The sequence below is a fragment of the Zea mays genome, chromosome 5 (genome assembly GCF_902167145.1).
Source record: "Zea mays cultivar B73 chromosome 5, Zm-B73-REFERENCE-NAM-5.0, whole genome shotgun sequence".
Lineage (NCBI taxonomy): Eukaryota > Viridiplantae > Streptophyta > Magnoliopsida > Poales > Poaceae > Zea > Zea mays.
In genome coordinates, this window is record NC_050100.1 from 82,979,889 (window position 1) to 83,051,977 (window position 72,089).

Consider the following 72,089-nt stretch of genomic DNA (forward strand, 5'->3'; position numbering starts at 1 on the left):
AAAGCTTCAGCAACTGGGGCTGCAGCTCTGCAACCGCTAGACCCCAATCAGGAGACTCTCTCCCTTCGGGAGGCCCGAAGCCAGAAGAGGAAGGCTGTCAGCCCGACACCGCCAGAGGATGAGCTAGACCAAGAAATCAGAGACATGGAGATGCTCCATCAACAGGTGCAGAGGAAGAAGGAAAAGATGGCCAGGCTAGCTGAACTGCAAAGGCAGATAGACGAAGCCTCTAAAGAAGTTTGTCATCTTACTCAGGATGAGCAGAACCGAAGGCCTCAGAATAAAGACCTTCATCAGGAGGGTTTCCTCAACGAAGATGACTGGTATGAGAATTTTCACCATGGAAATTTTGCTTTTGATGATGCTTCTCCTCTGTCCGCTGAGCTGCAGGCTACACCTTGGCCTCCGTCCTACAAGCCGCCTCAACTTCCCATATTCGATGGCCATTCAGACCCGAAGCAGTTTCTGATGAGCTACGAAACAACAGTATCTTCGTATGGTGGCAATACTGCAGTCATGGCAAAATCTTTTGTTATGGTTGTCAGGAGTGTTGCTCAAACCTGGTATTCCTCCCTTCGGCCAGGAATGATCACTTCATGGCAAAAGCTGAAGGACATGTTGTTAACCAGCTTCCAAGGGTTTCAGACGAAGCCGGTCACTGCTCAAGCTCTATTCCAGTGCACCCAGGATCACGAAGAATACCTTCAGGCGTATGTCCGGAGATTCTTGCGTTTGAGGGCACAAGCACCAACAGTGCCCAATGAAATTGTCATTGAGGCCATGATCAAGGGACTTCGGCCAGGACCTTCAGCTCAGTACTTTGCTAGGAAGCCTCCTCAAACTTTGGAAAAGCTACTCCAGAAGATGGACGAGTATATTCGTGCCGACAATGATTTTCGTCAAAGAAGGGAGGAGGCTTTCAGGTTTTCTGAAATGACCAGGGGCTTCGGAGGAAGATTTTATCCGAGGCATGTTAGGTCAATTCACAACTCTACTCAAAATGATGATAAGGGAGGTCAGCAGCAAAGGCCACAATGCTCCTCACAGGCTTCGGGGCAACAGCAAAGCTCCTTCCGGCCGCCAGCTCCAAGAGGCAGAGGCGCCAGGGGCTTCGGCGGAAGGTTTGGAGATCAACCAAGGAGAATCTTTTGCTTGTTCTGTGGAGAAAACAAGGGCCATACCACCAGGATGTGCCATGTTACCATCCAGAAGCAAAAGGAGATAGCCGAAGCTGCATCACAACAGGCTCAGCCGAAGCAAATCATGCACACTGCTTCGTACCATTCGCCTTACATCCCAGAATATGTAGGCAATCACCCTGCAGTTTCTGTTGCTTCGGCGAGTCAACCTCAAGCTTCCTGGCAACAGCCTCCGCCTCCACCACCGCTGCAACAAGGCCAGCAGCCAGAAGGGGGCCAATATGCTCAACACTAAAGGGACTTCAGAGAACAGTCCGAAGCTCGCACAGTCAATAGCACAGTGCCAGAGTCGAAGCACATCTATTGACAAATATCCTACCTTGATAGTAGTCTTTTCCATTCAGTTTTATTTTCTGTGTAATAAAGGACATTTTTTAAATTTCATGTAATAGTTTCGTTGTTTGCCACAAGGAAAATATATTTTTTCCACAGGCTTAAGTTGTTGAAGCTTAAAGATTTGCGATAACAAGGAGGACCTTCGAATTATCAAAAATTCTTCGAAGCAACAAAAAGTCGTTCTAAGGAACGCAGAGTAAGTTTGCTGAAGTTATAAAAAGCCGTTCCAAAGGGAGCGCAATGTAAGTTTTCTGCACCAAAGTCGTTCCAAAGGGAATGCAGAGCTTAAAGCGAAAAATAAACGCTGATACCGCCTAAGTAAAAGGCGAAGCGCGAAAAGTCAACGCGAATACCGCTGAAAGTAAAAGGCGAAGAAGCTCCTAAGGGAGGCTTACAGCGAAAAATAAACGCTGATTCCGCTGAAGTAAAAGGCGAAGAAGCTCCTAAGGGAGGCTTACAGCGAAAAGTCAACGCTGATTTAAAAAGATTATGTGTTTTATTACAGGGATGTGCGTGTATCTTCGAAATAAATACCATCTCACATAGCATAACATCATCACATCATTTCGCATGGCATAAGCATCATACATCATGCTGCATATGACACAAGAAGGGGACACAATATCGATCTTCAGAAGAATGTTTTGAAAAAGGGGAAAATCATGCTAAGTCACAAGGAGATACACTATTGATCTTCGGAAGTGTAGCTTCGGAAAATATCTTCACGAAGCTTGGATATTCTTCATCAGAACACTACGGATATTGTTGTGATAAATGAAAATTCTTCTTCACGAAGCATGAAAAGAAGGGAAGGTGTTTTTTTTCGTCAAAGACTCAAAAACGGTATGTATGTAAAATTTCATGCATCGTAAAGAATTGAACCATAAAAACAAGTATATTACATTCAGGGTTACAAGATGTTACACATATTACATTTCAGAAGTTTTTACAATAGCACTTAATCTTCTCTAAGTACAACCTCCTCAGCTTCGTTCAGGAGCCGATTAACAACTTCATCCATGATAGCTTCAGCCATCTTTTTAATTTCGTCGTCTCCTTTCGGGTGAGGGCCCGGAGACGCTTTAGTAGGATCTGAAGGAGGACAGGATACGGCTACATTGCTATTACAAATTGCGAACGAAGTTTAAAACCAAAAATTACAACACAATAAAAACCATTAGTTAATACCTATTTGCCCTTCGGGCTCTGCGCTTTTCTCAGCAGCCTCTGCTACTTTTCTAGCATCGTGGATGCCCTTTTCGCTCTTTTGGATAATTTCTCGGGCCATTTCTCGGCCACCATTATCCCAGACATCGGTGAAAAATTTTCCACCAACCATGCTAGCTTCGGCTGAAGGATCTTTCGCATCTTCGAAGGACAAGGTAGCTTCGGATTGCGCTAAAATCTTTACATGCTCGCAGCCCTTTTTCTCCAAAATGGTGGCAATCCCCCTGGCACCCGAGAAAGCACATATGTCTCTGCGGCTATTTAAAATTTCCTCGAAGGCCTCAGCTTCGTGATTAATCCATTCGATGGGACCTTCGGGGTTGCCTCTTGTAAAGTTTTCTTCGCTCGAGAATGCGCCGACGCTGGCGAAGCTAGCTTTCATCTTCTTAACACACTCCATAGATTTATCATAGCATCTTTTCTTGGACGAGCGAAGCTCTTCAACAGTTCCTTCTAAATGATTTGCCCATTGGTGACTAAGTTCTCGCTTCGTTTCTTCAAGTATGCGTTCCTCTTTAGCTCTGGCTAGTTGTTTCCGAAGACCTTCAATTTCACGCTTCTGAGCCTCAGCTTGACCTTTAAAAGTAGCTTCGTCTTCTTTTATTCTATTTATCAATGAATGTAATATTTTATCTTTTTCGAGACCTTCGTTCCTTAGTTCAATTACTTCGGAACGAAGGTTGCTCAGGGCTATAGCGCACCCTTCGTCTTCGGCATCTTCTTGGGCCCTGAGGGCATTGCTAAGTATAAGGCCCTGCAAAGAAAAATGTGTGTGCGTCAATAAATTTAAGCAGACGAAAAATTTTGGTCTCAAGAAAAAATACAAAGATCTCATTTTTTGCACCTTTAAGCTATTATACGCCAGGCTGTCGGCCAGTTCGTTTTTCGACAGCACCGAGAGCCCGTCTTCTAGTGTTGGGAATCCGAAGCTCTTGCTCATCTCCCGACAGACAGAAATCTCCTTGCTGTCAGGGAGACAATACAAAAAGTCTTCTTCTCCACTGCCGTTGAATATTAACGCCCCCTTTGGATACTTCAGTTTTTGGGCGTAAAGCTGGGCCTCTTGCTTTTCTTTTTCTGATAATTTTTTCCCCGAAGCATGTCGAACAATATAATCAAGGACTTTGGGGGATGCTTCGGGGGCAACAGCACTGATTTCTTCAACAAGAATTGGCTCCGTCATTTTTCCTTCCTCGGTTTCCAAGGATTTTATCTTCGTGGGCTCTGAGGGCCCAGCTTCAGCCTCAGTTTCTTGCTTTGGAGCCTTAGTATCAAAAATTTCAGTTTTTGCTTCGGAAGTATCAACAGTCTTCTTCGGAGTTGTGCTTGAGGACTTAATTGTTTCCAGAACATCTAGCACATTGACCATTCTTTTTCTTTTCGGAGTCACTGCTGGCCCCTTTTGGTTTTTTATTGTCTCAACATTTGCTGAAGGACTTAAAACTTCTGATATTTTTGATCCCTCAGTTGATCCTTTTGCTTCTTCCATTTTTTCTGTCGATGGCGCTTCGGCCATCTCTTTGGTTTCTGGTAACAAAATCTTTGGTTCTTCCAATTCTATTCTTGTTGGCGCTTCGGCCATTTCTGCGACTTCTGGCAGCAAGGTTGGCTTGGTTGGCTCTTCAGCCTCGGTGGCCGAAGAGGTCTCTCCGGTGAACTCAGGCACCGAGGCTAGTTCAATATAGCGTGGCCGATGTGTGAGGACCTTTATCCTTTTTCTTTTCGGTGCTGGCTCACTAGGAGCAGCTGCAGCTTCTTCTTTCGCAGAGGTTGTGCCTTTTCTTTTCTGCCCTCGAATGGGATAACGATAGTCAGGGTAGACGAACCCGATTGCGTCAAACACCCGGTTCAGTCTTTTCTTTTTCCGGCCTCCGAAGGCTGCTGACAATGCAGTATCTTCGGCCTTCGAATAAGCCCCAAGTAGTTCATCACTTACATTTTCAATGCTTTTTAGCCAGTCATCATCTGGCTCAACGAATTTATCTCCGAACTTGAAAGTATACTTCAGCCTGATAAGTCCACCTTCGTCAGCCTCCTTTATGGTCTCTTGCGGCATTTCCCATTTTTCCGCGAGCGGCCATACTCTGAAGGCAATATGCTCTTGGACCAAATCTCTCGTTCCAATAAAAGAACAAATAACTCCGAAGGCTCTCTGGCATTCTTCGGCAGCTTCATTCATTTCAACCTTCGGCCTCCGCAGGCCGAAGCTTTGCCAAATAGGGCGCATAATTATACCTTTAATATCTTCCCGTGCTTTCAGGTCATTCTTCACATAAAACCATTCTGTCATCCAGTCGTCGGGCCATCTCTTCCGAAAGGTTGGCACGGGACAGCTTGACCCAGACCGAGAAACGAAACTGTAGCAGCCAAAATTATTGTGATACTGTTCCTTACCCCAGGGTTTTGTCTCGTATGATAATTCGTGTATGTTGCAGAAACTTTTCGCATCAGGTTCCAGACCTTGGCTTCTCACGGCCCACACGAAGATATTCAGCCTTATGATTGCTTCGGGGGTACGTTGGTGAAGATAGACTTCAAATATTTTCAGCACCTCTACGACAAAGTTGCTCAGGGGAAATCGAAGTCCAGCTTTCAAAAAGCTTCGGTACACTACGACTTCATTTTCTTCAGGGTTCGGACAGGTCTTTTCTCCTTCGTCGGCCCTCACAACGGACAAGTCCCGAAAATATCTTCCCCTCATGTTGACAAGATGATTTTCTTTGATACTTGATTTGCCGAAAACCGCATGGCTTGGTCGCCAAGGGCGATCTTCGGAGTCTTCACCACCACTATCCACATCAGAACTGTCGCTGTCATCAGTATCTTCAGACAACCCTTCTAAAATCTCTTTGGTGATTTTTTCTGTATTGGTCTTCGACATTGCTATAAGAAACCCCAGGTTTTTCTCTTCAGAGAGACTCAGCTTCATCTCGGCAGCAGCCTTCTTATCTTCAGACATCTTCGGAAACACTAAAAAACTGTTTTCAACACCGAAGCTTAAAAACTTAAAAGGCTAAGCAAGTCTTGGTGCGCAAGAGCTAAAAATTGAGTGAGCAAGAGCAGATGGCAGGAGAGCGTACCAAATGAGCTCGCGGTATGCTCTTATTTATACGCCCAGTGCGTTGAAAATTGAAAGACCCCGCTTGTCAGTGAATGTTGCTATTCTAGCAAAGGGAAGGTGTTTTTTCGGACCTTCGGCTTAAGGCCTTCGTCCATGTCGCAATCTAAATTTATTATTCTAACAAATTAATATTGCGAGGGGCTACTGTTGGGGGCCTTCGGCTTCCGAAGGTCCTCAAAAACAAGATTTAACAGTGTTTCTGGAGTAAAATGTGTGAACAGGTATCTTCGGACTCGAGTCGATATCACAGTAGGAGAAGCCCAAATAATACGAAGGTTGATACAGCGCCGAAGATGTGAGCAGGAAAGCTTCGGCGTGGTAGCAGAAAAGGAAACTGACTTAAAGATGAAAAGGCTATTCAGACCTCGGCGGATTACTATAGAATTACTACCAAATGTAAAGGGCATGGATGTAATTTTATATGGGCTGTGTCCCGTGCCTATAAATAGGTGAACAGTACCCCCGTACTATTCACGCTGACTTGGCATTTGCTTTGGCGACACGCTTGTACTTTCGCCTTTATTTCAAGCCGAAGGTACATTTGTAATTTGATATTATTTCTACTTTTCTATAATAATAATACAGAAATGAGTTGATAATAATACATAATGGTTTACGTTATCTTTTGTGTCTCATATGATTCCTTCTTCATTATTATATGTTGAATTTATGAAGGTATGTCCTTCATAACCTTTGTCCGAAAATCATTATGTCCTAAGGGAAATAATGCTTCGAAGGACGAAGGATTTTAATGTTTAACATTTCTTGTGTTGCCTTGTTCTTAATTCATAGCATTTGAGAACAAGTCCCCAACAAGACCTTAAAGGGATTCTTGAGACGGGCTCAAAATGAGTTCGGCTTAAGGATCAAAAAGATTAGAAGCGACAACGGGACGGAGTTCAAGAACTCTCAAATTGAAGGCTTCCTTGAGGAGGAGGGCATCAAGCATGAGTTCTCTTCTCCCTACACCCCACAACAAAATGGTGTAGTGGAGAGGAAGAATAGAACTCTATTGGACATGGCAAGAACCATGCTTGATGAGTACAAGACTTCGGATCGGTTTTGGGCCGAGGCGGTCAACACCGCCTGCTACGCCATCAATCAGTTGTATATACACTGAATCCTCAAGAAGACATCATATGAACTCCTTACCGGTAAAAAGCCAAATATTTCATATTTTAGAGTCTTTGGTAGCAAATGCTTTATTCTTGTTAAAAGAGGTAGAAAATATAAATTTGCTCCTAAGACTGTAGAAGGCTTTTTACTAGGATATGATTCAAACACAAGGGCATATAGAGTCTTTAACAAGTCCCCTGGACAAGTTAAAGTTTCTTGTGACGTTGTGTTTGATGAGACTAACGGCTCTCAAGTAGAGCAAGCTGATCTTGATGAGATAGGTGATGAAGAGGCTCCATGCATCGCACTAAGGAACATGTCCATTGGGGATGTGTGTCCTAAGGAATCCGAAGAGCCTCCAAATGCACAAGATCAACCATCCTCCTCCACACAAGCATCTCCACCAACTCAAAATGAGGATGAGGCACAAGTTGATGAAAGAGAAGATCAAAGAGATGAGCCACCTCAAGATGACGGCAATAATCAAGGGGGAGATGTAAATGATCAAGACAAGGAGGATGAAGAACCAAGGCCGCCACACCCAAGAGTCCACCAAGCAATCCAACGAGATCACCCCGTCGACACCATCCTCGGCGACATTCATAAGGGGGTAACCACTAGATCTCGTGTTGCACATTTTTGTGAGCATTACTCTTTTGTTTCCTCTATTGAGCCACACAGGGTAGAGGAAGCACTTCAAGATTCGGATTGGGTGGTGGCGATGCAAGAGGAGCTCAACAACTTCATGAGAAATGAGGTATGGCATTTGGTTCCACGTCCTAACCAAAATGTTGTAGGAACCAAATGGGTGTTCCGCAACAAGCAAGATGAGCATGGTGTGGTGACAAGGAACAAAGCTCGACTTGTGGCCAAGGGATACTCCCAAGTCGAAGGTTTGGATTTTAGTGAAACCTATGCACCCGTAGCTAGGCTTGAGTCAATTCGTATATTATTAGCCTATGCTACTTACCATGGCTTCAAGCTTTATCAAATGGACGTGAAGAGTGTCTTCCTCAATGGACCAATCAAAGAAGAGGTCTATGTTGAGCAACCTCCCGGCTTTGAAGATAGTGAGTACCCTAACCATGTTTACAAACTCTCTAAGGCGCTTTATGGGCTAAAGCAAGCCCCAAGAGCATGGTATGAATGCCTTAGAGATTTCCTTATCACTAATGGATTCAAAGTCGGAAAGGCCGATCCTACACTCTTTACCAAAACACTTGAAAATGATTTGTTTGTATGCCAAATTTATGTTGATGATATCATATTTGGGTCTACTAACGAATCTACATGTGAAGAGTTTAGTAGGATCATGACACAAAAATTCGAGATGTCAATGATGGGGGAGTTGAAGTACTTCTTGGGATTTCAAGTGAAGCAACTCCAAGAGGGCACCTTCCTAAGCCAAACAAAGTATACTCAAGATATTCTAAGCAAGTTTGGGATGAAGGATGCCAAGCCCATCAAGACACCCATGGGAACCAATGGGCATCTCGACCTCGACACGGAAGGTAAATCCGTAGATCAAAAGGTATACCGGTCGATGATAGGTTCACTACTCTATTTATGTGCATCTCGACCAGATATTATGCTTTTCCGTATGCATGTGTGCAAGATTCCAAGCCGACCCTAAGGAAGCTCACCTTACGGCCGTAAAACGAATCTTGAGATATTTAGTTTATACTCCTAAGTTTGGGCTTTGGTATCCTAGGGGATCCACATTTGATTTGATTGGTTATTCGGATGCCGATTGGGCGGGGTGTAAAATTAATAGAAAGAGCACATCGGGGACTTGCCAGTTCTTGGGAAGATCCTTGGTGTCTTGGGCTTCAAAGAAGCAAAATTCCGTAGCTCTTTCTACCGCCGAAGCCGAGTACATTGTCGTAGGCCATTATTGTGCGCAACTACTTTGGATGAGGCAAACCCTTAGGGACTACGGTTACAAATTAACCAAAGTTCCTCTTCTATGTGATAATGAGAGTGCAATCCGCATGGCGGATAATCCCGTTGAGCATAGCCGCACTAAACACATAGCCATTCGGTATCATTTTCTAAGGGATCACCAACAAAAGGGAGATATCGAGATTGCATACATTAATACTAAAGATCAATTAGCCGATATCTTTACCAAGCCACTTGATGAACAAACTTTTAACAAACTTAGGCATGAGCTAAATATTCTTGATTCTAGGAATTTCTTTTGATGTCTTGCACATATAGCTCATAAGTATACCTTTGATCATGTCTCTTTTATATATGCTATGACTAATGTGTTTTCAAGTGAATTTCACACCAAGTCATAGGTGTATTGAAAGGGAATTGGAGTCTTCGGCGAAGACAAAGGCTTCCACTCCACTCCATAACTCATCCTTCGCCGTCGCTCCGAGCATCTCTCCGTCTTTGGTATAATCTTCACTCATGTTTTATTTTCCAAAGGGGAGAAAGTAGCTAGGAAAAGGGCTCTAATGACTCCGTTTTTGGCGATTTATGCCAAAGGGGGAGAGAGCATGAGCCCAAAGCAAAAGGACCGCACCACCACCTAATTTTAAAAAACTAATGATTTTCAATTGGTAAATTTCAAATTGGTATCTTATTGTGTTCAAAAGGGGGAGAAAGTAGTATTTCAAAATTGATATCTCAAAACCCTCTTGAACACCAAGAGGAGAATTTCATTAAAGGGGAGTTTTGTTTAGTCAAAGGAAAAGCATTTGAAACAGGGGGGAGAAAATTTCAAATCTTGAAAATGCTTCGTGAAATCTTATTCATTTACCTTTGACTATTTGCAAAAGAACTTTGAAAAGAATTTACAAAAGAATTTGCAAAACAAAACATGTGGTGCAAGCGTGGTCCAAAATGTTAAAATTAAAGAAACAATCCATGCGTATCTTATAAGTATTTATATTGGCTCAATTCCAAGTAACCTTTGCACTTACATTATGCAAACTAGTTCAATTATGCACTTCTATATTTGCTTTGATTTGTGTTGGCATCAATCACCAAAAAGGGGGAGATTGAAAGGGAATTAGGCTTACACCTATTTCCTAAATGATTTTGGTGGTTGAATTGCCCAACACAAATAATTGGACTAACTAGTTTGCTCTAGTCTATAAGTTATACAGGTGCCAAAGGTTCACACTAAGCCAATAAAAAGACCAAGAAAAGGGTTCAACACAGAGAGCAAAGGACAACCGAAGTGTGCCCTGGTCTGGTGCACTGGACTGTCCGGTGTGCCACCGGACAGTGTCCGGTGCACCAGGGGACTCCAAGCTGAACTCTTCACCTTCGGGAATTTTCAGAGGCGCTTCACTATAATTCACCGGACTGTCCGGTGCACCACCGGACAGTGTCCGGTGCCCCAGAGGAGAGCGACTCTGAACTCGCTAGCTTTGGATTTCTGCTCCGCTATAATTCACCGGACATGTCCGGTGCACACCGGACTGTCTGGTGAGCCAGCGCGCCAACGGTCGACTGCAACGTATTAAATGTGCGCTAGCGCGCGCAGAGGAGCAGAGCACGCGCGGGTGGCACACCGGACAGTCTACAGGACTTGTCCGGTGCACCACCGGACAGCCAGGCGGGCCCTCAAGACAGAGCTCCAACGGTCGGAACCCAACGGCCTGGTGACGTGGCTGGCGCACCAGACAGTGTCCGGTGGCGCACCGGACTGTCCGGTGCGCCATGCGACAACAGCCTCGACCAAACGGCTAGTTTGGTGGTTGGGGTTATAAATACCCCCAACCACCCCACATTCAAGACATCCAAGTTTTCCACCTTCCGACTACTTACAAGAGCTCTAGCATTCAATTCTAGACACACCCAAGTGATCAAATCCTCTCCCAATTCCACACAAGGCTTTAGTGATTAGTGAGAGAGATTTGTTGTGTTCTTTTGAGCTCTTGCGCTTGGATTGCTTCTTTTTCTCATTCGTTCTTGCGATCATCTCAATTGTAAACAAGGCAAGAGACACCAATTGTGTGGTGGTCCTTGCGGGAAGTTTGGTTCCCAATTGATTTGAGAAGAGAAGCTCACTCGGTCCGAGGGACCGTTTGAGAGAGGGAAAGGGTTGAAAGAGACCCGGTCTTTGTGACCACCTCAACGGGGAGTAGGTTTGAGAGAACCGAACCTCGGTAAAACAAATCCTTGTGTCACACTCTTTATTCGCTTGCGATTTGTTTTGCACCCTCTCTCGGACTCATTTTATATTTCTAACGCTAACCCGGCTTGTAGTTGAGATTAAGTTTGTAAATTTCAGATTCGCCCTATTCACCCCCCTCTAGGCGACTTTCAGTCTCCAAGCTCGACAACGAGGAGATGGCGCTAATCATCAAAAGCTTTGCCAAATCCTCAAGCAAAGGAGGGGTAAAGACTACAAGCCCCGCTCCAAGAAAGTTTGCTACAAGTGTGGTAAGCCCGGTCATTTTATTGCTAAATGTCCATTATCTAGTGATAGTGAGAGGGGCGACGACAAGAAGGGAAAGAGGAGGGAAAAGAAGAGATACTACAAGAAGAAGGGTGGCGATGCCCATGTATGCCGGGAGTGGGATTCCGATGAGAGCTCCACCAACTCCTACTCCAACGAGGACGCCGCAAAAATCACCGTCAACAAGGGTCTCCTCTTCCCCAACGTCGGCCACAAGTGTCTCATGGCAAAGGACGGCAAAAAGAAGAAGATAAAATCTAGAGCTTCCACTAAATATGCAACATCTAGTGATGAGGCTAGCTCTAGTGATGATGAGGATGATTTGCTTACACTTTTTGCCAACCTGAACATGCAACAAAAGGAAAAAATTGAATGAATTAATTAGTGACATTCATGAGAAGGATGAACTTTTGGATAGCCAAGAGGACTTCCTTATTAAGGAAAACAAGAAGCATGTTAAGATTAAAAATGCTAATGCTCAGGAGATAGAAAAACGTGAAAAATTAACAAGTGAGCTTAGCGTTTGCCATGACACTATCTCCAACCTTAGAAATGAGAATGTTAAATTAATTGCTAAGGTTGAGAAGTTAAATGTTTGTGATGATTCTCTTGTCAAACTCAAAAATGATAATGCTAGTTTGATTTCTAAAATTGACAAGTTGAATGAATCACTTTTGAGCCTTAAGATTGAGAATGATAATTTAATTGCTAAGGCTAAAGATTTAAATGTTTGCAATGTTTCTATTTCCAATCTTAGAAATGAAAATGTCATTTTACATGCTAAGATTGATGAACTAAATGCATGCAAACCCTCTACATCCACTGTTGATCATGTTTCTATTTGCATGAGATGTAGATATATTAATGTTGATGCTATTCATGACCACCTAGCTTTAATTAAACAACAAAATGATCACATAGCTCAACTTAGTGCTAAAATTAATGAGCATGAGATAGAAAATGAAAAATTCAAATTTGTTAGAAGCATGCTCTATAGTGGGAGACGCCTTGGCATTAAGGATGGCATTGGCTTCCAACAGGGAGACAATGTTAAACTTAATGCCCCTAAGAAATTGTCTAATTTTGTTAAGGGCAAAGCTCCCATGGTTTAGGATAACGAGGGCTATATTTTATATCCTGCTGGTTATCCCGAACATAAGATTAGGAGAATTCATTCTAGGAAGTCTCACTCTGGCTCTCATCATGCTTTTATGTATAAGAGTGAGGCATCTAGTTCTAGGCAATCCGCTCATGTCAAATTGCCTAAAAAGAACTCATATTGCATCAAATGAACTCAATGTTTCATTTAAGACTTTTGATGCATCATATGTTTTAACTAACAAATCAGGCAAAGTAGTTGCCAAATATGTTGGGGGCAAACACAAGGGCTCCAAGACTTGTGTTTGGGTACCCAAGGTGCTTGTTTCTAATGTCAAAGGACCCAAGACCGTTTGGGTACCTAAGAACAAGGCCTAAACTTGTTTTGTAGGTTTATGCATCCGGGGGCTCAAGTTGGATCATTAGCAGCGGGTGCACAAACCACATGACTGGGGAGAAAAGGATGTTCTCCTCCTATGAGAAAAACGATGATCTCCAAAGAGCTATCAAATTCGGGGATGGAAATCAAGGTTTGGTCAAAGGACTTGGTAAAATTGCTATATCACCTGACCATTCTATTTCCAATGTTTTTCTTGTAGATTCTTTAGACTATAACTTGCTTTCAGTTTCTCAATTATGCAAAATGGGCTACAATTATCTTTTTACGGATATAGGTGTTACTGTCTTTAGAAGAAGTGATGATTCAGTAGCCTTTAAGAGAGTATTAGAGGGTCAGCTATACTTAGTTGATTTTAATAGAGCTGAACTCGATACTTGCTTAATTGCTAAGACTAATATGGGTTGGCTCCGGCATCGCCGACTAGCCCACGTTGGGATGAAGAATCTTCACAAGCTTCTAAAGGGAGAACACATTTTGGGACTAACAAATGTTCATTTTGAGAAAGACAGGGTTTGTAGCGCATGTCAAGCAGGGAAGCAAGTTGGTGTTCATCATCCACACAAGAACATCATGACGACCGACATGCCGCTTGAGCTACTCCACATGGATCTATTTGGCCCAATCGCTTACATAAGCATTGGCGGGAGTAAGTATTGTCTTGTAATTGTGGATGATTATTCTCGCTTCACTTGGGTGTTCTTTTTGCAGGATAAATCTCAAACCCAAGAGACCTTAAAGGGATTCTTGAGACGGGCTCAAAATGAGTTCGGCTTAAGGATCAAAAAGATTATAAGCGACAATGGGACGGAGTTCAAGAACTCTCAAATTGAAGGCTTTCTTGAGGACGAGGGCATCAAGCATGAGTTCTCTTCTCCCTACACACCTCAACAAAATGGTGTAGTAGAGAGGAAGAATAGAACTCTACTTGACATGGCGAGGACCATGCTTGATGAGTACAAGACTTCAGACCGGTTTTGGGCGGAAGCAATCAACACCGCTTGCTACGCCATCAACCGTCTCTACCTTCACCGAATCTTCATCCCAACATGGGCTAGTCGGCGATGCCAGAGCCAACCCATATTAGTCTTAGCAATTAAGCAACTATCGAGTTCAGCTCTATTAAAATCAACTAAGTATAGCTGACCCTCTAATACTCCCTTAAATGCTACTGAATCATCACTTCTTCTAAAGACAGTAACCCATTTTGCATAATTGAGAAACTGAAAGCAAATTGTAATCTAAAGAATCTAAAAGAAGAACATTGGAAATGGAATGGTCATGTGATATAGCAATTTTACCAAGTCCTTTGACCAAACCTTGATTTTCATCCCCGAATGTGATAGCTCTTTGGGGATCTTCGTTTTTCTCATAGGAGGAGAACATCCTTTTCTCCCTAGTCATGTGGTTTGTGCACCCGCTATCAATGATCCAACTTGAGCCCCCGGATGCATAAACCTACAAAACAATTTAGGCCTTGTTCTTAGGTACCCAAACGGTCTTGGATCCTTTTACATTAGAAACAAGCACCTTGGGTACCCAAACACAAGTCTTGCAGCCCTTGTGTTTGCCCCCAACATATTTGGCAACTACTTTGCCTGATTTGTTAGTTAAACATTATGATGCATCAAAAGTATTAAATGAGACGTTGGGTTCATTTGGTGCAATAGGAGATTTCTTTTTAGACAATTTAACATGAGTGGATTGCCTAGAACTAGATGCCTCACTCATATACATAAAAGCATGATGAGAGCTAGAGTGAGACTGTAACACCCTGAATTTGGGGGTAAAAAATTTCTTTGCTCATATTCACAAATTCAGGTGTTACTTCCTTTTCTCATCCTTCCTCATTCTTTTCTTTCTCATTTCTATAGGAGCTAAGTGCTTATTTTATTTGTAATTATAGTTTATTATGTTGAACCCTAAGGGAGTATGAATTGTTGCATCATGTTGAACCCTAGATTTCACTTTTGTTTGGTGCATAATTCTCAAAAGGTCTAATTTGAATTTGGGGCTCATTTGAATTTGAATCAAATAGAATAAATAAAAGAAAAGGGAAAAACAATTCAGAATAAAAGGAAAAGGCAAAGCAGCCCACTTACCTGCCCTCCTCGGCCTTTCGGCCCAGTCGGCCCACCCCGCGCGCGCCTCTCCCCCCCTTCTCTCTCTGCGCAGCGGGCCCGGCCTGTCGGCGCGCCCGCCTTCCGCGCACCCGCCTCCCTCTCTCACTGCTCGTCCGGCCCTACCCGTCGGCGCCCGCCTTCCCCGCGCGCGCCCGCTCCCTCGCTCTCTCTCTGCCCGTGGGCCCAACCCGTCAGCCCCGCTTCTCTCGCGCCCGCACCCGCTTTCTTCTCTCTCTCTGCGTCGCGGGCCCGGGCTGTCAGCCCCGTCGCCCCCGCGTAACCGCCGCCGAGCTGCTCGCGCCCACCTCCCCCGCGCCCACGTCGCGCGTGGAACTCGCCCCACCTCGCCCTCGGCCACTTGTGCCCCGAGCCCACTCGCCCTCACCCTCTCCCCCCATTTGCGCCCAGTAGACCCTCTCTCCCCCCCTCGCTGCGCGCACGCAGAGCACCGCCGCCATAACCCCGCCGTCCCGAGCTCGGTTCTTCGTCGCCGTTGGAGCTCCGCCGCGCCCTTAGCCCCGGTGAGCTCCGCCCCGACGCCCGCAACTCAGAACGCGCCCCAATTCCCTCTCCCCCTCCCTATTTCTCTCTGCCCGCGCTCACCCGTCGTCCGCCATGCAGCCGCCATCGTCGACCCGGGTCCCCGTCGCGTCTCCGTCGCCGCCGAGGAGTTCCCGGAGCCCGCCTTGAGGTAACGGACCTCTCCCGCCCCTATCGCCCTTTGTTTTGCTCTCTGTTGTGTTTGATTGCTCGCCGGAGTAGAGTAGCCCCGCCGCCGAGCCGCCCCGCCGTGAATCGCCCCCCTCCGGTGCCTCTGCCCCGACCCAGACCCTACCGGAGAACTCCCCGCGCCCTCCCCGACCTCCCCGACCACTCGGATTGCCCCAGAGCCCCGCCAGTCGCCCGTGCCCCTCGTCTCCGGCAAGCCCTCCGCCGCGGGGACGAGCGCCGCCGCCCCAGCTAGCCGTAGGGAAGACCCAGGCCGCCCATCCGATCTCCGCCGTTCAACCCAGATCGGGCGGCCCTGATTCAACTCGCCCGGACCTAATCCTGGCCGTCCGCCAGCGATCCAGCGGCCCAGGCCCACTGCCCCCTCACCCCGTCTCTCTGCCCGCTAGGCCCCACTTGTCAGCTCGCCCGCGCGCCCGCGCTGTCCGCCCGGCCCCGCCCGTCAGTCCGCCCGCGCGCTCTGCCCGCCCGGTCCCGCTTGCCAGTCGCCCGCGCCCGCGCTGTCCGCCCGGCCCCGCCTGTCAGCCGCTCCCGCCGCCGCGCGCCCGCGCGCCCGCCCGCAGGATCTAATCCTGGCCGTAGATCTGAGATCCAACGGCTGTAGGCGCCCGATACCCCTTCGCCCGCGCATGTTCTTAAAGAGCCCCCCTGTTTTCTGGAAATTGCGCCCGCCGTCCCTGGTTTCTCGCAGTTAAGTCCCTGGCCCTTTTATTTAATTCAAAATAAGTCCTTAGGGTATAATTTTAACCCCTAAACTTGTAAAATTCATAACTTTGTCATATGAACTCCAAATTAGGTGCTTCAAATTGCAAAATGTTCATAATATTATTATCTATCTGTTTATGCAATGTTTCCCTGCTGTTTCCATGTATTAATTAATAGCTAATCACTAGGATAGGATTAAGACTATTGAAACCTTATTTAAGATAATTGGAAATGAGTAGACTTTAATAATAGTTGGATTACTTAAGTTTATGGACTTAAACACTTAAGTTTAGGAACTTAAACCAGATAATTATTTAATCCCACCCCTGACTTAGATCTGATTAGTAGATAGTAAATCACTTTGTGTAGTCCTCTACCCCAGACCTAGGGAACACTAGAGTGCCTATCCCTTTTCTGTTATGAACTTGTGACCCCTCTCTGCTGCATATGTTTGGTATATTGTTTTCTGTTTGTTATTTTCCCAAGTGCATAGTGTGAATGATTGCTTTGCGTAGACAACGAGCAGTCTGTGTTTCCCGAGGCAGTTGCAGAGGAAGTCCCTGATCAGCAGTTTGGTGAAGGCAAGTGTCCTCTGTCCCATTATGTCCTATTCATTTATAACTTACTACCCCGCACTACTTACTTGAAACCTAAGGATTGACTAGCTTTACATTTTACTTTATCCTTGATGACCTTATGGGCTGTTATGGTTAGCACTCTGCTATTGCCTTAACCTAATCAATGAACATGATGTGACTATTTATGATACTGTTATCCTGATGATGTTGATGATCTTGTGATACTCTAGGGGGCTCAGGCTGTTTCCTGAGTACCTCTCCGTAAGGACTGGTTCGTTGAGAGACCACCCGGGATAACAGTGCAACCATGAGGGTGAAATGGGATGCCCTTAGCTGATTAATTAGATGAACTAGAGGTGTAGTTGCTTAGCCGTCGTGCCGTCAATGGGGTCCAGGCACAGTGCTTGCTCTGCCGAGGCTGAGTGCCGAGGTTCTTTCGTTTTGCTCTTTGTTAGTCACTCTCCTGCGGGGAGGGGTACTGTGTTTATCAAACTGGAGAAACCTAACGGGCAGCTATGATCTCTAGGGAATCTTTGTAAAAGCTACGTAGTGATGCCCTGCCGGACCACCTAGGTAGTGGTCAATGGGGATTAGCTCTCCCCGGGTAGAAAGGGAATCATGACTCATGGGTAAAGTGTGCAACCTCTGCAGAGGGTAGTGAAACTGGTATATCAGCCGTGCTCACGGTTAAGAGCAGCCTTGGGATCCTCTTTGATTAGAGATACAGATGGTTCGAGATACAATGGTTATGATATGGTTTTGGTTCGACTATGATGATGATGTTCCTCGATGAGGAAATGGTTTACGGGTTGGTTAATGCTAAAATCTGGCTTCTACTAATGCTAAGTACCTGACCAACTAAAAGCAACTGCTTGAGCCTAACCCCACATAAAGCTAGTCCACCTCAGCCAAACGGGACATTTGCTGAGTACGTTGATGTGTACTCATCCTTGCTTTACCACAAAACACCAGGTTGCCCGCACTGTAACCACTGCTCAGGAGAAGGTGAAGCCGTGGAAGGAGACTTCCAGGAGTTTCAAGACTACGATGAATTCTAGGTGTGGGTTGGCGGCAACCCCCAGTCAGCTGCCTGTGAAGGCCTTATCGTTACTGCGTTTCGTTTAGCACTTTGATTTACTTGTTAAGACAATGACTATGTGGATGTCTATGACTCTATGATGTAATAAGTACTCTTTTATGTTATTATTCGAGCATTGTGTGATGATGTTCATTTATGTAATCGCTGTGTACGTGAGTTCTGATCCTGGCACGTACATGGTTCGCATTCGGTTTGCCTTCTAAAACCGGGTGTGACATAAGTGGTATCAAAGCCATGCTGACTGTAGGACCGCTGACCTAGAGTAGCACTGGTCGTACTAAGGACTATTGACCCTCCCCCTCACCTTGACATCTGATGTTACTTCAAAAAGTCGGTCACCTCGACCAACCCTATATTTTACTATCTATCTATACAATACCTTGTTAAAATTTTTATCTTATTCTGTCTTTGGCTTATTCGCTTGTCATATTAGTTCTGCTCTTACTCTTATGCTTACGGTGTCTTTTGTAGATGGCTCGTCTTAGACACACTGCACGTAAGTCGGTGATTCCTTTCCTGCCGTCTCGACTTGCGGAGCGTCCTCTGCACCGCACCGTGTCCGGACAGTCGAGTCACCTGGAGAGGCTGCACCACCGCTTGCGTGAGGAGCAGGAACGCCGGCGCCAGCACAGAGAGCAGCAGGGCTCTTCCTCCCCACCCCAGCGAGAGGTGGAGTCCGTGAGGCCCCGTTCCTCTGTTGCCCAGCTGGAGGCGCCCCCTGCACCACCGCGGGACGCCCCGGCTGTTGGAGGAGCTTCAGGAGGAGGTTCTGGAGGAGACCCCGACGACGACGACTCAGACCACAGCACGGAGTCTTCTGAGCCGCAGGAGGCGGAAGGATGGGTCGCCCGACCCATCACCCGTGACGCCGCTCGCGGTTGTCACTTCCACGACGCACTCGACACCTTGCTGCGCCAGGCTTTCGACCGGCACACCTGGTCGATCGAGTATCGTTGCGTAGTCTACCAGCACAGTCGCGGGAGGTACCCGGACCGCTGGGAGGCTACCTGCCTAGTTCGCCGTCCGGAGGATGACCTCCGGGGTGCGGAGGCCGTTTCGGAGCACTATTCCATCTCCGAGAGGGACACTGCAGAGGCGGCTATGCAGGATGCAGCACGACGTGCACTCTCTCAGTACTGTTCTTTGTTCGGTGGCGTGGCCGACGGTCTTAACCTTCGGTACTACCCCTGCCGCCCTACTGGCAGCACAGAGAGTGTGGTTGTTTCACCTGTTGGTGAGGCTAACCCTAGGTTGAGCAGCACAGTCAACCTAGTCGCAGTGCTTAACACGGAGCTGGATCACTCTCTGGACGAGCTAAGCAGGGCTCGAACGGAGATTGCGGAGTTGCGTGCTGAGCTGGCAGAGCGCCATCACCAGGAGGGTGGTTCTCCCGCACCTGTTGGGACTCAGCACCCATACCGCTCACCGCCACGTGGTCACCACACTTGTGGTTCCCCTATCTGTAAGACCAGGATAGATCTGGATCCTTAGATCGTTAGCGTCGGATTTTGTAATAATTCTTAAGTCAGATGTCTCAGTCTTAGGTAGTCAGTTTAGTTTGCTTATCAGTTGCTTCCATTTAGTTTAGTTTGCCTATCAGTCGCTTTCATGCTTGTTATGATGAACTTGTACTGGATTTGAATCTTTGTAATGACTGTAGCCAACATGTGGGTTTCCCCTGCAGTTTGGCTTAGCTAGTAATATTAATGAAGTCAGTTGTTTAGTTGGGAAGCCATTTACTCTTACTTTCCTTTCTTATCTGAGAAGCTGTGTTGAATCATAATGAGGATCAGTGAAGCTCTTTTGTTCACTCAGTGTCATGAAGAATTCTGTATTCTCTTTTCTTATGCTGAAAGATTGTGAGATCAATGCTGATGTGTGAATGTCTTCCACAGATGTCTGACAACAGGCGCCGATGCAACAGGCGTGCTCAGCTGGAGCAGCATGACCAGCAGGAGGAAAATCAGAGGCAGCCTCCCCCACCACCCCCGATGTCAGTGGAGCAGATGTTCTTGATGCAGACCCAGGCAGTGCAGGCCATTGGGCAGACTCTGGCAGCCATGCAGCAGGCTCAACAGCAACCCCAACCCCAATTGCAAGTGCAGATGCCCCAGATGCCACGAGATAAGCGTGGTGAGTTCATGAGAGGGCACCCTCCTACCTTCGCCCATTCTGCTGACCCCATGGATGCAGAAGACTGGTTGCGCGCAGTGGAGAGGGAACTGCGCACCGCCCAATGCGACGACAGGGAGAAGGTTCTGTATGGTCCCCGCCAGCTGAGGGGAGCAGCCCAGTCCTGGTGGGAGTCCTACCTCGCCACACATGCTGACCCCGAAGCCATCACTTGGGAGGAATTCAGCGAGAGTTTCCGTCGGTACCATGTGCCAGAGGGACTGATGATCGTGAAGAAGGAGGAGTTTCTGGCTCTGAAGCAGGGACCCATGTCTGTTAGTGAGTACAGAGACAAGTTTCTGCAGCTATCTCGTTATGCACCCGAGGATGTCAACACTGATGCCAAGAGGCAGTACAGGTTCATGAGAGGTTTGGTGGATCCCCTGCATTACCAGCTGATGAATCACACCTTCCCCACCTTCCAGCACCTGATCGATAGAGCAGTCATGACTGAGAAGAAGCGTAAGGATATGGAAGATCGGAAGCGCAAGATGAGTGGACCCCAGTCCGGAGGCACCAGCCGTCCACGTTTCTCAGGCAGTTCATCTCAGCAAGGCAGACCTGGTCACCCACAGGGATATCAGAATCAGAATCAGTGTCCGCATCAGCAGCAGTTTCAGAGACAGTACCCGCAGCAGCAGCAGCAGTATCGTCAGCACAACCAGCAGGGAGGTAATCAGTATCAGAAGCAGAACAATCAGGCACCTCGCCTTCCTACCCCAGCAGCGAATCAGAGCAACCAAGCAGCCCCAGCACAAGGAGGAGGCAGAGGATGCTTCCACTGTGGAGATCAAGGCCACTGGGCGATGCAGTGCCCAAAGAAGACGGCTCCGCAGCAGACCAACCCCAATGCTCCAGCAAGGCAAGGTGTACTGCAGCCGGCAGCAGGCAATCGTAACCAAGCGTACAACCGTGGAAAGGTGAACCACTTGGAGGCCGAAGCGATCCAGGATGCACCAGATGTGGCAGTAGGTATGTTCTCAGTCGAATCTCATCCCGCAAAAGTGCTATTTGATACTGGTGCAACTCATTCATTTGTCACTGCAACATGGGTAGAACTGCATAACATCTCAGTAGAGGCAATGATGCCACCCATGAGGATTAATTCGGTTGGTGGCATGGTGCAAACAGATAAAATATGTTCAAACGTAATGGTGGAAATAAGGGGGATAGGTTTCCCCAGTGACTTAATAGTAATAGGCACCCCTGGGATAGATGTCATTCTAGGGATGAACTGGTTAATGAAGTATGAAGCAAATGTTAGTTGTGACAAGAGGACCATAACATTGAAGTCCCCGTCAGGAGAAGAGGTAGTGGCCGAGCTAAGGATGCCTAAATCAGCGGAGGGAGTCTGTCACCAGATTTCAGTTGATAGTAAGGAGCCTAACCCGCTCGAGGCTATCAAGGTTGTGTCGGACTTTCCGGATGTGTTTCCCGAGGAGCTAACGGGCATGCCACCCGAGAGAAAGGTTGAATTTGCCATAGAGCTTATCCCTGGTACCGCCCCCATTTCAAAAAGAGCCTATCGAGTGTCTGGACCAGAATTGGTGGAACTCAAGAAGCAGATAGATGAGATGTTAGAGAAGGGTTACATCAGGCCAAGCACCTCGCCTTGGGCCGCTCCAGTGTTGTTTGTAGAGAAGAAAGATGGTACCAAAAGGATGTGCATAGACTACAGAGCCTTGAATGAAGTCACTGTCAAGAACAAGTACCCCCTGCCAAGGATAGAAGATTTGTTCGACCAGCTCAGAGGTGCCAGCGTATTCTCGAAGATAGATCTGAGATGTGGTTATCATCAACTCAGAATCCGACCCTCGGATATACCGAAGACAGCATTCATCACCAAGTATGGGTTATATGAGTTCACAGTTATGTCCTTTGGTTTGACAAATGCGCCAGCCTTCTTTATGTACCTGATGAACAGTGTGTTCATGGATTATCTGGACAAGTTTGTGGTAGTGTTCATCGATGACATTCTCATATACTCTCAAAGTGAGGAAGATCATGTAGAGCATTTGAAGATGGTATTGCAAAGACTTCGAGAGCATCAGTTGTATGCCAAGCTGGGCAAGTGCGAGTTCTGGATTCATGAAGTCTTATTTCTGGGTCACATCATAAACCAAGATGGGTTGGCAGTGGATCCAAAGAAAGTAGCAGATATCCTGAACTAGAAAGCACCGAAAGATGTTCGTGGGATCAAGAGCTTCATTGGAATGGCTGGGTATTATAGGCGTTTCATTGAAGGTTTCTCGAAGATTGCTAGACCAATGACAGCGTTGCTAGCGAAGAAAGTTGAGTTTAAGTGGACCCAAAAGTGTCAGGAAGCATTTGAAGAACTGAAGAATAGATTGACTACAGCTCCTGTGTTAGTCCTGCCTGATGTCCACAAGTCATTCTCAGTATATTGCGATGCTTCGTACACCGGATTGGGATGTGTGCTGATGCAAGAAGGGAGAGTTGTAGCATACTCATCTCGACAGCTGAAGATCCATGAGAAGAATTACCCCACACATGACCTGGAATTGGCAGCAGTGGTTCATGCTTTGAAGACCTGGAGACATTACCTGTATGGGCAGAAGTGCGACATCTACACAGATCATAAGAGTCTGAAGTACATATTCACCCAGTCAGAGTTAAACATGAGGCAGCGAAGATGGTTGGAATTGATCAAAGACTATGAGTTGGAGATACATTACCATCCGGGCAAAGCCAATGTTGTTGCAGATGCTCTGAGCAGGAAAAGTCAAGTCAATATGTTGGCCTCGCACCCAATGCTGTATGAGTTAGCCAAGGAGTTTGACAGACTGAGCCTCGGTTTCCTGAATAGTACGCAAGGAGTGACAGTGGAATTAGAGCCCACCCTAGAGCGGGAGATCAAAGAAGGACAGAAGGATGATGAAAACATCAACAAGATCCGGCAGCTGATCCTAGAAGGAAGAGGCAAAGACTTTCGAGAGGATGAAGAAGGAGTAATCTGGTTCAAGGACCGATTGTGTGTTCCCGACCTCAAACCTATTCGGGAACTGATCCTCAAGGAAGCTCATGAGACAGCCTACTCCATACACCCAGGGAGTGAGAAGATGTACCAGGACTTAAAAAGGAGGTTTTGGTGGTATGGTATGAAAAGGGAGATCGCAGAATATGTCGCCATCTGTGATAGCTGTCAGAGAACCAAAGCGGAGCATCAGAGGCCTGCCGGATTGTTGCAGCCATTGCGGATTCCTCAGTGGAAGTGGGATGAGATCGGGATGGATTTCATAGTTGGCCTACCTCGTACCCGGGCCGGTTATGATTCCATCTGGGTGGTTGTGGACCGCCTAACAAAGGTGGCCCATTTCATACCTGTGAAGACAACATACACCGGAGCAACGTTAGCTGAGTTATACATGTCACGGATAGTCTGCCTTCATGGTGTGCCGAAGAAGATAGTGTCAGATCGAGGAACGCAGTTCACATCTCATTTTTGGCAGCAGCTACAAGAAGCTTTGGGCACCCATTTGAACTTCAGCTCAGCTTATCACCCGCAGACAGACGGTCAGACTGAAAGAACTAACCAGATCCTAGAAGATATGTTGAGAGCCTGTGCGTTGCAAGACAAGTCAGGATGGGACAAAAGGTTACCTTATGCAGAATTCTCCTACAACAATAGTTATCAGGCCAGCTTGAAGATGTCACCGTTTCAGGCACTCTATGGACGGAGTTGTAGGACTCCGCTGCACTGGGACCAGCCTGGAGAGAGACAGGTGTTTGGCCCCGACATCTTGCTTGAAGCCGAAGAGAATATCAGAATGGTTCGGGAGAACCTGAAGACAGCCCAGTCAAGGCAGCGAAGCTATGCGGACAGAAGGAGAAGGGAACTGAGTTTTGAAGTGGGAGACTACGTCTATCTGAAGGTGTCACCTATCAGGGGAGTCAGAAGGTTCGGAGTCAAAGGCAAGCTAGCACCCCGGTACGTCGGACCATATCAGATTCAAGCCAAGCGTGGAGAAGTGGCCTACCAGCTCGACCTACCAGAGAGTTTGTCAGCAGTGCACAATGTGTTCCATGTGTCACAATTGAAGAAGTGTCTGCGAGTACCGGAAGAACAGTTGCCAGTGGAAGGTTTGGAAGTCCAGGAAGATCTGACATACATAGAGAAGCCAACGCAGATTCTGGAGTTTGCAGACAGAGTCACCCGGAGGAATACCATCAGAATGTGCAAAGTCAGATGGGGTCACCACTCTGAGGAAGAAGCAACCTGGGAACGAGAAGATGACCTGAAGGCCAAATACCCTGAACTCTTTGCTGACCAACCTTGAATCTCGGGGCGAGATTCTTTTAAGGGGGATAGGTTTGTAACACCCTGAATTTGGGGGTAAAAAATTTCTTTGCTCATATTCACAAATTCAGGTGTTACTTCCTTTTCTCATTCTTCCTCATTCTTTTCTTTCTCATTTCTATAGGAGCTAAGTGCTTATTTTATTTGTAATTATAGTTTATTATGTTGAACCCTAAGGGAGTATGAATTGTTGCATCATGTTGAACCCCAGATTTCACTTTTGTTTGGTGCATAATTCTCAAAAGGTCTAATTTGAATTTGGGGCTCATTTGAATTTGAATCAAATAGAATAAATAAAAGAAAAGGGAAAAACAATTCAGAATAAAAGGAAAAGGCAAAGCAGCCCACTTACCTGCCCTCCTCGGCCTTTCGGCCCAGTCGGCCCACCCCGCGCGCGCCTCTCCCCCCTTCTCTCTCTGCGCAGCGGGCCCGGCCTGTCGGCGCGCCCGCCTTCCGCGCACCCGCCTCCCTCTCTCACTGCTCGTCCGGCCCTACCCGTCGGCGCCCGCCTTCCCCGCGCGCGCCCGCTCCCTCGCTCTCTCTCTGCCCGTGGGCCCAACCCGTCAGCCCCGCTTCTCTCGCGCCCGCACCCGCTTTCTTCTCTCTCTCTGCGTCGCGGGCCCGGGCTGTCAGCCCCGTCGCCCCCGCGTAACCGCCGCCGAGCTGCTCGCGCCCACCTCCCCCGCGCCCACGTCGCGCGTGGAACTCGCCCCACCTCGCCCTCGGCCACTTGTGCCCCGAGCCCACTCGCCCTCACCCTCTCCCCCCATTTGCGCCCAGTAGACCCTCTCTCCCCCCCTCGCTGCGCGCACGCAGAGCACCGCCGCCATAACCCCGCCGTCCCGAGCTCGGTTCTTCGTCGCCGTTGGAGCTCCGCCGCGCCCTTAGCCCCGGTGAGCTCCGCCCCGACGCCCGCAACTCGGAACGCGCCCCAATTCCCTCTCCCCCTCCCTATTTCTCTCTGCCCGCGCTCACCCGTCGTCCGCCGTGCAGCCGCCACCGTCGACCCGGGTCCCCGTCGCGTCTCCGTCGCCGCCGAGGAGTTCCCGGAGCCCGCCTTGAGGTAACGGACCTCTCCCGCCCCTATCGCCCTTTGTTTTGCTCTCTGTTGCGTTTGATTGCTCGCCGGAGTAGAGTAGCCCCGCCGCCGAGCCGCCCCGCCGTGAATCGCCCCCCTCCGGTGCCTCTGCCCCGACCCAGACCCTACCGGAGAACTCCCCGCGCCCTCCCCGACCTCCCCGACCACTCGGATTGCCCCAGAGCCCCGCCAGTCGCCCGTGCCCCTCGTCTCCGGCAAGCCCTCCGCCGCGGGGACGAGCGCCGCCGCCCCAGCTAGCCGTAGGGAAGACCCAGGCCGCCCATCCGATCTCCGCCGTTCAACCCAGATCGGGCGGCCCTGATTCAACTCGCCCGGACCTAATCCTGGCCGTCCGCCAGCGATCCAGCGGCCCAGGCCCACTGCCCCCTCACCCCGTCTCTCTGCCCGCTAGGCCCCACTTGTCAGCTCGCCCGCGCGCCCGCGCTGTCCGCCCGGCCCCGCCCGTCAGTCCGCCCGCGCGCTCTGCCCGCCCGGTCCCGCTTGCCAGTCGCCCGCGCCCGCGCTGTCCGCCCGGCCCCGCCTGTCAGCCGCTCCCGCCGCCGCGCGCCCGCGCGCCCGCCCGCAGGATCTAATCCTGGCCGTAGATCTGAGATCCAACGGCTGTAGGCGCCCGATACCCCTTCGCCCGCGCATGTTCTTAAAGAGCCCCCCTGTTTTCTGGAAATTGCGCCCGCCGTCCCTGGTTTCTCGCAGTTAAGTCCCTGGCCCTTTTATTTAATTCAAAATAAGTCCTTAGGGTATAATTTTAACCCCTAAACTTGTAAAATTCATAACTTTGTCATATGAACTCCAAATTAGGTGCTTCAAATTGCAAAATGTTCATAATATTATTATCTATCTGTTTATGCAATGTTTCCCTGCTGTTTCCATGTATTAATTAATAGCTAATCACTAGGATAGGATTAAGACTATTGAAACCTTATTTAAGATAATTGGAAATGAGTAGACTTTAATAATAGTTGGATTACTTAAGTTTATGGACTTAAACACTTAAGTTTAGGAACTTAAACCAGATAATTATTTAATCCCACCCCTGACTTAGATCTGATTAGTAGATAGTAAATCACTTTGTGTAGTCCTCTACCCCAGACCTAGGGAACACTAGAGTGCCTATCCCTTTTCTGTTATGAACTTGTGACCCCTCTCTGCTGCATATGTTTGGTATATTGTTTTCTGTTTGTTATTTTCCCAAGTGCATAGTGTGAATGATTGCTTTGCGTAGACAACGAGCAGTCTGTGTTTCCCGAGGCAGTTGCAGAGGAAGTCCCTGATCAGCAGTTTGGTGAAGGCAAGTGTCCTCTGTCCCATTATGTCCTATTCATTTATAACTTACTACCCCGCACTACTTACTTGAAACCTAAGGATTGACTAGCTTTACATTTTACTTTATCCTTGATGACCTTATGGGCTGTTATGGTTAGCACTCTGCTATTGCCTTAACCTAATCAATGAACATGATGTGACTATTTATGATACTGTTATCCTGATGATGTTGATGATCTTGTGATACTCTAGGGGGCTCAGGCTGTTTCCTGAGTACCTCTCCGTAAGGACTGGTTCGTTGAGAGACCACCCGGGATAACAGTGCAACCATGAGGGTGAAATGGGATGCCCTTAGCTGATTAATTAGATGAACTAGAGGTGTAGTTGCTTAGCCGTCGTGCCGTCAATGGGGTCCAGGCACAGTGCTTGCTCTGCCGAGGCTGAGTGCCGAGGTTCTTTCGTTTTGCTCTTTGTTAGTCACTCTCCTGCGGGGAGGGGTACTGTGTTTATCAAACTGGAGAAACCTAACGGGCAGCTATGATCTCTAGGGAATCTTTGTAAAAGCTACGTAGTGATGCCCTGCCGGACCACCTAGGTAGTGGTCAATGGGGATTAGCTCTCCCCGGGTAGAAAGGGAATCATGACTCATGGGTAAAGTGTGCAACCTCTGCAGAGGGTAGTGAAACTGGTATATCAGCCGTGCTCACGGTTAAGAGCAGCCTTGGGATCCTCTTTGATTAGAGATACAGATGGTTCGAGATACAATGGTTATGATATGGTTTTGGTTCGACTATGATGATGATGTTCCTCGATGAGGAAATGGTTTACGGGTTGGTTAATGCTAAAATCTGGCTTCTACTAATGCTAAGTACCTGACCAACTAAAAGCAACTGCTTGAGCCTAACCCCACATAAAGCTAGTCCACCTCAGCCAAACGGGACATTTGCTGAGTACGTTGATGTGTACTCATCCTTGCTTTACCACAAAACACCAGGTTGCCCGCACTGTAACCACTGCTCAGGAGAAGGTGAAGCCGTGGAAGGAGACTTCCAGGAGTTTCAAGACTACGATGAATTCTAGGTGTGGGTTGGCGGCAACCCCCAGTCAGCTGCCTGTGAAGGCCTTATCGTTACTGCGTTTCGTTTAGCACTTTGATTTACTTGTTAAGACAATGACTATGTGGATGTCTATGACTCTATGATGTAATAAGTACTCTTTTATGTTATTATTCGAGCATTGTGTGATGATGTTCATTTATGTAATCGCTGTGTACGTGAGTTCTGATCCTGGCACGTACATGGTTCGCATTCGGTTTGCCTTCTAAAACCGGGTGTGACAGAGACTTCCTAGAATGAATTCTCCTAATCTTATGTTCGGGATAACCAGAAGGATATAAAATGTAACCCTCGTTATCCTGAATCATGGGAGCTTTGCCCTTAACAAAGTTAGACAATTTCTTAGGGGCATTAAGCTTGACATTGTCTCCCTGTTGGAAGCCAATGCCATCCTTAATGTCAGGGCGTCTCCCACTATAAAGCATGCTTCTAGCAAATTTAAATTTTTCATTTTATATTTCATGCTCATTAATTTTAGCACTAAGTTGAGCTATGTGATCATTTTGTTGTTTAATTAAAGCTAGGTGATCATGGATAGCATCAGCATTAATGTCTCTACATCTAGTACAAATGGTAACATGATCAACACTAGATGTAGATGGTTTGCAAGCATTTAATTCATCAATCTTAGCATGTAACATGGCATTCTCATTTCTAAGATTGGAAATAGAAACATTGCAAACATTTAAATCTTTAGCCATAGAAATTAATTTATCATTCTCAATCTTAAGGCTAGAAAGAGATTCATTCAACTTGTCAATCTTAGCAATCAAACTAGCATTATCTTTTTTAAGTTTGACAAGTGAATCATCACAAACATTTATTTTTTCAACCTTAACAACTAATTTAGAATTCTCATTTCTAAGGTTGGAGATAGTGTCATGGCAAATGATAAGCTCACTAGTTAATTTTTCACATTTTTCTACTTCTTGAGCATAAGCATTTTTAACCTTAACATGCTTCTTGTTTTTCTTAATGAGGAAGTCCTCTTGGCTATCCAAGAGTTCATCCTTCTCATGAATAGCACTAATTAATTCATTAAATTTTTCCTTTTGTTGCATGTTTAGGTTGGCAAAAAGAGTAAGCAAATCATCCTCATCATCACTAGAGCTAGCCTCATCACTAGATGTTACATGTTTAGTAGAAGCTCTAGATTTTACCTTCTTCTTTTTGTCGTCCTTTGCCATGAGACACTTGTGGCCAATGTTGGGGAAGAGGAGACCCTTGTTGACGGCTATGTTGGCGGCATCCTCGTCGGAGGAGGAGTCGGTGGAGCTCTCATCGGAGTCCCATTCCCGACAAACGTGGGCATCGTCGCCCTTCTTCTTATAGTACCTCTTCTTCTCCTTCTTCTTTCCCCTCTTGTCGTTGCCCCTGTCACTATCACTTGACAATGGACATTTAGTGATAAAATGACCGGGCTTACCACACTTGTAGCAAACCTTCTTGGAATGGGGCTTGTAGTCTCTCCCCTTCCTTTGCTTGAGGATTTGGCGAAAGCTTTTGATGATTAAAGTCATCTCCTCATTGTCGAGCTTGGAGGCGTCGATGGGGAGCCTACTTGACGTAGACTCTTCTTTCTTCTCCTCCGTCGCTTTGAATGCGACGGGTTGCACCTCGGGTGTGGAGGTGTCGCCTCGCTCGATGATTTGTTTGGAACCTTTGATCATCAATTCAAAGCTCACAAACTTTCCTATAACCTCCTCGGGAGACATTAGCTTATATCTAGGATCACCACGAACTAATTGAACTTGTGTAGGATTAAGAAAAACAAGTGATCTTAGAATAACCTTGACCATTTCATGGTCATCCCATTTTGTGCTCCCGAGGTTGCGCACTTGATTCACCAAGGTCTTGAGTCGGTTGTACATGGCTTGTGGCTCCTCCCCTTGGTTGAGCATGAATCGACCGAGCTCCCCCTCGATCGTTTCTCGCTTGGTGATCTTGGTCACCTCATCTCCTTCGTGCGCGGTCTTGAGCACGTCCCAAATCTCTTTGGCACTCTTCAACCCTTGCACCTTATTATACTCCTCTCGACTTAGAGAGGCGAGGAGTATAGTAGTGGCTTGGGAGTTGAAGTGCCGGATTTGGTCGACCTCCTTCGAATCATAGTCCTTGTCCCCTTCCTTTGGTACATGCGCTCCATACTCAACAATATCACATATGCTTTTGTGGAGTGAGGTTAGGTGATGCCTCATTTTATCACTCCACATAGAATAATCTTCACCGTAAAAAACCGGTGGTTTGCCTAATGGGACGGAAAGTAATGGAGTGTGTTTGGAAATGCGAGGATAGCGGAGGGGCATCTTACTATACTTCTTGCACTCATGGCGCTTAGAAGTGGCGGATGCCGATTCGGAGCCGGAGGTGGAGGGTGACGAAGAGTCGGTCTCGTAGTAGACCACTTTCTTCATCTTCTTCTTCTTGTCACCCTTCCATTGTGTATTGATGGAGGAAGAGGATTCCTCCTTATGCTTGTGGGCGGACTCCCTCGAATGGGTTCTCCCCGAGCTTGCGGACTTGTCGCCGCCGGTCCCGATCTCCCTCTTGGTGTGATCTCCCAACATCACTTCGAGTGGTTAGGCTCTAATGAAGTACCGGGTGCTGATACCAATTGAAAGTCGGCTAGAGGGGGGTGAATAGGCAAATCTGAATTTTATAAACTTTAAGCATAACTACAAGGTGGGGTTGGCGTTAGAAACAAAGTCGAGTCCAAAAGAGAGGGCGAAAACAAATAACAAGCAAATGAAGAGTGTGACACGGTGATTTGTTTTACCGAGGTTCGGTTCTTGCAAACCTACTCCCCGTTGAGGTGGTCACAAAGACCGGGTCTCTTTCAATCCTTTCCCTCTCTCAAACGGTCACCTAGACCGAGTGAGCTTTTCTCCTTAATCAGCGGGTCACTTAGACCCCTTACAAGGACCACCACAACTTGGTGTCTCTTACTTGATTACAAGTTGCTTGAGAATAAGAATGTAGGAAGAAGAAAAGCGATCCAAGCGACAAGAACTCAAATGAAAACAAATATCTCTCTCTCACTAGTCACTAAATGTTTGGAGTGATCTTGGACTTGGGAGAGGATTTCATCTCTTGTTTGTGTCTTGGAGTGAAGTCTAGAGCTCATGTATTGAATGCAATGGCTGAAAACTTGGATGCCTTGAAGTGTTGGTGGTTGGGGGTATTTATAGCCCCACCCACCAAAATGCCCGTTGGGGAGGTTGTATGTCGATGGGCGCACCGGACACTGTCCGGTGCGCCAGCCACGTCACCCAACCATTAGGGTTCGACCGTTGGAGCTCTGACAGCTGGGACCACCGAACAGTCCGGTGGTGCACCGGACAGTCACTGTTCACTGTCTGGTGCGCCTGCTCTGACTTTGCGCGAACTGTCCGCACACTGTAGCGTTCACTGTTCACTTTTGCAGATGACCGTTGGCGCAGTAGCCATTGCTCCGTATGGCACACCGAATAGTCCGGTGGCACACCGGACAGTCCGGTGAATTATAGCGGAGTGGCATTTCCAGAAACCCGAAGCTGAGCAGTTCAGAGTTGATCTCCCTAGTGCACCGGACACTGTCCGGTGGTGCACCGGACACTGTCCGGTAGTGCACCAGACAGTCCGGTGTGCCAGACCAGGGCAGCCTTCGGTTGGTTTTGCTCCTTTCTTTTTGAACCCTATCTTGGAGTTTTTATTGGTTTGTGTTGAACCTTTGGCACCTGTAGAACTTATAATCTAGAGCAAACTAGTTAGTACAATTATTTGTGTTGGGCAATTCAACCACCAAAATTATTTAGGAAAAGGTTTGACCCTATTTCCCTTTCAATAGGGTCATCTGACTCAGCACAAGTTTGGTGATTCCTATCAATGGATGAGCCACATGGGCGACACCCAAGCATTCTTGTCTCTCACAAAAAGTCGAGGTCATACTTTCTTTGGGAGAGAATAATTCCCTAAGATGATCTAACTATCTCAATCCCAAGGAAGTATCGGAGTGGTCCAAGGTCCTTTACCTCAAAGGCTCTACTTAGTCTTTCCTTCAGTTTCTTGATCTCCTTCGCATCATCTCCAGTGATCACTATATCATCAACATAAACCGCTAGAATAGTGATACAAGAGCCCTGATGTTTGTAGAAGACTGTGTGATCTCCATTGCATTGATGATTGCCCATATCACACACAACTCGCCCGAATCTATCAAACCATGCACGTGGTGACTGCTTTAGGCCATAGAGCGACTTCTTAAGTCTGCACACTTTCCCAATAGTCTGTTTATTTGCAAATCCAGGTGGAATTTCCATATAGACCTCTTCCTTCAGATCACCATGGAGAAATGCATTCTTCACATCCAGCTGATGAAGAGGCCAACCAAAGTTGGCCGCACATGAGATTAAGGTCCTCACCGTGCCCATTTTTGCCACAGGTGCAAAGGTCTCATCATAGTCGATCCCATATGTCTGACTATATCCCTTCGCCACCAGTCTTGCTTTGTACCTATCAATCTTTCCTTCAGGAGTTTGCTTTACTATGAAGACCCACTTGCACCCCACCGCCTTCTTTACTTCTGGGAGGTGAACAAGTTCCCATGTCTTGTTCTTCTGAAGGGCAAGCAGCTCTTCCTTCATGGCATCCTTCCACTTTGGATCCTATTTGGCACACCTCCAATCCTTCGGAATAGATATTATTTGTAGAGATACAATGAAAGTTCTATATGCAGGAGAGACACTAGAGTATGAGACATACTTAGCAATGTCATGTTCATAACAATAACGAGACGGAGGTTTCCTAGCATTTACTCTAGGAACTCTTCTTTGTGTAAGAGGTAATTCTTCATGTTCAGGAATGGGAGAAATATGGATTGGAGAGACATTACCAGCTGGGTCTGGAGAGGAGTCTGAAGAGAGATATGGGACTGGAGCTTCAACACATCCAGGTTGTGGTTGCTCCCCCTACTTCTTCGTCGGCTTTCGATAGTATACTATAGGTTGCTTCCCCTGTTTGTCATTCACCTTTACCCCAATGGAACAATCATGTTGCTCCCCCTGTTTCTCATTCAACTTCCCTGCAGTAGGACATGGGATTGACCCAACAATCACTGCCTCATCATCCTCTGTCTCCTCCTGAATATTAATAGTTGGGTCACCATGATCCCCACTTCTTTCGTCAGTACTCAATATCTGCGTAGTTATCCCTTTATCCACTTCTGGTGGAATCATACCTCCAACAATCACCCTCCTGAAGCTCCACTAGCCTCATCACTACCTCGACCACTGTCATCCTCCCCCTCTCGATGGTCTCCTCCATCGACCGAAGAGAAGTCCTCCAGGATTTGATATGGATCAACTTTCTTTCTATAATATGGGTCTTCCTCACGAAATGTTACATCCATACTCACTAACAATCTCTTACCAATAGGGTCCCAACACTTGTATCCTTTCTGAGTAGATGAATAACCCACAAAAATGCACTTGACTGCTTGAGGATCCAACTTACTCACCATAGGTCGATGATATTTTACAAAACAGACACAACCAAAGACCTTGGGTGGAACAAGAAAGTCACACCTTCCCAATAGAAGTTCTGTAGGTGATTTCATATTAAGTATTCTTGAGGGCATCCGGTTAATGAGGTATGTGGCCGTCATTACTGCCTCACTCCACAAATACTTAGGCACATTCATCTGAAACATGAGAGATCTTGCTACTTCCAACAAATGATGATTTTTCCTCTCTGCTACACCATTTTGATGTGGAGTTCCAGGACATGTTGTTTGGTGAATGATTCCTTGATCTGACAGATATGATCTAAATTCATTATTCACATACTCTATTCCATTGTCAGTCCTGATAACCCAAATTATTGCATCATTTGCAATCAGTTTATGAAAGTATTGAAAGCACTTTAACACCTCGTTTTTATGCTTAAGTATATAGATCCAAGTCATACGAGTGTAACAATCAATAAAAGTAACGTACCACTTTGCACCATTCACAGAAGTGACTGAACAAGGACCCCAAACATCTAAATGTATTAAAATAAACGGTTCACAACTACGAAGACCAACACTAGGATAGGTAGATCTAGTATGTTTGCCAAGTTCACATGCATCACATACAAGTCTACTTTTGTCCACTCCCTTAAACATCATGGGATACAACTGACTTAAGTTCTCAAAAGATATATGTCCTAACCGACGATGATGTAGTAGAATCTCCTTGCCATCCCCCTCAACAGTTGCTTTCAATGCTGACTCCTCGTGACTGATGAACCACAACCCATTATGCCTAACTCCAGTTCCAATCTTTCTCCCAGTACTCTTCTCCTGAAAGACACAAGAATTCTCATCAAATATTACTGCGCACTTGAATTGGTCAATGATTTAACTTACAGAAAGGAGATTGACTGGAAAAGATGGAACATTGTAATACTCAAAATTTTATAAAAGGAATATATAGGGGTCTCATTATTTTATGTGTCTTATCTGCATCATAAAAAGAGCATACATAAAGTTAAGAGTGATTAACTAAAACAAATAACACTAAAATAAAAGAAAGTGCATCTTGTTGGAGTTTTATATGTTTGTGCATTAAATAAAATAATAAGGATAACAACAATGAGATAACAATTCTAGAAGTTGGATTAAACCCTAAATTGAAATTAGGGTTTTGAAAATAAGAAGGAGAGAAACGATATGAAAATATAAATAATATAATTATATTTCTAAAAGTGGTACTTTGAATTTCACAATATACTTTGAGTATAATTTGGCACAAGATTTAAATTTAAATTTGAAGTTAAAGTGGAATTTGGGAATAAATAAAATAAAATAAAATAGAAAGAAATAGGAAAAAGAGAAACTGCACTTGGGCCCTCAGTACTCAATTCAGCCCAGCAACCAAAACCCATCCGTGCGGCCCGCTCCCCAGCTTCTGCGCGCGCTCGGCCAGCTGACAGCGCGGGCCCGCTGCTCGGTCTCACCGTCCTAACTGCGCTCGCTGTGTGTCACCGCGACGCGGGTCCCACACGCCAGCCGGAAGACCCGCTCGCCTCTGTCTTCTCCATGCTACCCACTTCGCGAAATCGTCGGTGGCGCGTGCGGTGATCTCGGTGGATCGTTGTGCACGACCCGATCACGGACGCTGTATTCGCCGCTCTACAAATAGCACGACCGTGCCCTGCTGACCACCCTCGCCCACTTCGACAGCTCACGCCGTGCCAGAACTCCTCACAGGTAGCCGTCGTAGGTGTTAGCCACCCTCGCGCTCGTCGTGTCTCCGCCGTGCGCTCCGGAACAACCCTACAGGGGTGTGGGTTGTACGCCGGGGAGAAACCGGGCGCGTTGATCGACGGTGGGGAGTGAATTTCTCGCCGGAGTCGCGTCACCGCCGTGCGCCACGACTGTGCTTCCCCGACATCCGTCTTCAGTGAGTAGACCATGCGTCGTTTTTACTCTAGCCTTGATATAGTGTAGCACCTTGTGGATTTGGGTTTCGAGCACGAGAGCTCGGGATTCACTTTCGCCGGCAATGGCGCCGCCGTCCGCGGCGGGTGCGCCGCCGCTCGGCTGGCGTGCGGTAGTCGGGGTATACGCGTCGTTGGATACAAGAGGAGCGGCCCTGATTAGAAGTAAGGGTAATGCTTCGCGCGCGGGATCGGATCCGTTGGATCGCGATCGGTCGGTCACGGGAGGATCCTAATTATTTAAAATCTGGGTCGTAGATCAGTGATTGAGCGGTTAGAAGTTAATCGATGTCGCAGGCGACTCTCGGCCATCGAACTTGGATCCTACGATGGTGAGTGAAAGCTGGGTTTTATCCAGGGCCGATCTAATTGCGCCGTCCATACTAGATCTGACGGCCAATATCACACGATACCCTTTCGCTCTGCACATTTGCATAAGAAACCTTAGTTTTTTAGGGAAATTAACCCGCAGTCCGTAGCACAGTGGTCTGTGTCTCAGCATATTTAGCGCTAGGGCCCCTGCGCTTTTTAGTTTTTGACGCGCAGTCCAAGGGATAATAAAAACCGAGAAATGATTATAGAATTTAGTTTTAATACAAAAACAATTCTAGAAACTTGTAAAATGCATAGAAAATTCATTTTTAATCCAAATTGATCCATTCCAGTTTCTAAAATTTTGTAATATTAATGTCTACCATCTAGTGTCTCTGTTTTAACATTAAAACATTAAGAAAATTAATTTCGCATTTAATCCTATTTCAAGCACATTAAACCCTTGGAAATTCATATCTTAAAATATATAACTCCAAATTTAATGATTCTAGCTCCTATGATCTTATTTGAATGTCTAGATTATTATTGTGTATTTTAATTACATGTTTGGTGTGATGTTAATTTTTGCTATACTATGTATGTATTGTGTTGATGCGAGTAGGCGAGCAAGCCACTGTGGATTCTGAGGTTCAACGAGTAGAAGTAGATGAGCAGGAGCTCATTGAAGGCAAGTTGTGCCCTTGATCACTTACTCTTTCCTAGCCATGTTCTTATTAATTATAATGATCTGCATAGGTTAATTTTGATGGGATCCAATAGGTTACCCCGGTTTTGGTTATCCTTATACCTTGTTTACCACTGAAATATTTTTGGGTAATACCTGCTATTGCTTTATGTGGATTTGGGTATGGAGATACACTATTCATGATTACACTTTTATTATCTTTTTGCTATTACTGCTCATGTTAAGATCATTATGTTAATGGGAACATGGAGCGACCACCCGGGAAAACAGTGCTACCACAAGGGTTTAATGGGACGCCCTTGGCTGATTAACTAGGAAAGCTAGTGGATGACTTCCTTACCCGAAAGGGGCAAGGGCAGTAGGGGAGTGGTCAGTGTAGGGAGGTCCTTGGGTTGATTTTGCTGTGATGCCGATCAGGCGAGGGATTCCTGCACTGGAGCTTCCTATAAACTGTAGCGGGATTTCTGAAGCTAGTAGAACTTTGTAAAGGCCTCGTAGTGTTACCCTGCCTCGCCTCCTCGGTAGAGGTGTATGGGATTGGCCGTCTCTTGGCAGATGGGTAACATGACTTGTGGGTAAAGATGCGCAACCTCTGCAGAGTGTAAAACTGGTATACTAGTCGCGCTCACGGTCATGAGCAGCTCGGACCCTCACATGATTAATTTATGGAACTTAAACTTAATTTGACATTTGCATTGCATTTGGGATTATTTTACTATTAATTTTATTTATTATTATTAAGGTTTGGTATTTACTTACACTTAGTAATTGCTAATAAAATTTTGACCAACGTATAAAAGCAATGCTCAGCTTCAGCCTCTATTTTGTTGATCAGCCTTACACTTCACATGAACTCCCACCTTTGGTGAGTTCATGCACATTATTCCCCACGACTTGTTGAGCTATGAACGTATGTGAGCTCACCCTTGCTATCTCACACCCCCACAGGAGAAGAACAGGTGGTCGAAGAGGAGTCGCCTAACACTGAGGCTTTCGACTTGATCTATGTGGCATCTCCAGTCAGCTTGTGGCGCCAGGGAATAATAATTAGTTCGTTTTATTTTATCATTTATTTTTGTAAGACTTCCGCTATGTAATAAGTACATTTATGATATTTATGACATTTATCTCTGTGCACTCTGTTATTATGTGTGTTGTTCTTCCTTGGCACACATATGAGATGCACCCGGATTTGTTCCTTAAATCCGGGTGTGACAAACATGCAGAACTGATGACAAGCTAAGAGATGGTGTACACTCAACAGATCCTATACCACAGATTTGTTGAGATGTACCATCAGCAATTTGAACTGACTCATAATGTGTACAAGGAATGTATGTTTTGAAAGGGGTGGACATGGCAGACACATGCTTTGATGCTCCTGAATCTATGACCCAATCTATGTGATGCCTACATGAGGATGCAAAAGCTTGTGCCTGAGTACCTTCGCCCATGTGGGCGTAGTTGGCAAAGTTACCGAAGGAGTTGGTGGCTTGCCCATCAGGTGAAGTGAGGCACTCGGAAGACTTGCCCTTCTGCCACTACTCCCATTGCTTAGCTTGTTCCCCAGACAGAGTAACAGAGAGACTTTCTTCAGTGGTAGCTATGTTGGCCCTGGAGCCACCACAGCCTCTACCATGACCTCCGTGACCTCTTCCATAGCTCCCACGACCACGAGTACCCCCTCGTCCTCCACGAGATCCTCCCCTGCCACCATTTCCTCTAGGGTTGGGACAATTGTAACTCATGTGTCCCCTTTCCTCACAATTATAGCATTCTCTTTCCTCAATTGCAACGTATGCTTGCTTCACATGATTACCACTACTCATCACTCGAAGTCTGCTCTCTTCATCTATCATGGCAGACACAGCCTCATTCATGGTAGGAAGACTTTCCTGGTGACAAAAGGTCGCTCTCCTGCTCTCAAAATCAGAATCCAGATTCTTTAGAAAGTGGGTCATCCTCCTACCCTCTACCCACTTATGAACCATTTGTGCATCCTGTGGGCAAACCATTTGGAGAGGAGCATAATGATCCAGTTCTCCCCATAAGTGCTGGAGCTCACTAGCATATTGTTCCACTGGTCTCCCCATATGCTTTATTGCATCTGCCTTGCTCTGTATTTCCATCATCACCATCACATTCCCCTTTCGAGAGTATATATTACTCAAGGTCTTCCAGATCTGTGATGCAGTACGCATGGCTTCCACCCTCTTGCTAACAGTGGGAGACATGGATGCCAATAACCATGCAACTATCACAGAGTTTGTCGCATGCCAGATTCTCCATTCTGCGCCGAGCTTATCAATCGGCTCAACAAATGTCTCCTCCAAATAATGCCCCACTCCCTTGACTCCTAGGAGTACACGCACTCTTCTGGACCAGCTTAGATAATTCTTATTACCTTCTAACTTCACATCATTAGGCACAAGTTCCAACTTCAACTCAGATGTACCTGTATTGGCCTTAGCACCAATCAACCCTAACCCTATGAGCTCTTGGATCATACTTCTCATTTCACTCATCATCTCACTCTTTGTGATCCCTCCTGGACCACTACCATCAATTTGTCTTCTTCGCAGTCTCCTCTGTACTCATTTTCATAGAAGCACAGAGTCACACACTTGACTCCTTTCTCGTAGCCTTTCGAGCTCTTTACTCCACTCGTAGATCTCGTCCTCCTCTCGTCCTGTTCCAGCCCCCGTGTAGACAGGACGCAGTGGTCGGACTTCGATGACACAAGTCAGCAGCAGCTCGGGGGAGTGGCGAGATAGACCCTTACACTTGTTTATAATTACAACAGTTTTCTATCGTTTTGTAAAGCACCTTGTCTCGTGGCAATGATTTGTGAGTTTAGTGCAAATATGGTGGCCGTATAAAGTTCATTTCCACTGCTAATCTTCGTTGTGGTTGCTCTGCCAGAATGGCTTCGGCAGTCTGCACAAATGGTTCCCTGCAAGCTCTGCAAACGGGTCCCTCTTCTCTCTCGGGCTCCCACGAGGCCACAAGTCCATAACGCCTGCACGGAGCGGAGCCGGAGCCGGCGACGACGACGAACGGCGGCGCCTCGGTTTCTCCGCGGAGCATTCGGCCGCAGCCGCTGCAACGGTTAGTCTGGTCTCCGTACCTCCCCCCTCACTCCGGTTGGCTACTCCAACTGGCACCCATGCGTGTTCGTGCTCTTCGTATACTGAATTTCTTCGCCCATTCCGCGGTGTGTCGTACTACCGTGCTAGCGGCTAGAGCCTGTCTCTCGTCTCCATTTTCCAATTGCGGATTGGTTCCCCATTGGCCATTGGATCAGTGAAGTTAGGCCAAACCGACCCCCCCCCCCCAGCAATAACCTAAGCGGGCAGTGTGAGAATTTGTTTTTCTTAAAAGAATAGCTCACTGTGTACTCCTTGCTACCTGTTGTACGGGATTTACACAGAGCACCGTTGGAGACAGCCTTAGTGCCTTACATTGAGTTAACACTAGTATACCAGTCAGTAATACATAAATAGTTCTGCCCTTAGCACTATTGCAATTGGCTTCTGAATTCCATTCCTATATCCAATTCTTCTTTGGTGTGACTTTCCCAAATAACAGTGCTCAAGATGAGCATGAGCTGTGTCATATATTTCCAGTATCCACAAAATAATTTGGGGGAAATGGAAAAGGACAATTTACAAAAGAATACCTAACATGGCAATATGCCAGAAGCTGTACAAAAATAATTACAAGGTTGTCAGGAACAGTAGTTCGTGGGAAGCTACATGTATGCAGCTTACAATGGACTACAAGTGAATCATGTTTAACTGCACTATATCCTAACTGAATTTTGCATCCTCAGGGTGGGCTCTATAGTGTCAAGGCAGGAGGCTACTTCCAGTATGGTTGGCCTCATGCACGCGTCATGGTCGACACACTTGCAGGCTATTTCAAGAACCTTCAGCATTTGCTCGTCATGCCCCAAGCCTCGTAGATGTGGATCGAGGACCTCAATCTGCTTCCCTTCTGATTTCATCTCCTGCACCCACTTCACAAGTTCTTTTGATAAAAACAAGGCTGAGACAGGCCGCCTTCCTGTGAGCAGCTCAAGCAGAACGACTCCAAAACTGTAGATATCACCTCTCAACGTCGCAACCCAGCCTTGCCCATACTCAGGTGGGATGTAGCCCAGAGTGCCAACTAGCTCAGTTGTGACATGAGTTTTGTTTGCAAGGACTAATCTTGAGAGCCCAAAATCGGCAACGTAAGCCTTGAAATCTTTGTCAAGTAGGATATTACTGGACTTTATGTCACGGTGGACAATGTGAGGCTTGCAGACATCATGGATATAAGAAAGGCCTTGGCTTGCCCCTTGCGCAATTTTCAGCCGCATCGGCCAACTGAGAAATGTGCTGGCATCATCATCCATGGTGTGAAGCCAATCATCAAGGCTGCCATTCTCCATGTAGGAATATACGAGGAGCCTTGAATCTCCCTGTATGTAGTAACCCCACAGTGGCACAAGATTCTCATGCTGGGCCATGGAGAGTGCTTCAACCTCTGCCTTGAATTCCCTTTCCATGGTCAACATTTCACCATTAAGCTTCTTGATGGCCAGCTTGGTCCCATCAGGTAATATAGCCTTGTAGACCAGACCATAGCCCCCACAACCTATGATGTTTCCCTGGTGGAAGTTATTTGTGGCCTTCACAATGTCAGCGAATTTGAGCTTGTTTTCTCCCCCTTCTCCTCTTGGCACTATCACTAATGACTGTTCTGAATCAGACACGTGTGAAGTTGCTTCTACATCTTCGTTATCACTGATCTTGCTTTTCTTTATCAACCTTTTACACTTGAATGAGACAGCGAGATATACCAGAAGCAGAAGAAGAGCAACTCCAAAGAACGAACCAAATGCAATCCCAAAAATGGCTTTCCTACTGTGTTGCTTTGTTGAGACTGTTGGTGCGACTGCTGAGCTACAACTGTGATGGAGGATAGGTCCGCACAGCTTTGGATTACCTTCAAAGCTATTATTCGAGAATGTACTGAATTGGCCTCCAGTAGGAATAGGCCCTTCCAGGTTATTGTAAGAAATATTCAGTGCGGAGAGGAAGTGTAGGTTGTTCAATGCTGATGGGATTGCACCTCTGAGATGATTGTTAGACAAGTCTAGTACTTGCAGATTTGTTAAGTTGCAGAGTTCCAGTGGTATTTTTCCCGATAAGTTGTTCGAGCTGAAATTGAGTACAGCGAGCGACTTCAACTGACCAATTTCTTGGGGAATCGCACCAGTTAAGTTATTGTAACCAAGTTTCAGCAGTTTTGGAAGAGCACTGGTTATCCGGTACTGGAGCGATGGGTTTTTATAAACAGGTAGCTCAAATACCCTTGGATCCAAATGGGTTGCAGTCTTTTCTGTCGTTAGCATTGGCATCTCCATTAAGGCTGTTGGTATTTCCCCTGTAAGCTTGTTACTTGATATGTCTAGATGGAATAGTGACTCTAAGCTTTTGATCCAGGCAGGTATTGTCCCACTGAGTTGATTCGTGTGCAAAAGCAGCACCTGCAAATTTTTGAGCTTCGATAACCAAAGAGGTATTTTCCCAGACAACGAGCAGTTAGACATGGAAAGAACCTGAAGATTCTGAAACCCGTCAATTGTCTCATCTTCTGGCATGTCCTCACCCTTGAAGTTGCTTCCAATAAGTAGGGAGGTGAGATTCCTACAGTTCTTGAGTATCTGAAGCGTATTTGTGATATTTGTAAAACTGTTGGAAACTAGTGACAGGAAAACAAGATGCTTCAAATTGGCTATTGCTGGGGAAAGCTGTCCATGCAAGTTGTTGTTAGAGAGCCGCAACGCATTCAGCTTGCTGCACGAGTAGATGCTTTCAGGAACCGTGCCGGAGAAGCTGTTGTACAGAAGATCCAATGTTTTCAGATTGGGCAGGCTGAAGAAGTCGACCTTCTGAAGCTCTCCGCCGAAGTTGTTGACCTTGAGGTCAATCGTTATGAGATTTGTGCAGTTGCTTAGAGTTGATGGCAGCTCCCCAGACATGTCGTTGTTGTTCAGATGCAGTTCCTCTAACCTCTCGAGCTGGCCTATGGAATCTGGGATGTTTCCGCTTAGCCTGTTGCCTCCAAGATCAAGGTGGGCCAGATTTCTGAGCTTCATGATGTGTTCGCTATCAAGCATTCCGTGCAAACCATTGCCGGGAAAAGAGAGGTACTCTAGTGACGTAGCATTGAAGAGTTCATCGGGGAGTGACCCACTGAGGGCATTGTGGCCAGCCTTGAGCACTCTGAGCATGGAGCAGTTACCAAGCCCAGGAGGAACGAGGCCACTGAGTTGGTTATAGCAGACTTCAATCACAGCCAAGGCCGGTGAGCTACTGCAGATATGGCTTGGTATCTGTCCGGTAAAGCTGTTGTTGCTGGCATTGAGTGCAACCAGACTGGTCATCGCCTCCCATGTGGTCGATGGAAACGGTCCTGTAAACAAGTTAGTCGAGATGTTGAGTACTTGCAGAGGACGGGGAGGGGTTGACGAAGGTAGCTCGCGCAGGCCTCCGTTGAGACGGTTGAAGCTGACATCGAGGACAAGGATGCTGTTTGACGACGTCAGCTCCGCCGGCAGGCCACCGGACAGCAGGTTGTGGGACAGGTTGAGGCGCAGCAGCGCGGTGAGCTCACCCAGGGACGCCGAGATTTGCCCCTCAAGGCCCCTTGAAGCAAGGGAGACATCGGTGACTGCCCCGTCTGCGCCGCAACCGACCCCTTCCCACGCGCAGCAGCCCGTGCCATTCCGCCACGACGAGGCGAGACCGCCGTCCCGCGAGAGTCCAGCGAGGAACTGGAGGAGGGCGCTCCTCTCCTGCTCCGAGCACGAGCTCGTAGGCGGGAGGAAGGCGGATAGCAAGAGCGCGAGCGCGAGGCCTAGGAGAGGTTTGAGAAACCCATCGTTGTTGTGCTTGTCGTTGTCATGTGAGGGATGCACCCGTTGCTGCTGCTGCATGGCTTCCTGATGAATGAAACTAGCATCAAAGCAGATGCTTGGATCTGATGCTGACTGGACGACGATGCCCAATGAAACTAGCAGAAGAGCGCGTGGAGGAAGAAGAGACAACAGGCAGCCCCCAGTTTATCTGTTGCTTGCAGTTGCAGCCGTACGTAGGAAATGGAAATGAAAATTGGGTCAACTTACTGCATGGCTGCTGTGGGCACACATCCACACCCTTTTCTTTTCCCGGCGCATTTGCCACAGCTGGTTAGCAGCTTCTCGGCTGATTCACACGGCCAGATTCAGAGCTCCACGTTTTTGGATGAGCCAACCTGGTATGATAGTTTTATGTAAAAAGTCCAAACCTTCTGCGCGAACCCAAAAGGAAAAAAAAGGGGGCTGCTTTCGTCTCCACCCACCCATTGGTTACTGTGACTACTGAGTCGTTGCAGGATATGCATAATTTCAGATGGCGATTCGATCTCATACTTTAATCATGATTTAATTTAATATACACTAGTGTTATTGTTTCCATGCATTATCTCAGTCTCTACTAATTGCAGGCTTGCAGCTACTCTGTTGTGGCCGATTTGGGTCCCCAAGCAGCAATGCAGCAGCACGATAGACTTGTCTACTTGTCGTTCCATCTTCATCAGCTGTTCTGTTGACCAAGATGTGGCGCTCACGTCTGCACGAACCGGATCCAATTCTTTTGCCCTCGGTCTCCCTCCTGCTTTAGTTGACCTCAGATGTCGGCTGCCACTTTGCAGTGTACTGTAACCTGTATATCTACCTATTGTATTTCAAAAAGGAATACCGCAGATCGAAGCCATGTATTTCAAAAGTTTCTTTTGTGGCATGTATTTCAAAAGTTTATAACTTGCATATGTGAACTCCAGATTGCATATGTTAATAATTTCAGTTGTTACCGGACATGTATTTCAAAAGTTTATCTTTGCCATGCTTGCTTGAACCAAGAATACATGTATGTATGTATATATGCATGCGTATGTGAACTCCAGATTGCAGCACGAAGAAAGCGTCTGGTGTGGGGGTCCGCACCACTCGCCGACACGCGTATCGCGTACGGCCAGGCCTGCTACGTATGAAATAGTTCGTAAAAAAACATTTCCAGGTTCTGGTTCAGATTCCGCAGGAAGACGCTCATGAGCAGCTCTACACAAGGGAGGAAACAGAAGAAAAATGGAAAAAAAAGAGGAGAATATTAAAAAAAACAGTTTCAGTAGCACGGCTGTTAGGTCCTTAACCTAACACAGACTATTACTGAACACAACTAGCAAACGTGATAGTTTCAAAAAGAATGAGCAAAGCCTGCATGCTTGGTTATTAACATGCATGAAACGAACCAAGGATGGATGAGATGAAATGAAACGCGTGCATGCAGACACAAACTTGCCTGCGTGAACAAGAACAGCAGACTTGGTTAAACTCTAGAACAATTCCATGAAACACGTCGATGACCAAGTCACCTTCACCAATATGGATGCAAACTCAAGCTTTACCTGTTGGCAGGTCCATCCATGACTGGTCGTTTTGAAGCTACACCAATGTTCCGGATTGTCATCACTGCTATAAGAATGCCCTGAGTCGTCAACCTTCAACTTCACATCCATCCAAGTATCATGTACTGCAGCAACAACACATCTCCTCAAGGCACGCGGCTCACTAATGGTGCCCTTAAAGATCTGGATTTCTTCACATAACCCACTGGTAAAACAGCCCGCACGCAAACTGAAGCTGCCCTCTACTTCAGATACGTGAAGTTGTATCGTCGCCTCAACTGCAAAGTCAAGGCGTGATACCGTTATGTCAACCGCTCCACAATCGCCGTGGATCCGTTTTGTGAATGCATAAGTACTCCTAGGCATGCTCATCTCGTCTAGTACGATTGCTACACCATCAATCAGCTGTGGGTCGTCTTTCTCTTCTCCGCCCCTCTTAATCCTCATGTCAAATTCAAGCATAATTTCGCCACACAACTCAATGCCTCGCTTAGGGCCAGTCATTTCTATGAGGGAACCCTACAAGTGTATTATATACTATATATTCAGTAGCTCTTCTGGTAAGAAACAATGTAAGAAAATAATCACAAGATAAATACATATATGGCAGACAAACAACTTAGGAACTCATAGGCGGTACCCTCCACATCCTAAATTATAAGTCGTTTTAACTTTTTTTTGGAGAGTCAAATCATCTTAAGTTTGACCAAATTTGTATATTAAAATAATTATATTTATGATACCAATAAGTATCATTCAATTCTTCATCATTTATATTCTCATGATAGTTTAAATATTTGTTGTAACAGATTTTTGTAATTCCAATCAAACTTTAGATGCTTTGACTCCCCAAGAAAGTTGAAATGACTTATAATTTGGGATAGAGGGAGTACTTGTTCGTCGAATAATAAAGACATAGTTCATACAACAATAATATTCAACCTTTCCTAGGCTCCTAGCTTGATGGTGTAAGAAATTATTAAGTGGTTGAAGTATGTCATCAAAATTATGTATGATCCAATCCCATCTGTTCTACTTCTATACATGCATGCATGTGATAAGTTTGGCCTGTACTACAAAATCAATAATACTGAATTTGAAATCACTATACAGAAGCATGAGGTGTGCACCTGCTCGATGGTGATAGGATCATTCCTGCTAACATTGACAATATAGTTAAGCAATGGCTCGAGAACATCCCGCGTAGCGATATATCCATACAACTCTATGGGGCCACCATCCACATCAATCTTAGCCAACTTTAAGGAGAAAATTTGCATCATGTTTGTAACATGCTCCCCAATAATTATTTCTCTACCCTTGCAGAGCGTGCAATCTTTGGGGTCTGATAACATCATTGCCTCGATCCGAGCTTCATAAAACATCACATGATATATTATAGTGGGATATTAATACGGGGAACAGATACTAGCTAGACATACATGATAATTAAGTAGACATGATCCTTAGGATCCATTTTCACAACCCATCAATCAGTTTTCTAGTTTTCTTCAACCGCCAACAAACTAACTTATTAAAAACTTATGTAACACCTTGGATACAAAAATGACAAATAGTGATGAAAACAAATGGAGGAAGACTATATATACCCCCATGGCATGACAAATGGAGCGTGTTGGATTGCGATGAGATTATAGGAGTGTTGAGGCACTTCACTAAGTGCTCTATGTGCTTAAGAGAGAATTGGGTGGCTAGTGTAGTGCTTTATTTTACTACTATGGCATTTAATAAGAAATAAATGGAGTACATATAATGAAGTATTTTTCCTATATATGAGGTTTATCAGGGGCTCAAAACAAATATTGAGAGGTTGATCCTAAGATGAAGAGAGCGGACAATTTTATGGTACAAGCTACAATCTGTTAATTTACGGGGTCCATGGCAGCTGGCTATGTATACATGCGTGGCAATGCATATCCCATGATTCAACTAGTGGTGTTGGTGTAGTGATGCAATTAAAAACATTAAGTTTTGTATGGAGAATTTATCTGTAGAACTTGGTCCTACTTGATAGCCTAAAAAATTTGTAATAAGAAGGGGGGGGGGGGGGGATGGGGATTAGAGCCATATTGCTAATAATCACTTACTTTCATTGCGGTTCGCAATGCGATACTCTTTTCTCCATGTAAAGCCGCCCCTGTATATAGAACCATCGCGGTGCGTGCTATATGGCAATATTACCGAAGGGTCTACATCTTCGTCGTCAGGGTAGTTATAGTGGTGATCCGCGTACTGATCTTCTTTTTCCAGACGCCTGAGTTCTTCGTCGTCGCTCCGCTCACCGGGAGGGCCATCGCCACATCGAAGAAAAATATCATGGCCTATCTTCTTCCTGGTATGTTTGTCGCCATGCACAGCCGCCGTCCTCCCATCTTGTTCGTCATTGCATGCTTTAGCCAACGACGACGTGCCGTCGTCGCCTTTGATTCCACTGGTAGTGATGGTGGTGGTGGCCATGCTGCTGCGAGATCCAATTCGAAATCTTGTGTGTCACCAAAAAGGCCGCCAGTCATCGGATGAACGGCGGCTTAAATTAATTTAAATTAAAATAAGATGAGATGGTTTGAAACTGTAGTACCTGAAAACACGACGGGCGGGTGGATATGATGGAGGTGCTCGCCACGCAAGCGCTGGTGGCAACGAACGCCATAAAACGGCGGGGAGATGTGCCGAGGCGGCGTATTGGGCACTGGAGAGAGTCGGAGCGACGCTGCTACGGAGGCGGAGGAGAGAGAGCATCGATGATCGCGCGGGACGGCGGAAGGATTTGCATCTGCATGCTCCCGGGCTCCCGGCCGTCGCGAGTTCCGACTGAGCCGAATGCATGCGCGGCGGCGCGGGTAGGTATTAGTAGGGAAAAAGCAGATTCTCCGATGCCGTCCAAATTCCAATCGCGTCGCGGCCCACAAGCCACAAAGAACCGGAGGCCTGTTCTATCTACGTGGGCCGTGGCCATGTCACTTGATGGTTTTCTGCGTCCTTTATTCCATGTTATTTTGGTGTTCAGTCATCAGGGGGGGGCTGATCAGAGAGGTTGTTGGGTTTGCTCCTTATGATTATGAGAAGCGTATCACTGAGCTTCTGAAGGTTGGCAAGGACAAGAGTGTTTTGAAGCTGGCTAAGGGCCTGTTCGCTTCCACAGGAATAAACATGGATTCGTTCCAGCTCGTCAAAATCTATATAAATTAGAGAAGTAATCCGGCTAGGAATCAATCCGGAGCTTCAATCCCTAACAACCGAACAAGGCCTAAGAGAAGAAAGCTTGGAGCTCACAAGAGGGCAAAGAAGAAGAGAGAGACGAGATGGCGAACGTCCTCATGAAGATGAGGTTTGTGAATATATGTGAAACCATCTCATCTCATCTTATTTTAGTTTAAATTAATTTAATGCTTGCATTAGAACTTATGCTTGCATTAGAACTCTCTAAATAGGTTTTTAAGGCAATCGATAAGAGGAGACGAGGCTTTCTTTGGAAGGGGCAAGGTGATGCAAATGGAGGTAACTGTCTCGTGTCCTGGGAAGCTGTCCAGCGGCCTCTCAAGTATGGTGGTCTGGGTATTCTCAACCTGGAGATGTTTGGTTGGGCCTTACGTGCCAGGTGGCTTTGATTACAGAAGACTGACGTGTCAAGGCCATGGGCTGGTCTCCCTATCCGAGTGCACCGTAATGCAAAGGCCCTCGTTGATGTGGCTATTACCTCAGTAGTAGGCAGTGGTGAATCTGTGAAGTTCTGGTCTGATCGTTGGCTCCTTGGTAAAACTGTGGCTGAACACTGTCCAACCCTTATCCAGGTGATTTCTAGAAGGGCTTTAAAGCGAAGAACAGTAGCCGAGGGGCTCACAAATCGTCAATGGGTGTCAGATATTCGGGGAGGATTGTCTGTATCGGTTCTAGTGGAGTATCTGCAGCTATGGAACTTGGTTGATGGGGTAGTTCTGCAACCTGACATCCCAGACCAACACATCTGGCGCCTCTCTGCTAATGGTACTTATTGTAGCAAATCGGCCTATGATGCTCTCTTTGTTGGCTCTATCCATTTTGGCCCTTGGCGACGTGTCTGGAAGACCTGGGCCCCCTTAAGATGCAAATTCTTTGTATGGTTGACAATCAAAACAGGGTTTGGACAGCTGATCGACTGGCAAAAAGAGGTCTGCCCCATCCAGTTGTTTGCCCTCTGTGTGATCAGGCCGAGGAAACCATCCAACATGTTCTTGTCTCCTGCGTGTTCGCTCGGCAGATATGGACGTCCATACTACACAATTTAGGTCTCCTAGCCATTGTTCCTCAGCATGGATGCACTCGTTTCTCAAATTGGTGGTGCCAAAGTATCAAGAAAGTTGAGAAGAGTATAAGAAAAGGTCTTAACTCCTTGATCATTTTGGTCGCTTGGGAGATTTGGAAGCACCGTAATGCTTGTGTTTTTGAGGGGGTTGTGCCCTGCACCCAGCGAGTTCAGAGTGCTGTGATTGAGGAGGGCAGTGTTTGGTGTTTGGCTGGTGCATCAGCTTTGCAGGACCTCCTGCTGCGCCAGCTTCCTAGGTGACCCTAGCAGTTTTCCTGCTGGTGGTCGTTTTTGGTCGGGTTGTTGCTATGTGTGTGTGGTGCGTAGTGTTAATGTCAGGGGGGTCTCGGCCTAGGGGCCTTTGTATTTAGGGGTTGACAAGTCTTGTCTCTCCTATGTTCTTTTTTTCTTCTTAATATAGTGACACACAGCTCTCCTGCGTTTGTTCAAAAAAAAGAATATATGTGAAACTTTAGTGATAAAAAAACAAAAACACTGCTTGGTGGCCTGCCTTTCAAATGCTTTTGACATGGTTAAGCAATTTGCTTCTTGCTAATTTGTTGCATAATTATGGTTTATTGTTACCCAAATGATTGTTTTTTTCATTAATACGCATCAATCTAAGTTTTGTGTATTGATCCTGCCATTTGAGTTTTTGTAGAGACTAGCGTTTATTGATTGTGCATACTGCGGTAAGACATGTCTTGATTTTCTACTATATGATCAGCTGTATATTTTTTTTGTCTAGCTAATTGACACTATCCTTGGACCGTTTATTATATTTCATATAGAAATGAATTCTAATAGGATTCCTACTCCTACTCGAGATCTCCTTCAAGCTATATCGGTGCACTGGCAGTGGTTGGTGATGAACTGGGCGAGAGGAACGATGGGACACCGTGTTCCCGGCGTGGAGAACAAGGCGACTAGGATTCTGGCCTCCATAGGGAAACTGACTAACGCAATACTTTTTTTATTACTTCCTCTCGTCTCACATCTCCTATTTATGTTAGCTTCTCCCTAAATAAAAAGAAACTACTTTCAAAAGGAAATAGATCCTAGATTAGTACTGGACTGTTAAGGACCCTGACCGCCTTCCCCTTCTGCACGCCCCATGGGCCTCTGCTTCCTCTGATAATGCACGCCGGTCATAACATCTCTCTCTGCCTGCAGAAACAGCTCGTCCTCGCGCTGGAATTCAGGGTAGAGGTCTCGAAATTTAGCAAGTAGCTCCCATGTTGCTTCCTCATGTGTCATCCCTTGCCACTAGATAAGAATATACTAGACGTCGCCACGTAGTTGTGCTTTGATGCCATCGCTGGTACCGGCAGTAGTCACCCATCATGGACTGTTGGTAGTGGTGTCGGCATTGCAGGCGGCTCTACTTTGTGGGCTTTCAGTAGATCGACGTGGAAGATGTCGTGGATACGAGCACCGTCGGGCAGCCATAGACGGTACGCAATGTTGTCGATACGCTCCAGCACCTAAAAAGGCCACACATAGCGTGGACCTAGTTCGCCCTTGGCGTGAGAATCCAAGGACTTGGTGGTATGGTGTAGAAATCACAACCAAACCCAATCACCGGTCTTGAACTCCATCTCCCGACGTGCAGCATCATAATATTTCTTGGATACCTGTTGTGCTTGAACAAGACACTGACGAACTTCCACCAGAACCTTGTCACGGTTGTGAAGGAGAGCGACAGTTATCTCTGTCCGCGTTGTCCCCTGCTTGTAGGGCAAGATGGCCAAAGGGGGTCTACCGTAGACCACCTTAAAGGGGTCACACGCAACGCCGTGTGGAAGGATGTGTCATAGCAATACTCTGCCTACGGCAACCACTCCACCCAAGCGCGCGGCTGGTCACCTGTCACACAACAAATATACATGGCTATCACCTTGTTCACCACCTCTGATTGGTCGTCCATCTGAGGTTGGAGGGTGAAAGGGAATTAGGGTTACACCTATTTTTCTAATTGATTTTGGTGGTTGAATTGCCCAACACAAATAATTGGACTAACTAGTTTGCTCTAGTCTATAAGTTATACAGGTGCCAAAGGTTCACACTAAGCTAATAAAAAGACCAAGAAAAGGGTTCAACAAAAAGAGCAAGGAATAACCGAAGGCAGCCTTGGTCTGGCGCACCGGACTGTCCGGTGTGCCACCGGACAGTGTCCGGTGCACCAGGGGACTTCAAGCCAAACTTCGCACCTTCGTGAATTTTCGGAGGTGCTGTGCTATAATTCACCGGACATGTCCGGTGCACACCGGACAGTGTCCGGTGCTCCAGAGGAGAGCGTCTCTGAACTCGCCAGCTTCGGATTTCCGCTCCGCTATAATTCACCAACATGTCCGGTGTACACCGGACTGTCCGGTGAGCCAGCGGAGCAACGACTACTTCGCGCCAACGGTCACCTGCTGAAGCAATTAATGCGCGCCAAAGCGCGCAGAAGACAGGCACGCGCGAAGTGGCGCACCGGACACTCTACAGTACATGTTCGGTGTGCCACCGGACATCCAGGCGGGCCCAGCAGTCAGAGCTCCAACGGTCGGAACCCAACGGCCTGGTGACGTGGCTGGCGCACCGGACAGTGTCCGGTGGCGCACCATACTGTCCGGTGCGCCATGCGACAGCAGCCTCCACCAAACGGCTAGTTTGGTGGTTGGGGTTATAAATACCCCCAACCACCACACATTCAAGTCATCCAAGTTTTCCATCTTCCAACCACTTACAAGAGCTAGGCATTCAATACAAGACACACCCAAGTGATCAAATCCTCTCCCAATTCCACAAAAGTTTTAGTGTTAAGTGAGAGTGATTTGTTGTGTTCCTTTGAGCTCTTGCGCTTGGATTGCTTTCTTATTTCTCATTCTTTCTTGTGATCAAAACTCAATTGTAACCAAGGCAAGAGACACCAATTGTGTGGTGGTCCTTGCGGGGAAGTTTTGTTCCCGGTTGATTTGAGAAGAGAAAGCTCACTCGGTCCGAGGGACCGTTTGAGAGAGGGAAGGGGTTGAAAAAGACCTGGCCTTTGTGGCCTCCTCAACGGGGAGTAGGTTTGCGAGAACCGAACCTCGGTAAAACAAATCCTTGTGTCTCACTTCTTTATTTGCCTGCGATTTGTTTTGCACCCTCTCTCGCAGACTTGATTATATTTCTAACGCTAACCCGGCTTGTAGTTGTGATTAACTTTGTAAATTTCAGTTTCGCCCTATTCACCACCCCCTCTAGGCGACTTTCAATTGGTATCAGAGCCCGGTGCTTCATTAGAGCCTAACCGCTCGAAGTAATGTCGGGAGATCACGCCAAGAGGGAGATGGAGACCGGCGACAAGCCCATCGGCGACAAGCCCACTACAAGTCACAGGAAGGCTTCATCAGAAGAGTCCCGCAACAAAAATAAAGGGAAGGAAAAGAAATCCTCTTCCCACAAGTCGCATCGGAGTGGCGATAAGAAAAAGAAGATGAGGAAGGTGGTCTACTACGAGACCGATACTTCATCACCTTCCACCTCCGGCTCTGACACGCCCTCCATAACTTCTAAGCGCCATGAGCGCAAGAAGTTTAGTAAGATCCCCTTACACTACCCTCGCACTTCTAGACATACTCCATTACTTTCCGTTCCATTAGGCAAACCGCCAACCTTTGACGGTGAAGATTATGCTAGGTGGAGTGATTTAATGAAATTTCATCTAACCTCACTCCACAAAAGTATATGGAATGTTGTCGAGTTTGGAGCACAGGTACCATCCATAGGGGATGAGGATTATGATGAGGACGAGGTTGCCCAAATCGAGCACTTCAACTCCCAAGCCACAACTATACTCCTCGCCTCTCTAAGTCGAGAGGAGTATAACAAGGTGCAAACATTGAAAAGCGCCAAGGAAGTTTGGGACGTGCTCAAGACCGCGCACGAGGGAGATGAGCTAACCAAGATCACCAAGCGGGAGACGATCAAGGGGGAGCTCGGTCGCTTCCGGCTTCGCAAAGGGGAAGAACCACAAGACATGTACAACCGGCTCAAAACCTTGGTGAACCAAGTGCGCAACCTCGGGAGCAAAAAGTGGGATGACCACGAGATGGTTAAGGTTATTCTTAGATCACTTATCTTCCTTAACCCTACTCAAGTTCAATTAATTCGTGGTAATCCTAGATATACACTAATGACTCCTGAGAAAGTAATCGGGAATTTTGTGAGCTTTGAGTATATGATCAAGGACTCAAAGAAAATCAACGAGCTAGACGATCCCTCCACGTCCGAAGCACAACCGGTGGCTTTTAAGGCGACGGAGGAGAAGAAGGAGGAGTCCACACCGAGTAGAAAGCCAATCGACGCCTCAAAGCTCGACAACAAGGAAATGGCGCTCGTCATCAAGAGCTTCCGCCAAATCCTCAAGCAAAGGAGGGGGAAAGATTACAAGCCTCGCTCCAAGAAGGTTTGCTTCAAGTGTGGTAAGCCCGGTCACTTTATAGCAAAATGTCCTATTTCTAGTGACAGTGACAGGGGCGACGACAAAAAGGGGAGAAGAAAGGAGAAGAAGAAATACTACAAGAAGAAGGGTGGCGACGCCCATGTATGTCGCGAGTGGGACTCGGACGAGAGCTCCTCCGACTCCTCCTCCGACGAGGACGCCGCCAACATCGCCATCAACAAAGGCCTTCTCTTCCCCAACGTCGGCCACAAGTGCCTCATGGCAAAGGACGGCAAAAAGAAGAAGGTTAAATCCAAATCCTCCACTAGATATGAGTCCTCAAGCGATGATAATGCTAGTGATGAGGAAGATAATTTGCGTACTCTTTTTGCTAACCTCAACATGCAACAAAAGGAAAAACTAAATGAACTAATTAGTGCTATCCATGAAAAGGATGATCTCTTAGACTCCCAAGAGGACTTCCTTATTAAAGAAAACAAAAAGCATGTTAAGGTTAAAAATGCTTATGCTCTAGAAGTTGAAAAATGTGAAAAATTATCTAGTGAGCTAAGCACTTGCCATAAGATTATAGACAACCTTAGAAATGAGAATGCTAATTTGTTAGCTAAGGTTGATTCTAATGCTTGTGATGTTCCAATTCCCAATCTTAGAAATGATAATGATGATTTGCTTGCTAAGATTGAAGAATTAAACATATCTCTTGCTAACCTTAGGAATGAAAATGAAAAATTAATTGGTAAGGCTAAAGATTTAGATGTTTGCAATGTTACAATTTCCAACCTTAGAAGTGAAAATGATATATTGCATGCTAAGGTTGTAGAATTAAAATCTTGCAAACCCACTACATCTACCGTTGAGCACACCTCTATTTGTACTAGATGTAAAGATGTTGATGTTAATGCTATTCATGATCACATGGCTTTAATTAAACAACAAAATGATCATATAGCAAAATTAGATGCTAAAATTGCCGAGCATGAACTTGAAAATGAGAAATTTAAATTTGCTCGTAGTATGCTTTATAGTGGGAGACGCCCTAGCATTAAGGATGGCATTGGCTTCCAACAGGGAGGCAATGTCTAACTTAATGCCCCTCCTATGAAATTGTCCAACTTTGTTAAGGGCAAGGCTCCCATGCCTCAGGATAACGATGGTTACATTTTGTACCCTGCCGGTTATCCTGAGAGTAAAATTAGGAGAATTCACTCTAGGAAGTCTCACTCTGGCCCTAACCATGCATTTATGTATAAGGGTGAGACATCTAGTTCTAGGCAACCAACCCGTGCTAAGTTGCCTAAGAAGAGAACTCCTAATGCATCAAATGATCATAACATTTCATTTAAAACTTTTGATGCATCATATGTGTTAACTAACAAATCCGGCAAGGTAGTTGCCAAATATGTTGGGGGCAAGCACAAGGGGTCAAAGACTTGTGTTTGGGTACCCAAAGTTCTTGTGTCTAATGCCAAAGGACCCAAAACTATTTGGGTACCTAAAGTCAAGAACTAAAATTGTTTTGTAGGTTTATGCATCCAGGGGCTCAAGTTGGATCATCGACAGCGGGTGCACAAACCACATGACAGGGGAGAAGAAGATGTTCTCCTCCTACGAGAAAAACCAAGATCCCCAAAGAGCGATCACATTCGGGGATGAAAATCAAGGTTTGGTCAAAGGATTGGGTAAAATTGCTATATCTCCTGACCATTCTATTTCCAATGTTTTTCTTGTAGATTCTTTAGATTACAATTTGCTTTCTGTTTCTCAATTATGTCAAATGGGCTACAACTGTCTTTTTACTGATGTAGGTGTCACTGTCTTTAGAAGAAGTGATGATTCAATAGCATTTAAGGGAGTGTTAGAGGGTCAGCTATACTTGGTAGATTTTGATAGAGCTGAACTCGACACTTGCTTAATTGCTAAGACTAACATGGGCTGGCTCTGGCATCGCCGACTAGCACATGTTGGGATGAAGAATCTTCATAAGCTTCTAAAGGGAGAGCACATTTTAGGATTAACAAATGTTCATTTTGAGAAAGACAGGATTTGTAGTGCGTGCCAAGCAGGGAAGCAAGTTGGGACTCATCATCCACTCAAGAACATCATGACGACTGACAGGCCACTGGAACTCCTACACATGGATCTATTCGGCCCGATTGCTTACATAAGCATCGGCGGGAGTAAGTACTGTCTAGTTATTGTGGATGATTATTCTCGCTTCACTTGGGTATTCTTTTTACAGGAAAAATCTCATACCCAAGAGACTTTAAAAGGATTCTTGAGACGGGCTCAAAATGAGTTCGGCTTAAGGATTAAGAAAATAAGAAGCGACAATGGGACGGAGTTCAAGAACTCTCAAATTGAAGGCTTCCTTGAGGAGGAGGGCATCAAGCATGAGTTCTCTTCTCCCTACACGCCACAACAAAATGGTGTAGTGGAGAGGAAGAATCAAACTCTATTGGACATGGCTAGAACCATGCTTGATGAGTACAAGACTTCGGATCAGTTTTGGGCCGAGGCGGTCAACACCGCCTGCTACGCCATCAACCGGTTATATCTACACCGAATCCTCATGAAGACATCCTATGAACTCCTAACCGGTAAAAAGCCCAATATTTCATATTTTAGAGTCTTTGGTAGCAAATGCTTTATTCTTGTTAAAAGAGGTAGAAAATCTAAATTTGCTCCTAAGACTGTAGAAGGCTTTTTACTAGGATATGATTCAAACACAAGGGCATATAGAGTCTTTAACAAGTCCACTGGACAAGTTGAGGTTTCTTGTGACATTGTGTTTGATGAGACTAACGGCTCTCAAGTAGAGCAAGTTGATCTTGATGAGATAGGTGATGTAGAGGCTCCGTGCATCGCGCTAAGGAACATGTCCATTGGGGATGTGTGTCCTAAGGAATCCGAAGAGTCTCCAAATGCACAAGATCAACCATCCTCCTCCACGCAAGCATCCCCACCAACTCAAAATGAGGATGAGGCTCAAGTTGATGAAGGAGAAGATCAAGCAAATGAGCCACCTCAAGATGATGGCAATGATCAAGGGGGAGATGCAAATGATCAAGACAAGGAGGATGAAGAACCAAGGCCACCACACCCAAGAGTCCACCAAGCAATCCAACGAGATCACCCCGTCGACACCATCCTCGGCGACATTCATAAGGGGGTAACCACTAGATCTCGTGTTGCACATTTTTGTGAGCATTACTCTTTTGTTTCCTCTATTGAGCCACACAGGGTAGAGGAAGCACTACAAGATTCGGATTGGGTGGTGGCGATGCAAGAGGAGCTCAACAACTTCACGAGGAATGAGGTATGGCATTTAGTTCCACGTCCTAATCAAAATGTTGTAGGAACCAAATGGGTGTTCCGCAACAAGCAAGACGAGCATGGTGTGGTGACAAGGAACAAAGCCCGACTTATGGCCAAGGGATACTCCCAAGTCGAAGGTTTGGATTTCGGTGAAACCTATGCACCCGTAGCTAGGCTTGAGTCAATTCGTATATTATTAGCCTATGCTACTTACCATGGCTTCAAGCTTTATCAAATGGACGTGAAAAGTGCCTTCCTCAATGGACCAATCAAAGAAGAGGTCTATGTTGAGCAACCTCCCGGCTTTGAAGATAGTGAGTATCCTAATCATGTGTATAAACTCTCTAAGGCGCTCTATGGGCTCAAGCAAGCCCCAAGAGCATGGTATGAATGCCTAAGAGATTTTCTTATCACTAATGGCTTCAAAATCGGAAAGGCCGATCCTACTTTGTTTACTAAAACTCTTGACAATGATTTGTTTGTATGCCAAATTTATGTTGATGATATTATATTTGGGTCTACAAACGAATCTACATGTGAGGAATTTAGTAGGATCATGACACAAAAGTTCGAGATGTCTATGATGGGGGAGTTGAAGTACTTCTTGGGATTTCAAGTGAAGCAACTCCAAGAGGGCACCTTCATTAGCCAATCGAAGTATACTCAAGACATTCTAAGCAAATTTGGGATGAATGATGCCAAGCCCATCAAGACACCAATGGGAACCAATGGGCATCTCGACCTCGACACGGAAGGTATGTCCGTGGATCAAAAGGTATACCGGTCGATGATAGGCTCTTTATTATATTTATGTGCATCTCGACCGGATATTATGCTTTCCGTATGCATGTGTGCAAGATTCCAAGCCGACCCTAAGGAAGCTCACCTTACGGCCGTAAAACGAATCTTGAGATATTTAGTTTATACTCCTAAGTTTGGGCTTTGGTATCCTAGGGGATCCACATTTGATTTGATTGGTTATTCGGATGCCGATTGGGCGGGGTGTAAAATTAATAGAAAGAGCACATCGGGGACTTGCCAGTTCTTGGGAAGATCCTTGGTGTCTTGGGCTTCAAAGAAGCAAAATTCCGTAGCTCTTTCTACCGTCGAGGCCGAGTATATTGCCGCAGGCCATTGTTGCGCGCAATTACTTTGGATGAGGCAAACCCTTAGGGACTATGGTTACAAATTAACCAAAGTTCCCCTTCTATGTGATAATGAGAGTGCAATCCACATGGCGGATAATCCCGTTGAGCATAGCCGCACTAAACACATAGCCATTCGGTATCATTTTATAAGGGATCACCAACAAAAGGGAGATATCGAGATTGCATACATTAATACTAAAGATCAATTAGCCGATATCTTTACCAAGCCTCTTGATGAACAAACTTTTAACAAACTTAGGCATGAGCTAAATATTCTTGATTCTAGGAACTTCTTTTAATTTGCACACATAGCTAATTAATATACCTTTGATCATGTCTCTTTTATATGCCATGACTAATGTGTTTTCAAGTATATTTCAAAACAAGTCATAGGTGTATTGAAAGGGAATTGGAGTCTTCGGCGAAGTCAAAGGCTTCCACTACGTAACTCATCCTTCGCCGTCGCTCCGAGCACCTCTCCGGCTTTGGTATAATCTTCACTCATGTTTGTATTTGCCAATAGGGAGAAAGTAGTTAGACAAGGGCTCTAATGACTCTGTTTTTGGCGATTCATGCCAAAGGGGGAGAGAGTATTAGCCCAAAGCAAAAGGACCGCACCACCACCTAATTTTAAAAAGAGTTTTTCAATTAGTATGATTTTTCAAATTGGTATCTCATTGTGTTCAAAAAGGGGAGAGAGTAGTATTTTCAAAATCAATATCTTAAAACCTTCTTGAACACTAAGAGGAGGAATTTATCAAGGGGGAGTTTTGTTTAGTCAAAGGGAAAAGCATTTGAAACAGGGGGAGAAAATTTCAAATCTTGAAAATGCTTCGCAAAATCTTATTCATGTACCTTTGACTATTTGCAAAAGAACTTTGAAAAGCATTTACAAAAGAATTTGCAAAAACAAAACAAGTGGTGCAAGCGTGGTCCAAAATGTTAAAAATAAAAGAAACAATCCATGCGTATCTTATAAGTATTTATATTGGTTCAATTCCAAGCAACCTTTGCACTTACAATTATGCAAACTAGTTCAATTATGCACTTCTATATTTGCTTTGGTTTGTGTTGGCATCAATCACCAAAAAGGGGGAGATTGAAAGGGAATTAGGGTTACACCTATTTTTCTAATTGATTTTGGTGGTTGAATTGCCCAACACAAATAATTGGACTAACTAGTTTGCTCTACTCTATAAGTTATACAGGTGCCAAAGGTTCACACTAAGCCAATAAAAAGACCAAGAAAAGGGTTCAACAAAAAGAGCAAGGAATAACCGAAGGCAGCCCTGGTCTGGCGCACCGAACTGTCCGGTGTGCCACCGGACAGTGTCCGGTGCACCAGGGGACTCCAAGCCAAACTTCGCACCTTCGGGAATTTTCGGAGGCGCTGCGCTATAATTCACCGGACATGTCCGGTGCACACCGGACAGTGTCCGGTGCTCCAGAGGAGAGCGTCTCTGAACTCGCCAGCTTCGGATTTCCGCTCCGCTATAATTCACTGACATGTCCGGTGTACACCGGACTGTCCGGTGAGCCAGCGGAGCAACGACTACTTCGCGCCAACGGTCACCTGCTGAAGCAATTAATGCGCGCCAGAGCGCGCAGAAGTCAGGCACGCGCGAAGTGGAGCACCGGACACTCTACAGTACGTGTCCGGTGTGCCACCGGACATCCAGGCGGGCCCAGCAGTCAGAGCTCCAATGGTCGGAACCCAACGACCTGGTGACGTGGCTGTGTCCGGTGGCGCACCGGACTGTCTGGTGCGCCATGCGACAGCAGCCTCCACCAAACGGCTAGTTTGGTGGTTGGGGTTATAAATACCCCCAACCATACCACATTCAAGTCATCCAAGTTTTCCAACTTCCAACCACTTACAAGAGCTAGGCATTCAATACAAGACACACCCAAGTGATCAAATCCTCTCCCAATTCCACAAAAGTTTTAGTGTTAAGTAAGAGTGATTTGTTGTGTTCCTTTGAGCTCTTGCGCTTGGATTGCTTTCTTCTTTCTCATTCTTTCTTGTGATCAAAACTCAATTGTAACCAAGGCAAGAGACACCAATTGTGTGGTGGTCCTTGCGGGGAAGTTTTGTTCCCGGTTGATTTGAGAAGAGAAAGCTCACTCGGTCCGAGGGACCATTTGAGAGAGGGAAGGGGTTGAAAAAGACCCGGCCTTTGTGGCCTCCTCAACGGGGAGTAGGTTTGCGGGAACCGAACCTTGGTAAAACAAATCCTTGTGTCTCACTTCTTTATTTTCCTACGATTTGTTTTGCACCCTCTCTCGCGGACTTGATTATATTTCTAACGCTAACCCGGCTTGTAGTTGTGATTAACTTTGTAAATTTCAGTTTCGCCCTATTCACCCCCCCTCTAGGCGACTTTCAGAGGGTCGTGCTCAAGCACAGCTTGACGCCAGCCAACATGAAGAGATCGCGCCACACATGGCAGGTAAACATGGGATCCCTATTGTTGACGGTAGAAGAGGGAACCCGTGTAACCAGACGACATCGTCGAAGAAAGCGGGAGTGACAGACGACACGATGTAAGGATGCCCCCGTGCAATGAAGTGCACGTATTTGGAGAATCGATCGACCACAGTGAGGATGACAGCCTTTCCGCCCACCTTGTGAAGCCCCTCGATGAATTGCATCGAAATGTTGGCCCATATTTGGGACGGCACGTCGAGGGATTGTAGAAGGCCTGCTGGGTGCAGAGTCTCGGTCTTGTTCTCCTAGCGTGTGTTGTAGGCACGTACCCACTCTTGTACCAAGGCGCGATCACTGGGGATGTAGAAATCGGCACGAAGATGGTGGAGTGTTTTTTGAACACCTTCATGGCCCGTTGAGTGTGCCAAGGCTAGCACCTAGTAGCGCAGGTCCCCATGGTCGGGCACGAAGATGCGGGAACCATGGAGCAGGAGGCCATCCTCTAGGCGCCATGGCGCTTCAAGGGTGCCCTCATGCAGGCGCTGAAGAAGATGTTGCGCATCACCTATGTTGCTGATGGCACGCTGGATGTCATCCACTAGGGTGAAAGAAGGGCCAGAGAGGGCATGGACCGATGATGCCCCTCCAAACTCAGTGCTGAAGATGGACACGCCTCGTCACAGCGAGACAGTGTGTTCGCTACTGTATTGAGGCGGCCTGGGCAATACTCCATGTTGTAGTCGAAGCCGGACAGCTTGCTGAGTCACTAATGTTGTGGCACGGTGGACAAGCATTGATCTAGTAGTAATTTGAGATTGTAGTGGTCTGTGCGTACCTAAAAATACCATCCCCAAATATATGGTCCCTAGGGTCGTACTACTTGAACCAACCTGATCAACTCGCGCTCATACGCGACGAGTTTCATGTGGCGTGGTGCAAAGGGTCGGCTGAAGAAGGCGAGAGGCCCTGTGCCCTAGTGAAGTACGACGCTGAACCCCACACCCGACACATCACAGTCGACTGTGAAGCATTTGTCGAAATCCGGTATTTTGAGCATAGGTCTGGAGGTGAGGGAATTCTTGAGTGCTTGGACTGTCGTCATTGCCTTCGCATCCCACGTGAACGCGTCTCGGCGCAAGAGACACGCGAGTGGTGCTGCAATAATGCCAAAGTCACGGATGAACTTACGGTAGTAGCCCGTAAGACCCAAGAATCCGCACAGGCCGTGTGCGGAGCTCGACATCGACCATGTGGAGATGGCCACCACCTTATCTGCATCCATGGCCACCCCCTCCTTGGAGATCACGTGGCTGAGGTATGCCACAGATTTTGCCCCAAACGAACATTTGGAGCGCTTGACATTTATATGGTGTGCTCGGAGGGCGGTGAGAACAATGCCCAGGTGTTGCAAGTGTTCTGCCCATGTGGAGCTGTAAGTTATTATGTCATCAAAGGACACTACCACGAACCTGCGGAGGTAGGGGTGTAGAACATCATTCATCAACGCCAGGAAGGTCGCTGGAGCGTTGGAGAGGCCAAAGGGCATCACCAAGAACTCTTAGTGACCCTGATGTGTGCGAAATGCAGCCTTGGCTATGTCATCAAGGTGCATTCACACCTGGTAGTAGCCCGATCGGAGATCGATCATAGTGAAGAAGCAAGCCCCATGCAGTTTATCGAGCAACTCCTCAATGATAGGAATTGGGAACTTATCTTTAGATGTCTTGGCGTTGAGGACTCGAAAGTCCATGCAGAAACGCCATGAGTTGTCGTGTTTTCGGACCAAGAGCACCGGAGCAGAGAGCGGCGATGTACTTGGCCGAATAATGCCTTGGGCAAGCATGGCCACACACTGGCATTCTAGTTCATCCTTCTGGAGCTGGGGATATCTGTAGGGGCGAACCATGACTGGAGGAGTGCTTGGAAGAAGATGGATGCGGTGGTCATATGGGTAAGGTGGGGGCAACCTTGTAGGTTCAGTGAACACCACCTCAAATTGTTGGAGCAGGTGGTCCATGAGCGATTAGCTAGGTGTTGACATATGGCGTAGACGGCCAGTGGACGCGCCCGATCCTAGCGTGGGCTCAACCCAGTCCATCGCACAGACCGAGATGCCCTCGTGAACGACATGCACATCTCCTTGAAATTCCATAGTATGGGTCCCAGGATGTGGAGGAACTCAACGCCAAGGATAACACCGAACTCGCCAAGGTTGATGCCATAGCAGTTGACGTGGAATTCTTCGGCTTCTATCATGATGTCCACGTCTCGTGCCACGCCAACACGCATTCCCCATTAGCCACCATCACCCAAAGAGTGGGGCAGGGAGTAGTGGCTAATTTGAGGCGATGCATGATGTCGACGTTGATGAAGTTGGTCGTCGAGCCAGAGTCGAGAAAGGCCACCACACGGTGGCCATGAATGATCATGATAGGAGCATGTCATGCTTGGTGCGGACCCCCACGATGGCGTGAAGAGACACCATTGGTGGAGGGTCGGTGTCCTGCTCGGCGTCCGCCCCGGTACTCTCGTGGGGTCTGTTCTCACCGTGATTGAACGTCCCGGCAGCGTCCTCTAGTGTGGCCTCGTCATCGACGTAGTCCACGGACTCCAGGTAGAAGAGGCATTGGCAGACGTGGCCACGGACGTTGGGCTCGTCACAATTGTAGCACAGCCCTTGTCGTCGACGTTCCATCTGTTCCACCGGTCTTAGGCGGCAGAACTGTCGTGTCGGTGTAGAGGATACCATTATCGGTGCTAGGCCCGATGAAAGCAGTCCCTGCGGTTGTCGGGAATGGCCTGACAGCGGGGGTCGTGACGAGCTCCTCCCACCATGCGCTGGAGGAAATGCCCCTAAACTGGTCGCACGACGTTCGAACACCCTGGCCAAGTGCATGGCTATTTGCAGGTTCTGGGTTCGCACAACTTAATGTCGATCCGTATGTGGTTGGGGAGTCCCCACACAAAGAGCTTCGTCTTATGGGACGTCGACATGTTGTGTGCATGGCATAGCACCGTGTTGAAGTGCTCGACGTATTCGTGCACCGCCGGCCTGAAGCGCAGGGTGCATAGCTCGCAGAAGCCCCATGCCAGCATGCCTTCGTCCTGCTCGAGGGCATAATACCATGTCCGGGCAGCCCTAGTGAGGTGGTACGACGCCAACAAGGTTCCGTCTGAGGGCAGGGTATGTTGGCCCCAGAAGAACTGCTGGTTGATCTATTTGAGCGGGTCGACGATGTCGTCGTACGTCGGAAAGTCGAGTTTATATAAACGGGGAGTCTGGGGGCGGTCCCTGTCCTGGCGGAGGTGGCGCAGTGTCTTGCAACATGGTCCCCTCATATGGAACCCGACCACCCTCGGACGAGCCGTAGAGTCTCAGGCCATCGATGCCTCTGAAGTTGGCGCCTGTGTCGTATGACTGGTGAATCGTCGCCAGGAACGACATGTCTGCTGCTCCCATAGGTGTCGAAGACGTCGCTAACTCGCCATCGTATATTGCGACGCACCCATCGACACTATCGCATATGATGGTATTAGGGATGGTGATGCCGACATGGACATCAGGTGTATGGGCACTCCCTGTATCGTCGGTGCCCCTGTAGGTGGTAGACCATAGAGGGGGCGACTGTGGTGGGGGTAGGGTGGGTATCGGTGCTGGCTAGGAATACATGGAACCCAGCAGAATGGCATGCGTAGCTGCCATCAACCAAGACAGTTCGTGGACCACTATGACCACAGATTCCAACATAGGGGTTAGCGTAGGGGGTGGTGGAAGATGATGGGGAAACGGTGGTGGTCGGCCTTGAGATGGTGGAAACTGATGATGGCAGTGGGTGGGTGGGTGAAGAATGGAGGATCGCTGGACATAGCTGATACTAGGTTAATAGGATTCCTACTCCTACCTGGGATCTCCCTCAATCTATACTGGTGCACTCGTGGTGGTTGGCCATGAACTGGGCGAGAGGAACGACGAACGTCGTGTTCCCGGCATGGAGAACAAGGCGACTAGGGTTCCGACCTCCACAGGGAAGCCAGCTAAGGTAATACTTCTTTCTTATTCCTTCCTCACGTCTTCTTCCTGAATAAAAGGAAGCTTATTTCTAAATAAAAGGAAACTACTTTCAAAACGAAATAGATCCTAAATTAGTGTTGGATTGTTAAGGACCCTAACTGCCTTCCCCTTCTACACGCCCGATGGGCCACTGCTTCCTCTTATAATGCACATCAGTCATAACAAATTCTATGTTTATTTTTAGTAATATTTTTGAATTGTTTTGAAGTATGGTTGGTATTAGCATTTTCATGTTGACTTGATAGAAAAGATTCTCCTACTGGGGTGTTCCTGAGTTTTGAGGGGCCCGGGGCGAGATTATAAATAGAGGCCCAATTCTATAAGAATATTTTTTACTATTATATATCAACTAATTAAAATTGTTCGATGTATCATAGAAAACTTGAGCGGTAAAAATAGAAGAGAAATTATTATCTCATATATATTGTAGAGATCACCTTAAAATGTTGTCTAACATTTCTAGATGCAAAATCATCAACGATGGCTTCAATAAAATCAATTAATTTATGTAACCTGTTGTCAGTACCCTAAAACTAGGGTACCCCTTACTATTGTATGAAGACGTAGTACCGACGCGGCTATCTATAGTCGCGTGGTAAAGGAGCTATGCGTTAGGTCAGTCCGTGACTCGCCCCAGCTTCGGGTGACTACTCTGGGCCAGCAACAGCTCCCGACCCCACCACGTGGACGGCTCCGGGGCCGTCACGTGGCCAGAGAAGGTAATATACTCCAAGGCATCGTCAGTGAGTCCGGACCCCCATGGGAGAGTGTCGGACCCCTGCATATACAATCCGGGCCTCTGGGTATGGTCCACGACCTCCACGTGAGCAAACCGGACCCCTCGGATGGGATCCAGACCCCTCTGTGTGGGGTCCGGGCCGCTCACAGCAGGGTCCCGAGATTCTGGGACAGAGAATACCCAGGCCTTAATCAAGGCCAGGCGGGGGTCCAGAGCCGACACGTGTCTGGACCTTATCGTATACGCTTCTGCTCCCCACCTAGGAGACCTAATGTTGCCGCGTGGCCTACTGCACGTGATGTAAGCCAACGGGCAGAGCCTGACGTAGGGCCTCGGGGCTGCGCGACCTCTGCATTTATTGCGGATAAGGTGCGCCGCCTGTCCATTCCACTGGCAGGCGGTGTGCCGCCCCTGCATTTATTGAGCCCTGTCCATTCCACTGGCAGGCGATGTGCCACCTCCGCATTTAATGAGACCTGTCCATTCCGCTGGCAGGCGGCGACCAGTCCGTTCCGCGGGCGGCGTGCCTGTCCATTCCATTGGCATACGGTACGCCCATATTGCCGCGTGCACTACGCTCATCATTATTTGTACGTTATCAAGGAAGCAGTCGTCGCGTATCAATACTGTGTGGACTGCGGACATCATGGCGCCTGGAGATTGCTGAGCCGTTACTTGCATTTGTTACTCCTATAATGTATTCCTTCCATTTTGCTCTTGGGCCCACATGTCGGGGGTCAGCATCCTTGTATGTGCCTCCCTTGAGCTATAAAAGGGAAGGCACACAACGTTACAAGGCAGACTCTCAAGTTCTCAAGTTCACTCATACGCTCAAGCTTACAGAATCAATACAATACATAGACAGTGGAGTAGGGTATTATGCTCCGGCGGCCTGAACCACTCTAAACCCTTGTGTGTTCTTGTGTTCATCCCGAATCCACCTAGCAGGCAAAACGCTTAGGCCCCCTCCTCATCTTAGGATTTAGGGCGGGTGCATTCCGACACCCGGCTGGAGATTTTCCTCTCCGACATTTGGCGCGCCAGGTAGGGGGTCTTGGCATTAGGTTTTTGCTTGTTTTCCTGCTCGACACCATGGTCCAGATCGTCGAGCACCATGACTTCGTTCCCGAGGACTTCCCGATGGAGAAAGAGGCTGCGTCTTCCATGCCATGGGCCTCCAGCCGCCCTGCGCCTGGTGCTGCTGTTGTGCGCTCTGCGCGGTAGCACACTCCTGCGCAGACATCCAGAGCGTCAAGGGCTCCACCTGGGGCCTTGTCTGCAGCCAGGGAGTTGCTACGCCACCCTCCTAGCTCCACGGCCTCGCCGGGGGCCATGAAGCAGTGGTGTGACGATATCGACCGCCTGCTCGGCATGGCGCATTCTGGCTAAGCCAGGCCCAGGCCTCGGTCATCCCGGCGTCAACATGAGGCGTCGACGTTAGTGCGCTCACCCTCGGTGAAGGCCGCACCGACTGAGGACCTACGGGCGGAGCTCAACCGCAGGCGTGCGGGAGAGGACGCTCCAGTCTCTCTGGAGAGGCCTGATGACCTATGGGCAGAACTCAACCGCAGGCGTGCGGGCGAGGATGCCCGTGTCTCTCTGGAGAGGGCGCGTGAGCGCCGACAGAACGTCGAGGGTCGCAACCTCGACCTAGACTTCTCCACGGTTGCGCCGCAAACTCCAAGGGGTGCCCAAATTCAGGCGAGTGTCCCGTTGGCCGGCGTAGGCTGCGCCGCACTGGCGGATCATCTCCGTGCGACGACTTGGCCATCCAAGTTCCGGCCACACCTGCCAGAGAAGTACGACGGTACGTCAAATCCGTCGGAATTCTTGCAGGTATACGTCACCGCTATTACGGCAGCAGGTGGAGACACTGCTGTAATGGCAACATATTTCCATGTAGCCTTGGCTGGGCCAGCCTGGACCTGGCTCATGAACCTCACCCTGGGATCGATCTACTCCTGGGAAGAGCTCTGCGCGCGGTTCACAGCGAACTTCGCCAGCGCTTATCAACAGCATGGCATGGAGGCTCACCTCCATGCAGTGAGGCAGGAACCCGAGGAAACTCTCTGGGCTTTCATCTCCCGCTTCACCAAGGTACGGGGGACTATACCTCGTATTTCTGATGCTTCCATCATCACCGCTTTCCGCCAGGGGTGCGTGATGAAAAGATGCTGGAGAAGTTGGCCACACACGATGTGGAAACTGTCACCACGCTCTTCGCTCTGGCTGACAAGTGTGCCAGAGCTGCCGAGGGCCGTGCATGGCACTCGGCACCACAGACCTGAGTTGCCCAGACGGGTGGCTCGGGTGCCGTCACCCAGGACGGCAAAAAGAAGAAGAAGAAGAAGAACCGTGGCCAAGAGAGGTCGCCGTCTGCTGCTCCGATCGTTGTAGCCGTGACTGGGGGCCGGAACAAGCGCAACAAGCGCCCACGGCCACAGGGAGGCAACAGCGGCTCATGCCCTATGCACCCCAACAGTTGCCACAGCGCCTCGGAGTGCCGCGAGATCATCAAGCTCGCGAAGCGCGTCAGCGAGCGACGCAAGCAGACTTCCAAGGATGGATCCCCACCTCGTCGTCGGCTGGCAAGGAGAGGGTCGACGACGGTGATGTGGCCACGGGAGAACGGGACCTCGGATATCAGTCACCTAAGGGGGTCCTCAAGGACGTTTTCACTGGAGACTCCGACTCTGGTGATGACAACGACCGCCGCAAGACGTTGTACGTGATGTACGGCAGGAGCTGGGAGCTCACCTCCCGCAGGAACGTCAAGTCCCTACGCCGAGAGGTCCTTTCGGCGGTCCCAGGGGTCCCGAAGGTTGCTCCACATCAGCGGTGGAGGAGTACCACTATCTCCTTTGGGACATCCGACTGTCCCGAGAACATGGCAGGGGCCGGCATACTGCCGCTCATCACCGCCCCAGTCATTGCCAACATCAAGCTGCATCATGTTCTGATCGACGGTGGGGCTAGGCTCAACGTCATCAGCCACGCTGCATTCAGGCAGCTGGAGATCCCGGGGTCCCGACTGGGACCCTCTCATCCATTCTCCAGAGTGGGCGCCCAACCAGTGTATCCCCTTGGGAGCATCACGCTCTCGGTTACATTTGGGATAGAGGAAAACTTCCACATAGAGAACGTCCAGTTCGACGTTGCAGAGGTTAACCTCCCGTTCAATGCCATCATTGGCAGACCGGGCATGTACCGGTTCATGGCCATTTCCCATTACGGGTATTTGGTCCTCAAGATGTCGTCTTCAGCCGGGGTCCTCACCGTGCGGGGCGACCGCGCCGCTGTACTTGCGGCTATGGAGAAGCTACACGCCCTAGTGACAAGAACTGCTCGCCCGGACGACGGAGGGAGGAGCCCCTCGACCTCCAGTACCAAGGCGCCTACCAAGGTGCCAAAGGTGCAGCCATCCGGAGCAGACGACGCCCCCGTAAAGGCCATCCGACTCTACGCAGATTCCCCCCAAAATACTCGCATTGCGGGTGATCTGGAGGAAAAATAGGAACTCGCGCTCGTCGCCTTCCTCCAGGCAAATACCGACGTGTTCGCATGGGAGCCGTCGTAGATGCCTAGGATCCCTAGGGAGGTGGTCGAGCACCATTTGAAGATCCACCTTGACGCCAAACCGGTGAGTCAGAAGCCTCGGGGATAGTCCGTTGAGCGATAGGACTTCATCCGAAAGGAGGTCGGGAAGCTGCTGGACGCCGGCTTCATCGAAGAGGTTCATCACCCAGTATGGCTGGTCAATCTAGTCATTGTTCCAAAGGCAAACGGGAAGGTTCGAATGTGCATCGACTACACCAGCCTTAATAAAGCTTGTCCCAAGGACCCGTATCCACTTCCACGTATAGATAAAATCGTGGATTCTACCTCCAGGTGCGACCTCTTGTCCTTCTTAGATGCTTACTCTGGTTTCCATCAAATCCAGATGTCTAGGGAAGATAGGAAGCATACCGCTTTTGTAACAGTGGATGGGCTTTACTGCAATGTCGTAATGCCTTACGGTCTAAAAAACGCCTTGCCGACATTTGTGCGGGCGATGAGTAAGACTTTCAGGGACCTGATTAGGGACAGAGTAGAGGTATACATCGATGACATCATGGTCAAGACTAAGAGAGGGTCGACCCTAGTGGAAGACTTAACCCTGGTCTTCGACAAGCTGCAGGCAACACGCACGAAGCTGAACCCGGACAAGTGCGTCTTTGGCGTCTCCGCAGGAAAGTTGCTGGGGTTCCTGGTTTCGCACCGGGGCATTGAAGCGAACTCAGAGAAGATCAAAGCAATTGAGGCGATGAGGCCTCCGGCCCGTATCAAGGACATCCAGAAGCTTACGGGGTCATTAGCCACCCTTAGCCGCTTCATTTCAAGGCTGACTGAGAGGGCGCTGCCCTTCTTCAAGATGTTGCGGAAGTCCGGCCCATTCTCTTGGACCAAAGAGGCGAAACAAGCCTTTCAAGAGTTGAAGCAGCACCTGGTGTCCCTACCAATACTGGTAGCTCCAGAACCTGGGGAGCCGTTGTATTTATACATCGCGGCGGCTGTAGAAGCGGTGAGCATGGTGCTGGTCGTCGAAAGGACGGCACAAGAAGACCAGGTGGCGCTAGAAGGCCAGGAACCTGAGGGCTCGGCAGGGGTCCGGACCGTTCAGAGGCCGGTCTACTACGTCAACGAGGTCCTCCATGGAGCAAAGGCCAAGTACCTTGAGACGCACAAACTTCTCAATGTTGTGCTTGTTGCGTCCAGGAAGCTGCGCCACTATTTCTAGGCACACAGGGTCGTGGTGGTGACCTCCTTTCCGTTAAGGGCCATCCTCAACTCTAACGCCACAGGCAACATCGCCAAGTGGGCCGCGGAGCTTGCTGAGTTCCAGCTGGACTTCCAGCCTCGCCACGCTGTTAAGAGCCAGGTCCTGGCTGATTTCATCGTGGAGTGGACACCTCCCCCGAGCGTTCCTGGGGGTCCAGATCCCGATTCGGACCCCACACCTACAGAGCCCAGGGGTCCGGTCCTCATCGAGCCCCACTGGACGCTCTTCTTCGACGGATCCGCCCGTCAACAAGTTGGCAGAGCTGGGGTGGTCCTCATCGACCCCAACGGAGATCAAGTGAAGTACATGGTACACCTTGAGTTCAAGGCCACCAACAATATGGCAGAGTACGAAGCATTGATCTTCGGCTTGTCGGCCGCCCTATCCCTGGGGATCCGCCAGCTCCTCGTGAAGGGGGACTCCGAGCTGATCATCAAGCAAGTCCACAGGGAATGTAGCTACAACGAGCCCAGGCTCGCAGCTTACCTCCTCCACGTAAGGAAGCTGGAAAAAGACTTCACAGCCCTGGAACTGCAACATGTTCCTCGGGCTGACAACTCGGTGGCAGATGAACTCTCCCAGAGGGCATCAACTTGGGCACCCGTGCCCGAGGGCATCTTTGAAAGACGGCTGCTGAGACCCACCGCCCAGCCTGCCGAACTGGGCGAAGGGGGCGAGACTAGCACCTCGAAGCTAGCGGTCCGGGTGGCGTATCATCTACAGAACCCACCGAAGACTGTGTGTGCTACAGGGGGTCCTGCTAACCCCTTAGCACCACAGCCAGTATCTCAGAGTGGTCCCGATGCATGGATCTCTGAGATTCGGGACTACCTGAAGGAAAATATCCTTTGGAAGATCATGTGTCCGCAGAGCGCATAGTACGGTTGGCTAAACGCTACACGGTGGTAGAGGGGGATCTTTACCGTCGTGGCGCCAATGGCATTCTCATGCGGTGCATCACCCAGGAGGAGGGCCGTGAGCTACTCGTGGAGATCCATGGAGGAGAGTGCGGAAGTCGTTCCTCATCCCGCACACTGGTTGGTAAGGCCTTCCGGCATGGCTTCTACTGGTCAACCGCTCTCCAGGATGCAGCTAAGATGGTAAAGTCCTGCAAGGCGTGTCAGTTCCATGCAAAGCAGATACACACACTAGCTCAAGCTCTACAGATGATTCCACCCTCCTGGCCATTCGCCGTATGGGGGTGGATATCCTGGGACCATTCCCTAGGGCCGTCGGCGGGTACCAATTCCTCTTCGTGGCCATCGACAAGTTCACAAAGTGGCCAGAGGCCACCCCTATGGTTAGCATCACCCAGGGTGCTGCTGTTGCCTTCCTCAAGTCGATCGTCTGCAGATTCGGGGTCCCAAGTTGTATCATTACGGACAACGGGACCCAGCTCAGAAGTCGGCTCTTCCAGGAGTATTGCGAGGGCATCAACACCCAGCTCTGCTTTGCCTCTGTGGCTCATCCCAAGAGCAACGGCCAGGTGGAGAGGGAAAACACAGAAATCCTCAGGGGACTCAAGACACGCACCTATGACTGCTTGAAAAAGCATGGTGCAAATTGGGTCAACGAGCTTCCGTCCGTGCTATGGGGGAACCGGACCACACCTAGCCGAGCTACCGGGGAGACCCCGTTCTTCCTGGTCTACGGGGCCGAAGCCTACCTTCCCCGGAAATCCTTATGGGCTCCCCACGGGTCCAGACGTTTGATGAGTCTATGCAGGAACAGTTACAGCGTGAGGAC

General features: G+C 47.7%; 1 protein-coding gene and 1 long non-coding RNA gene across 2 annotated transcripts; one reads left to right on the forward strand and one right to left on the reverse strand.

Moving 5' to 3' along the window:
- Nucleotides 1-39,422: 39,422 nt before the first annotated feature.
- LOC109939935 (uncharacterized) lies at nucleotides 39,423-44,521 on the forward strand. The gene is made up of 2 exons (XR_002262314.3): nucleotides 39,423-39,699; nucleotides 44,128-44,521. It is a non-coding gene; the product is annotated as an uncharacterized lncRNA (long non-coding RNA).
- On the reverse strand, nucleotides 40,165-44,144 carry LOC103626634 (tyrosine-sulfated glycopeptide receptor 1). Its single transcript, XM_008647037.3, has one exon. It carries the CDS (start codon nucleotides 43,577-43,579, stop codon nucleotides 40,394-40,396), a length of 3,186 nt encoding a protein of 1,061 aa, XP_008645259.1. The 5' UTR covers nucleotides 43,580-44,144; the 3' UTR covers nucleotides 40,165-40,393.
- Nucleotides 44,522-72,089: the final 27,568 nt, after the last annotated feature.

Bases quoted from the DNA above. Each gene is read 5' to 3' on its own strand.
- LOC103626634 (XM_008647037.3), bottom strand. From the start codon at position 43,579: ATGCAGCAGCAGCAACGGGTGCATCCCTCACATGACAACGACAAGCAC.